The following is a 60,948-nucleotide window of genomic DNA, read 5'->3' on the forward strand; positions in this document are numbered from 1 at the left end:
CTAAGGTCATATATATGAGAGAACTTTATAGCACAGTAGTACTACTGGCCGATTATCAGGACCCGGGGTCTTTATATAATGGAACTGAAAAAGAGGCTTCTTGTAGTTATTTACTTATTAAAGTCCATGTTGACCTTTTACACTCCCAAAGTTAACCATAAATTCACCGTAACACAAAAGTTAGAAGAAAAAGATTGTACATTGCTGGTCTTTTTAACATAACATGTATTAGAACTCCATCACAGGAACCTAATAGGAAAATATCAGGACCCTAGCCCTATATGTTACTAAAGAAGAAGATTTACATTACTTAATGTAAAAGAAATAGAACCGATCATTGCAATAGGAGAAAGAACTGTAAAGTACTTCCTGGGAAATAGTGATAATATTCTTGAAATGTCAAAATCCAAGATGACCCCAAGATGATGATGGTCAGCTAATATAAATCATGATATCCCAGTAATTGATCTGTGTCCGTTATTGTGTTAATTCTGGATTGTTATCAGGAATACTGACGGTTCTGAATAAGAACCAACCAGTTTACGAGGGATGATGTCAAGTTTGGATCGGCTGAATTACATCGAAACAACTACAGTCACACAATTGTTAGCAGCCCTACGTTTGCCCAATGTCGCACTGAGGTTATGAAAAGTACACAGCATCAGTTGGAATGAGACGGAAAAGGCAAATTAGCACACAGAAGTGATCCAATAAATGACACTGAAATAGACATGCTGTAGAATTCTTGTCAACTAGGTTCAAACACACCTGACAGCTTACTACAAACACTGTGGTTTTATACTTGGTCTCCGGGGCTCGGCAAAACATAAGGACATGTGTTGGGGTGATGTTACTCTTCAAAAAAATGGAGTTGTTTATTTTGTACATAAGCATTTTATTTACTTGTGTGTTGTACACTATTTTGAAATATGACAATCTGTAGAAATTGATATATGCTTGGATTATCAGGAAAGTTTGATTGGAGACATGCACAGTATTGGTGTTTTCTATATTCTGTTTCATCTTAGATGATGGGACATAAATGAACATGGACTTGTATTTTGTATTTTGTACTTAGAAATTTATAACAAGTAGCATAATCATATTCTTAATGTATTACAAGAGGCCCAATGGGCCTGAATCGCTCATCTGGTATTAATCTCACACTTGTTATCTTAAAAGTGGACTAAAATACAGCTACAGGCAGAATATCAGTGTTTGATTCATAAGAACCTATTAAAAGATTTAAACATATGACTTTGAATGTTCAACAAGGACATTAGGTTGAACAGAGTTTATTGTCTTCCAACCCAGCATGCTTCTGGGAAAATATCATTACCCTGACCTTTTGGTTAGAGTCAGAACAAGTCATTAAAAGATTTAAACATATATTAACAACTGTGACCTTGAGTATGGGCGAAGGTCATTCATTTCAACAAACTTGGTAGTCCCTCATCCCAACATGTTAATGGCAAAATATCATCATCCTTGGCCTTTTGCTTATTGAGAAGAAATCGTTTAAAGGTTTGAAACAAATTTGACCCCTATGACCTTGGATATATATGTCAAAGTCATTCATTTGAACAAACATTGTAGTCCTTCATCCCAGCATGTAACTGGCCAAATATCATGATCCTAGGCCTCTTGGTTATTGAGAAGAAATTGTTTGAAGATTTTAACACATTTGACCCCTGTGAGTGGATCAATGTCATTCATTTGAACAAACTTGTTGGCCCGTCATCCCAGTATGCAAAAGGCCCAATTTAAGTACGTACCTGGGGAATTTTTGGTTATTGAGAAGAAGTCGTTTGAAGATTTAAGATATTTGACACCTGTGACCTTGAAAGTGGGTCAAGGTCATTCATTTGAACAAACTTGGTAGCCCTTCATCCATGCATGCTACAGGCCCAATATCAGTACCCTGGGTCTTTTGGTTACTGAGAAGAAGTGGTTTGAAGATGTTAACACATTTGACCCCGGTGAAAGTGTGTCAAGGTCATTCATTTGAACAAACTTCGTAGCACTTCATCCCAGCATGCTACAGGCCCAATATCAGTACCCTGGGCCTTTTGATAATTGAGAAGTCGTTGTTTAAAGGAAAATATTGACGTCAGACGCACTCTGCACCACGGCATAATTAAGCTCACTTGCCCTTTGGGCAGGTGAGCTAAAAATGTAGGTGAAAATCAAAAACTGAAATGAACAAAGGGCAATAACTTTTGCAAAAATTGTCGAATCAAAGTTCTTTTCATGATCATAATGTATATTAAGTTTCAAAGAAATCCGTCAAAAAATGTAAGAGGAGATCTCCGGATAAAAAATAAAATACTGAAATGAACAAAGGGCAATAACTTTTGGAAAGTTATTGAATCAAAGTTCTTTTAAGGGAGACACAACTCCATATCATGATTATAATATAAACCAAGTTTCAAAGAGATCGGTCGAAAAATGTAGGAGGAGATTGCCGGATAAATAAAAGTTTACGCCAGACAGAAGATGCCATACCATAATACTCCCGTCAAATTTGACCGGGAGAGTGTGAAATTTTTCATTATTGGGTAATTCTAAATTTACTTCAGGCAGTGGTACTGTCCGTGGTGGAGTATCTGGTATTATAGCGATAGGTCTAAATCCGAATTTTTCAGTAGTTTTTGAAGTCGTATTCCAAAAGACGGGATCAGTTTCTCATTTCGTTTTAAAAGCTGTGCATACTTTGGATAAAATACTGAATGGAAAGCTGGGTTTCTGGATTTGATTTTAACTGATAAGCAAACTGTTGACATAATTTTGTTCTGCTTCAATGCAGAGGCTTGCGGCTGGTGATGTGCGAAAAGCTCCTAAAACAAGATGAAGCCCCTGATGATTAACTGGGTCAAGCATCTGCAATTATGACTTGCGGGCTGACCTATATATATATATATGTATATATATAATGGAACCATAGTCAAGCTGTGAACGAACAAGTGAGCGATATTAAGACCACCAGCACATCACAGTCTATGTTGGTATGAGGATGGTGTTTTGGTTTCTATTGCTACATGATGGTGTTTACTTTAGTGTAGTATAAGTTTGGTTTGCAGAATGCATGTTTGTTTATTGAGCCTAGAGTATCCACCAGGTCTTGTACGGAACTTGTGTTGTGGTTTGTCGTGTACATAATACATATCATGCTGCTTTGCGTTGTATTTTCTCTGTCTGGTTAATTTAGTGTGTGTTGTGTGGGTCCCATATAGAAAAGCAGTATTCCAGTTTGGGTCTGACTATTACTTTGTGCGTATGTTCGTTCATATGTTGTGAGCTGTAGGAGTCCTGAGGTGATTTGTTTGTGTAGGAGGTGATGTTGTTGATGTGAGTGTCCTGTTTAAGATGGCTCTGTAGTGTTAACCCTAGGTATCTATTGGAGTCTACTTGTTGTAATATGTGGTTGTGTAGTTTGTAAGTACTTTTAGTTTTGGTGTGTTTGCTTGATGTTGAGATACTGTTGCACTTGGCAGTGCCAAATTGCATGAGCCTGGAGTCTTGCTCCAATTTTCCTGCTGTGTCCACATGTCCTGTTGAAATTTTGCAAATCTACATTTCCGCATGTCAAATTCCTGAAAGAGTTGTCTTTTGATTCCAGAAACAAAAATTTAATCGGACAGAGAGAATGACACACAGACAGAATGACACTGCAACTGCTATATATAGAGCACACCCATCTCCCAGGTGCTGAGCCCTGTAACAGGTGGTATTCAAACCCTGACCTACAATCATAATACTGTTGCTCTAACTAAAATAGCTACCTGATCAGCAGCAATCCCTTTAATTGACAAATGCCATTACAATTGTCGCAAAATGAAATTAAAGGGAGGTTACTGTATGTTAGCACTAATACCGGTATTAATACCCGGTCTCTTCTGCCCTGGCCGGGTATTAAATAAATCCCATGCCCTGTAATGGTGCAAGAACGGGGCGATTTTAGCATTAATTGACAGCCCACGGGTTCGCACTCCTCCACTGGTTTGTAATATGAACTATTTCTGTAGATCTCCAACGTAACTTGAAGTTAATTATAAACTAATTACCAACGCAATTCTCAGTACAAACTCTGTACAATTGACATTAGAGATTCATGGCGTTTCTTGTTTATAATTTTTATGTGGATGTTACAGTAAAAAGTATGAATCACCCTACATCTATCAGCTTATCTTTTTATTTATATTCACTTAAATTCAGAAATGGTGGGGCCGGTGTTTTTTTAACTCCCTAAATCTACACATTTTAAAACCATTACCATATGGACACGGTCCTATATACACATAAACAAAGCCACTTTGTACATATACCTAGACAGCAGTTTTTCCTCACCTGCGGCAAAATTCAGGTGAATGGGAGCTATATACCAAATCGATTGCAAGGAACAAAAACTAATTATGCCTAAAATGTCGTTAAATTATCAAATTCACGTTAGTAATGCGCGCAATCGAAATCTGAATTGACAGCCATGTTGGAAAGTTCGTCTGTCTTCCGATATAGGTCAGATGTCTATATATGGGGTACAGTCGTTTCGGTACCTGGTAGTTTCGGTACTTCAAAAATAAGAGGTTTCATACTTTTTGTAAGTAGTTTCGGTACCTGTATTTAAGTTGTTTCGGTACTTCCAACAATTTTTTCGGTACTTCGTTCATTAGTTAATAAAAATTTCTCATTTGTTATTTATTGTTGGTTGTTTCAAGGATGTGTAGTGGAGGGATTTGCAACTCCAAGTCCAGTGGCGAACACTTATCGTCGCTTTTGTGTTTGTTCACTGGACCGTGAAGTCATCGAGGGCCTACTCTGGCCGGTCTGCGCTTGCGCGCTAGTGTCAGGTTATACTCGCACTTGCTTCCGGTGTCATGTCAACACATCGTTTAATCAAAGTGTTTTGATTGCGGTTTTCCAGGTTTACTGGGCTGTGTATTAGTAGGTCTTCATTTTCTGTCTTGGGATGATGACAGATTTAGAACACTTACTTGGAGAGTTTACAGAATATAGTGAGTCGGACATTTCAGACGACGATTTTGACAGGGATGTGTAGTGGACTAGTACTCAATATATTAAATTGTACACCCCTGTAATCGCCCAGATTCAGCAGTCAAATAAGTCGGCATACAGTTCGGAGTATCATTAAATAAAAATTACAAAAATAAAATTGCTTGTTTGTATTACGTGCCATTTTCATTAGACCATTTCCCACAAGTGTCCCGGATTGGGTATCGTCCCAGATTGGGTACTGCCACAGTACTGTAGTGGTCAGTTTCCAGACCAATAAAACAAAAACACTGATATACCACAAATAACACCTGCAAAAATTACTCATCTTTTCAATTTATTGTTATCCCACGTTTGAAAAATGGTGGAATATAGGCCTATTGGAAGAAAATTTGATCTAAACAGCGAGATGACAACATTGTTTCACTGAAAATGACGCCATTTCCGACGCAAAGTGATACAAACATTAGCTCTCTTTGAAACAAAAATAACACAAATTAATAATAATTCAACGCCATAAGATTACCCCCTTACAAAATTAAATTAATTAAGCTTTCCATGGATATACTTCATTCTAATGTAAACCATTCTGTTGAAGAAGAATTAGAAACACAACTTTGTTGGGTTAGCAAAACAAAATCTTGAATCTCAAAAAAAAAAAAACGTTGACGTTGAACACAGTCACAGAAAATGAAAAAATATGGCAATAAATCAATACATCGGGTCGTGTGACACCATTTACTACTTCCACCAGATGTAATATAAACAACCTACAACAACAAGATAAACAAACAAGAGGCCCATGGGCCTTAACGGTCACCTGATATATATTTATACAGAGTGTTGATTTTGTTTTTAACATGAAAAGAAATATTATTCAAAGTGACAAAAAACAATAAAACCACCTTATTCAAGCATACAGATTTCAGACTAAAAAGTATTTGAAACAAGCACCTCTGATTTTAAACAAGGAAAATGAAGAAATTTTAGCACACTGACTCCTTTGAGCTCCACCCTACAGCCCTTGGGGGTAGGGCTGGCTCAAAATTTCAAAGTATCAAACTGTCAACTCAAGGTTATAATTCCAATCAAGTTATTAACATGTAATTTTTCAAAGAATCATTTGCCATTATAAACCATAATAAATTCCCCCCTCCCTCCTTCCCCAGGATGTAAATGTGAGACCCTAGGGTCATAAACCTCAAGACCCTTCCATCTGTGAAGAGGATTTGATTCTACCATATCTGGGTCTTGAGAAGAAGATTTTTGAAATTTCAGTCAATTCAACCCTTTTTTGCCCCACCCATCAGCCCCTGGGGGTCAGTCAGGGCTAATATGTGCATACTATCAAACTGCTACCTAATACTGATAATGCTAACCCAAATTGAATTACTTCCAATGGAAATTAAACAAATGTTGGTCCAAAATGTGATTTCCCTATATAAACTATAGTAAAGTTTACCCCCTCCCCAGGGGGAAACGTGAGACCCCAGGGTCAAGAAATTCACCATTTTGGTAAAGCACCTTAAGACCCTTCCATATATGAAGAGTATTTGATTCTACCATATCTGAGTCTTGAGAAGAAGATTTTTGAAATTTTAGTCAATTTGACCCTTTTTGGCCCCGCCCCTCTGGCCCCTGGGGACTTGGGACTAAAACCGGCCGCCATTTTTGTTGACCTTTGTCCATGGAAAGTCCCTGCAAAATTTCCCTGAAATTGGTTCAGGGGTTTTGGAGAAGAAGTCGAAAATGTAAATTGTTATACGGACGCACGACGGACAAAAGGCGATCGCAATAGGCCACTTTAGACTTTGTCTCAGGTGACCTAAAAATGTAGTAATACTCAGTATTATCGGTTTATTTACACACCGATTTCACGCTTCAACCACGCTCTGATGAAGCCATAACTTGTCCGCTAGGGGGCGCTCATATCATAGAACACTGATCAAGGGAAATAAGCCAACCTCACTCGGAACATATTTACTGAGGCAAAGAGGAAGTTGCATATCCCTTCACTACTTCAGATACATCATGAAGCGTCATGTGTATTTTGCAATCTGTCTTTTCCAAATCAAATAATGTTGAATAGCAGCTCTAAATATAAAACATTAAATAACAAACTCATTTTGCGGTACCCTCACGTGTAAAAAAAAAATAATGTCACTGACATATTAGATATCAAGTCATGCTTATATCAAATATACATGGACTGTATCAAAACAAGCAAAGACCACTTTAGAAAATCTATTTCAGAAAGATATTAGAAACATGAGCAAATCAAAATAACAAACTGATACAAACATGTGTATTATAGCACAAGTTTGACTTTAAACTTAGAGTTACTTTCATTGAAGGTATACAGCACGCAAAAAGTGGTGACGTTGACTAAAACTTGGTACCAAAATGTGTTTTCCATAAGTACCGAAACGATTTTCAGAAGTACCGAAACAACTTTCAGAAGTACCGAAACGACTTTCAGAAGTACCGACACGACTTTCAGAAGTACCGAAACTACTTTCAGAAATACCGAAACTACTTTCAGAAGTACCGAAATGACCAGGTACCTAAACGACCAGATACCTAAACGACCTGAATTCTAAACATGGGTGTCATGACCATAAATATGGAAGTTGTAGTAAACATGGCGACATCAGTAGTAATACTATATTCGGCCATGCAGGCAATATTAGCTGTTTAGAAAGGATAATTGAGATAACATCATGCGTGATCTGTCATGGCGGTTGTTTCTTTTTTTCCCCCCCCGAGACGGACTTGGCTAATTTGATTATTGGTAACAATTTGTTTTTCAACGATTATGCAATATTTTGATAACATTATATACTCATATGATATTTGGCGTGAATTATAAGAGCGCAGCTCTTCTTGCGCCGAAGCAAAAAGCGAAGCTCTTTTCCGGTAACATGTACGAACAATTGAAGTCATGGTAACGTCGAAATACTATGCTTCCAAAATCCTTAGTCACGGAAGTAGCTAGTATAGAGTTACAGCGGTCCTATTTTTACAATGCTGTTTAGCTTTGCTACACATTCTCAAAAATATCTCTTTATTTGATAAAAAAATTCTGTGGTTATGTAAATTCATGACATTTAAAACTATAGAAACTGAAGCTTCTTTCAAATTTTCAGTCTTTTCTTCTCTCCACCCAAACTGGAAGTATATAGTAACTACCAAAGCAGACGGAAATCTGGATATGTTTGGGCTATTGTAATTCTCTTTTTACACGATTTAGAGGGATCAGGCAAAGTATATCATGTTGGAAAATAAAATTGGAATTTAATCACCAATATACTTAACTTTTATAATAACAGATAATAACAGTTATATTTGATAAACAATACATCTTCAAATATGAAGTCCCTCTACTGGGCCTCACTCTTTCCGTAACATTACGCTGAGGCCATAGACGGGGCAATTAAATGCAACAGTACCAAATGCATTTGTGTTTCCTCTTGAACTGCATAAATCATTCGAATGCTTTTCTTTACTTATTATTAATTTTACATTTACCGCTATAAAAAGAATAAATAGATAATATTTTAAACAATGTTATTTAGAAAATAAGATTGAAAAAACCCAGCATTTAGCCGCTTCTCTCGTTTCAGGCAATGCCTGTTTTCAAAATGAATGATTTTGCCCAGCAACAGATTCAAGTATATTATCACAAAAAAACATTACAGGTTCATTTTGTATGTATTAAAATGGGTCATGTTATGATTCAAAAATTATATTATACTATTGAATAAAATGTACGAGCTGCGCTCTCTCTAGGCCATGCCCGAGTCATATTATGTAATCTTGCAGATTGTACACTTTTGATTCCTCAAAGCTCTGACAACGCAACATATGTATATATATCTAAATTGTCTCGTCTTCAGAAGCTACGTTTTCGTAGGTAATTGCATGTGTATGTATGAATTATCAAGTGTTTTGCTAGCAGCGGTACAGGGATTCTTAACTATGTTGCTATCGTCCAATGTCTCTTATCTTGGATTGACAACACGATATTTTACCTTTAAAATGACGTCGATTATGTCTTCTTTAGTTTAGTAGTCTTTGAGTCGAGATGTCGCACTTTGCAAGAGTTTTTTACCCTGTTGAAGTTTGTTGTTTTGAGGGAGACTTCCAACCACATGGAGTGAGTCACACGAGTGTTTGGAACCAATGCATATTGATACTAAGCGTCTACATGATGAAATCCTGTACACATTTAAATCCAAGTGCGGTTCGCAAATTTCCGGCAAAATTTCAGCCAGGTATAAAAAAATATTCGACGTGCACGACGTAGTTAAAAAAGGTATTCGCGATTATTGTTATTTACTTTTTATCATTATTGATAAATATTACAAAATAGACAGAAATAAAGAATTATATTTTGTTGATATTTTCAGTTATTTTTTCATTTATAACTAAAGTATATACGTCTCTGTAACAACCCACAATTTCCCACAATTTTTCAGGAAGTAAAATTCCACCAAGGTAAATATTTAGACATTCAGATTAAAATATTAAGGTTCACGTGATCCTCAAGATTCTTTAAATGACTTGAGAATATTTTACAGCTATTATGTAAGCCTGAAAAACAAAAGTACAAAAGTTTACATACTTGCCAAGTTCAGCTCTCCCTATTTAGGAGGGATACTACCGATTTTGGACTCTAAATTCAGCATTTTCAACCAGTGAATTTCTAAACTATATTCCTGTTTCCTAATATCTTATGATTTCATCCGAAAGCACTGCTCAAAAGCTGCCAGCTGAAAATGTTATTTTCTACTAGGGTATACATACACACATTTTTATCTATGTTTTTAATTCTGGGCACGCATAATCTCCCCCAATTTCACTAAAAAAATAAATTATGAGATTATACGTTCGCCTGTTTATATTGGTAATGATTTACATATAGATTTTGTTCATAGTCACAAAAATATGAAGCGCCATACAACGTATAACGTTTATATAGATACGCCGCAGCTTTCGAGTTCTGAATCGAGATGAGAGGGGGGGGGGATGAGAGGGGGAGGGCTCATATACTCTCGGACATCAATGACGAGGTAGTAAACAAAGTGTCTTCGAATCGATTGACCTCAAATTAAATTGGTTCATCATTTTGTTCATGTATTACAAGTTATTGTACATGACAGCCGAATCGACGTCGATTTTGTATTGATAATCCGAGCATACATGTATTGTTAAAACACTTTTGCGTACATATGCTTCAACGGCCATTTGTCTGACGAAGGTGATAGAGTACATAACGTACTAGTGTATTTTGGTTTATAGTTTTACGAAGGCTGCTCGGTCTAAGTCAGGTCTCTACGTCACCTACCTTGAGGGTGTGACAGAGAAATCTCCAACCCGAGGGGTGATGTTTTTGGTTGTCTAAGCCTGCTACACTTCATTTCACTGTCAAAAATGACAATTGCTATTTCTCAAAAAATCTAAACAGGTTTTAATATGAGATTGTACCCTGGTAGCCTTTGTGTCCTAGATGTGTCCACTGGTGGATGGTTAAAGTCAGAGATCAGGACAAAGGAAGTAACTCTTCACATCATCTCAATACTGATAATGATGTCTCCCCTTCGAGTGTACTGGTTCTTCTGATTCTGGTTATGATCTTGTCCGGCCCGTAGCCTTTAAACCGTCAACTCTTTGAGCGCCAGAAGGGCCATATATATATGGCACGTTTGATAGTTAAAAGTTGGTAAATATACAAAGTCATGAACATTAATTTATTATGTAATGAAATATGTACGAGTTTAACGTAGAAACAAACGGGTATTTATGTTACATACAATGTATCATTTGCGGTGGCGATGATGATGTAGATCTTCAACAGGAGCCCGCGGTATAGCCAATGATTTGGACTAATGTGTCGGACACGGAACATTAATTACTTCCGACCATACCAAGTCATAGAGTTTCAGCAGCATAACGGCCCGGTCAATCCACCTCCACGCGGTTCCTCTCCTTTGCGGTATTTTGACAACCGCATTACAACCGAAGTAGTAGACAATCTATTTGACATTTTAGTTTCAGAGACTAACAGATATGCTTCACAACAACTGAACGGTGCTGTTTTAGGTCCTTATTCCAGATCTTACGAATGGATGGACACTAATCCTGTCGAAAGGTCGGCCTTTTTAGGAAAAAACACAAGCATACTGGAGTGACGTCAGCAGCACCTGGCTACGTCATACACCAAGCTTTTCATCAGTCATGAAACGTAATAGCTAGGTTCAGCTGTTGTTGCAATACTTGCATTGTAATGACAATGCCACTGCCGTGCCGAGAGGGACCCGTGGTCAATACCTCGCACATATAGTTCGTCCTGTACTGAACTTGGTGAACACCACATGCTTCATGGGTGGGAACAGCATTGTAGAGAACTGTCATGGAAAAAGACGCATCGCTGGGGACCAAAGCTGTTTTTACTGGCCGAATCCGAGACAGGGTACACGTCACACATCGAATTGTATACATGTACTTAACTACTGGCGAATGTTGCGTTAATATACACATTTAACGAATGACTGTGATTTGTTTAAGGGAAAGCACAAACAGCGTTCGCAAAAACAAATCCCTATTTGCAAAGGATTATGACACTTCACGGTAACTTCAACAGGAAACTCTAAAACGTTCAATATATTGAACATTAGTTAGAGGCGTCAGAGAGATCGGTTAAAAACAAGTATTTTTATTTTTATTTTTTAGAACTATATGATAAAAACAACATGTACGCTTAGAATTTTTGAGAGAGGAGATTTGCCTTTAGTGTTGAGAGGTCTGCACTGTCGGCGATGAAGGTTGGGAGGCTGTTCCAGGTACGAATTGCTCTAGGAAAGAATGAATTTGCATGTTAATTTGTGGAGCTGTGTGGAATTATGTTGTCGGGTTCGCTGGAGAATTTGGAGGTTGCCATCATATGCCACAAGGCCGTTTATGATTTTATACAGTAATATGGTGGAGGTCATTTTACAGCGTTGTTCAAGGGATTGCCAGTTCAGGGTTTGGAGCATTTCTGTAACACTACTGGTGTAGTTATAGCACCCAAGGGTGTACCTGGCGCCTCTTCTCTGCACCATTTCAACTTTATGGGTAAGGTTTGCCTGCCATGGATCCCAGATGGGGCTAACAGGGGCGTAACAAACGGGTTTTCAATGTGTAAGCCCAATGATGAAGTGTGCTGCCGAAGGCAGGTATGGTCCCCCCCCCCCACACACACACCTCATTGGTGGGGGTCTGGGGGTCTCCCCCAGGAGAATTTGTTTTCTATAACGCCTGAGATGCGTTCTCCCGTGTTCTGGCGTCAGTTTCAATGGCCATTTTGAAGCAAGAAAATATCGTTTTCCCCTATATTATTTTATAAATATTTTGCTTCTTTTTGGGTTCGTAGGGATTGGTACTCATCTACGCCAATTCTGTTTTGGAGTTCGGTAACATTATTCCACGGAAAAGAAAAAATTAAATCATGTGGATTTTGGGATAGTTGTTGTAAGAGTTTCTCCTCGCGACTGTGACTCTGGTTGCGCAGGGACATGAGACTAGTATCACAAGCCATCACTAGGAATAGTTTAACATTATGTACATAAGAACCGATATACTGGTCAATGTAAAATATAAAGCCATGGTTAATGACCATTCCATATATATTTTGTATTAATAAAGGGGATAAAAATCATAGGAACTGTTTATTTTACGGGGGGCGGGGGGCTAGTGAGTACTGTGTGTATACCAATAATTTGCATAGCTAGAGTTGCACTGACACGGTTACCATGTCGAATGATTGAAGCCAGGCTACCAACCATATTGTTCCCTTTATATGTATAAAAGCGGTAAAAAAAACCCTTAGAAACACTTTATTTCACAGGGAAAACTAGAGTTAGTGTTTGGGTACACCGATAATTAGCAAGGCTAGAGTTCCACTGGCGCGATTACCATGCCGAATGAATATGCTAACCTCAGTTCTACATTTGTTAGAGACTTTGATTGCAACGAAGCATTTTAGTTGGCGGTCTTTATAGCAGATACAAAACACCTGTCATTGCTTTTTAATATTTTATATCATATAGTCTATGTTGTGTTTTTTTTTTTTTTTATTATTTTGTCAAAAATGATGTGTAAGCCCGGGCTTTTTTGCTACATAGGTTGTTACGCGCCTGGCTACAGTATTCAATGTGTGGCGGACATAAGTTTTATAAACTAACTCTTTTGTTTTTACATTGGTGGTTTTAATATTTATCCGAATGAATCATAGGGATGCATTTGCCTTGTTGGTAATGTTATTGATGTGGGTGTTCCATGAAAAGATTTTACTGATCGTTAAGCCCAGGTATTTAGCCGAATCTGCTTGCTTTAGAATTTGTCCATGGAGAATATAGTTAAGTTTGTGTTAGTCTTTTCTTTGAGCATGTAGAATTTCACATTTATCAGGGTTGAATGACATTAACCAATTTTGTTCCCACTTTTCCAGAAAATTTAAGTCTTGTTGTAGTGTTTCTGCATCAGAGTCGGATGAAACAGTTACATAGACAATAGTGTCGTCTGCAAAAAGTCTAACTTGGCTTGTGATAGAGTCTGGTAGATCATTTATATAGATTAGAAAAAGGCAGGGCTCCATGACTGAGCCTTGGGGGACTCCAGAGAGGACAGGACAGGACGGAGATATGGTGTTACTTACAACAACTATCTGACTACGGTCAAGGAGAAAATGTTGGACCCAAGCAATGATTTTGCTGTGTATGCTGAAACGAGTGAGTTTTAGAATGAGTCGGGCACGGTCGACTTTGTCGAACGCCTTTGAAAAATCCATAACGGCTACATCTGTTTGATGACCTAGTGCTAGATTATTAAAGATGTCTGAGGTAAAAGCAAGAAGTTGTGTTTCGCAGCTACGTTTGGAGCGAAAACCATGCTGGAGAGGGCTGACAAGATTATAGTTGTCGGCGTGAGTCATGATGCTTCTGGTAAGGATGTGTTCCATCAATTTACTGAGGATTCAGGTTAGCGAGATTGGACGGTAATTTTGCGGTTTGTTTTTTGGTCCCTTTTTTAAATACAGATGCTACAATGGCAGTTTTCCAGTCTGAGGGAACTACACCGCTTGAGAGAGATCTGTAATAATTGGAGTTATTTCAACAAAGACATGTTTAAGGAAATTTGGAGAAATTTTATCAGGGCCTGTGGCTTTCTTGGGGTTCAGGTTTTTAGAAGTTTAGAAACACCAGAAATTTTGATATTAATGTCTGACATGTAGTTTGCAGGCGGCTTTTGTGAGGAATAGAGGTTTTCTTTGGATATATCCAACAGGGAGTGAGAACATTTGTGTTAAATTTACGTCTTCTTTTGTCGGTAACACATTTTTAGATCTTACTTGCATTTTGTCAATTTGGAAATGTTTACGCATGCCATGTGCTTGATGACAGTTGTATAAGGTCAACGTTATATAAAGTGAAAAAATCAAGCGAAAATACAGCAAAGTCATCTACATTGACATGTATTTCTTGTAAACTTGTGGAACGTATCATCACCAAACACATCATAAACCATCTTGAAAAGAACAATATACTGTATGACCTCCAGCATGGCTTCCATTAGTCTAGATCCTGCGAAACGCAACTCATTTCATTCATTTAAGAACTCGCAGCAAATAATAACAGCAACACACAAACAGACTCAATTATAATGGACTTTGTCAAAGCCTTTGACAAAGTTCCTCATAAAAGATTGCTCTATAAATTAAACTATTACGGTATCCAAAACGAAACACTAAACTGGGTATCTGCCTTCTTAAGTAACGGAACACAAACAGTTGTCCTGGATGGAGAGTCATCTGACCTGGCTCCAGTCACCTCAGGTGTCCCTCAAGGCACAGTTCTGGGCCCAGTATTATTCTTGGTATACATTAATGATCTACCAGAATACTTATCATCCAGTAAGCTCAGTCTGTTTGACGATTACTGTATCATCTACAAAACCATCAAATCCCAAAGTGACTGTGATGCACTACAGTTGGATGTAGATGCAGCTGTTAGGTGGGAGCAAGACTGGTTGATGGCTTGCCATCCAGACAAATGCACAGTCCTTGCAGTTTCACAAAAGAAAAAAACCAGTCTAAACATGACTATATCCTCCACAATCACAAACTTGAGCTGGTCTCTTCAGTTAAATATCTGGGCATTACACTACAAGCAAACTTAAAACGGTCAAAACATACAGACAACATCATAGCTAATGGCAACAAATATTTAGGCTTCATAAAAAGTAATTTAAAAACCTCATGTCAGAACATCAAGATTCGGGCACATTTGGCGTTAGTTCGACAAAAACTGGAATATTCATGTAGGTATTATGTACATAGTTTTAATCACAATTTAAAATGTATGCACTCCAAATTAATTTTCATTATTTTTGTATTCTTGAAAATATATATATATGTATAGGCCACGCTGCGCAAAACAGTGCATAATCTTCAGATCATTGAAGGACTACTGATAACCTAAAGAAGAAGATGTCCGTTGTGCTACTGTCAAATGTTTCTTATTATAATTTTGTTTCTTAATCTTTCCGTGATATCTTTCTTTCTTTTCTTGTTTAAATTTTAGTGTTAATCAATTATTGTCGTTATGTTGAAGTACAATCTCTTCGTAACCTATATTGTATATTTTGCAGGTTCATGTATTATAAATCCGGATATTTTCTTCCGGAAAACCGTTTCTAAATTGTAAAATTACCAAACACTTCCGGTTGTGGAATAGGCAACACGTGAAAAGGAGTGAAAAGTCAACATGCCTAAAATAGTTGAAAAGAAATCATCATACGAAAAGGATATACCTTCAAATGTAAGAATAACTTATATGGGCTGCTGGTCAATCGATCATATTGATGAATTTATCACTAGATACAAGAATCCAGTGACTGATCGGGTTTCCTGTAGGCTGTTCTAGTACTAGTACCGTACAGTAATATGTAAGACTTTTAACATTTTGACAAATATATGTCAGGTGTGTCAAAATCGTAATGAACAAATGAACAAATTGGAAACATTTGTGTACAACGGTGCATTTATTTGCTAGAGAAGGCTCATAATTATTTGTTGTAAGAAAACCCCAGAATATTATTATTTTGGTCAGATCACAGACTTGGATAACATTTAATTCCGTGGTCAGATCTTGAATCAGATATATGGAGTCTAGGTAAGATTTGTATGGCCTCAGTAAAAAGAAAAAGGTAGTGCAATAGGAAAGAAGAAACAATGGAAAAATTAATAATGATAATTTGGTCCAGTACACTGTCGATTTAGCTATATAGCTATGAAGACCTATATAGCTCTATTCATCTAACATTATACTCCTTTAATATATATATATAACATAAGAGGCCGGGTGTCAGGTCATTTTGGTAAAAAGTCATTTCAGGACTTTTTCCGGGTCGTTTCGGGACATGTCGAAAGTAGTTTCAGGATTTTTCATATTTTTTTAAAAGTTTAAACAATCGATTGGATAAAAGTTATTACAACCTATCATAGCCTTCTCCCGTCATACATTTACCATTAGGCCCCAAAAAAATATAGTCTGTTTAGGGTTGCATTGGCAAAAAAACTACGGTAGGTTGGGGTTTTTTTTTGTTTTTTTTTTTGTATATTTTTGGTCATGTGATTATGACCCTACTATTGTATGTAAAACAAAGAATTTCATAAACAAGGTTCATTTGGAGGCAAATTGTGCTCCATATTATGACATTTAGCACGAACACGGAGCTTGAAGCCATTTTGAAAGGCAAGGAACCTTCTAAAATTCGAAAATCAGAATGTTTTTTTTTCATCAAAAAGTTTTGGGTCGGGGTTAAAAAGCTAGGGTCAGTCGGGAACCCTCAACAGACACCTTTTTTCATATCGTTCAAAATATATACCCGGATTTGATAAAATAATTCACATGTCTAAAATATAGTCTGCGTGTTTCACGTTTTTACTTTCGTGAAATTTAATTTCAATATATATAGCAAAAATAAAATGCTTAAACATTGTTAGAATCAATTCGTCTCTTAATGTCAATTATGGAGAATATAGTGAATTGAAAACATATTACATGTATTACAATATCAAACAAGGAATCAACCTATCAATAATGAAAGAAATTGAATGTTGAATTTCATAAGTTCCTCTAGATCTGTATTTAATAATGAGATTAGTTTCACCAGGTAACAACACACTGTCAATCGGGTAAATGTTGGTAGGTATCCCCTCTAGCTTTAGCAATCAGGTAACACTAATGATCCCAGGCACGGGTAGGTGGTGACGCAGGTCATAGTCTAAAACCATACTTGTGTATTTACAGGACTTTTTATGAAATGGGAGCGAATTGTAATTTATAAATGAAAGTTGAATATGTCCCGAAACAACTTTATTAAGTCCCGACAAATCTTGTGTTCAGAGGCTGCTGGTCGGACTTTTTTTTCTATCGGATATGATTTTGCCGACTGCGACACGGCGTCTGTCAAAAGTATCTCGTCGTGTAAACCTCTAACACTGTTGGGGTACTATACATTATAGCTGTATTGAGCTATATTTTCTCAGTTTTCAATTTTCATTAAATTAGAGCAAAGTCACATAAACAATAAGGTTTATGGTAATGTTGACTATAAAAAGTAAACAGATGTTTATTTACATTTTTCATAAATGAGATTTTTTCGCTTTTTTACATCATTATTTTTTAAGAAGAATACTTATATTTAATGTCTTTTGTTATCAACCTAATGATAAAATCTTCTTTTAAAAGGGACTTTGTTTCGTTTTCCTTAAATAAGGAAATCACTTGAAAATAGCTCAAAAGATCTATTTCAGATAGGTCAATAGAGCTATCATAGGTCTTTACAGCTATATAGCTCAATCGGCAGAGTGTACTGGACCTAATAATTATCATATAATGTCAACATAGGGCTTTTAATCATCATTTTCCTACAATCTGTTTTCAGCCCAAAGATTGGAAGAAATTGAAAGAAGAAAGTAAGTTGAATGATATTAATTTTCAAAAGTCCAGTAAATGTACTGCAATGTGAAATTTTATCGTTGTGTTTATGTAACCATAATACATTTGTACTCAGATTTCTGTAGGGAATATTATGCATAATGATTTATAGATTTTCCTTAATCTGCATTACATACAAATTTTCAACGAAAGCAGTTAATATTTTTGGTGCTTATTCGTGCATATTGAATCCTTGTGAACATATTTAAAAAAAACACCATTTGATCTATATATAAATTGGCTTTATTAAGAGTGATGAAACATAATCGTGAGATTCTGTTAATTCAAATATTACATGTCACATTAAAACTTACAGAAAAACGACAGAAAAGAAAATGGAAGGAAGAAGCATTAATAAAAAAGTTGGAGAAAGAACAACAAAGACAGAGAAATGAAGAGGAAAATAAAACAAAGGCCATTGAAGAGGAGAAAGTGAAAGAAAGATTAGGTATAAATGTTAGAGAACACATTGGGTTGCATTAGTTGTAGTTGATCAAGTGCCTGAATGGTTTGAGCATATTGGCCTGATATGACTTTACCCTTGCTGGGCGGTGAAGCAGCTATTACTATAACTAAATAACAATTCAGAGGTCATGCATTTAAATTCTGATATTGCCCTTAAGCTTATACTTGCCAATGCAAACTCTCCCTATTTAGGAGGGAGACTCCCAATTTTGGGCCCTTAAATTTATCATTTTCATCCAGTGAATTTACTAAACTATTCCTATTTTTAAAGACCTAATGAATTCATCTGGAAGAACAGCTCAATAGATGCCATTTAAAAGTGCTATTTGTTCTCTTTGGTGTACATACACTCATTTTATTTATGGTTTTAATTCTGAGAACGTGTAATATTCCCCACAGAAATTTTAAAATGTTGACAAGTATGCCCTGCATTTTATCACACCTATTACATTTGGTGCTAAACTCTTTAGTACAATCTTGGCCAAGTTGTTAAGAAGGTGATTAGCTTAGTCGGTGATTAGCTTAGTTAGTGATTAGCCAGATTTTATTTTTTGTGTATCTTTAAAACACAACCATTAACTGAATTGAAGCTTGCCAAATATTTTTTTAGAGTAAAATTGCAAACATATTTATGAGGTTTAACCTTGTAATCTATATTGATGAAATGATTAGAGGTTGAAAAATATTGTTTAATAGTGATTATTCTAATTACCTTTGGACAACTGGGTACTAACATTTGTATAATTTGTTTGTAATTTTGTATATTTGTCAAAAAGAATGCCAGACTAATTAAGTTAAAAAAAAAAAATATACCTGTTTGTAAAATGTTTAATTTAAAAAAAGCAAACAGAATTAAACACCCAGTGGTGACTTCCAAAACGTGTCTCCTAATGCTCTTTTCATTTCGATTATCTCCCCTGTCAAGACAACTCTATCAGTTTGATTATCTCCCCTGTCCCGACAACTGTTTCAGTTTGATTATCTTCTCTGTCCCGACAACTCTTTCAGTTTGATTATCTTCTCTGTCCAAAGAAATCAGAGAGGGAACATGAAAAATCATCGTTATGTCCTTTACATTTCAGGAGCCCAGCAGACCATCTCCATAGCATTACCTGGATCAATACTTGACAATGCTCAGTCTCCGGAGTTACGCACTTACTTGGCAGGACAGGTAAGATATGTCGTAACATAACGTCCAGTCTCCGGAGCTACACACTTACTTGGCAGGACAGGTGAGATATATCGTAACATAACGTCCAGTCTCCGGAGCTACACACTTACTTGGCAGGACAGGTGAGAGATGTTGTAAAACACTGGACATCGGTACTTACTTGGCTTGAGAATAAGTCAGGACAGTGTCTAGTCGCAAGAAGATGTGTAACATCTAAGGAATTTGAGGTGGAAAACACTGCCATACTGGCAAGCTAGCATTTCCAGCAAAGCTTGTTTGATTGTAATCATTTATAAATGTTAGATGCATAATAACTTATCTATAGCATTGTATTGTATTCTTTCTATTAATTTGTGTTCCTTGTTTCACAGATTGCTAGGGCTGCTGTCATATTCAATGTTGATGAAATTGTGATTTTTGATGAGACTGGCTCAACTTGTAGGTAAGTTCAAAACAATGTGAGATATGGGGAGGCAAAATTGTTTAAAATCCCATTTAAAAAAAATATTTGAAACAAAAAAACACTTTATTACAATTGGTTTGATATATTGTGTAAAAGAAACAAATAAGTTTTATGTAGGCCTGTCAGAAGCACTTCACAGCATATGGATTATCAAGCTTTCCAAACCATGTAAAGATTCACACATCATAAAATGTTTATGCAGAACAACTGGTACGTCCACTTTTAAACTTAACATTTCTGGGTATAAATCCTGATGGACCTGGAAATGTTTATGCAGGCCTTGCAAGGCTTTGTCAAGGCTCGTCTGGAAACAGCAGCAGATTACTAGGTCCGACATTATTTAATAAACCAACAACTGTGGTCCGACCGGTTGAACCTTTTAAACGGAAACGCCCATGGTAAATGCTTACAACTTGATGTGCAATGTTAATATAGGTAAAGGGAGACAACCCAATAACAAATAATGTGATCCAGTAAAGGATCCCAGCTGTACCACTGTCAAAATAGGTATACGTAGCTATCCATTGGAAATAGCTTCCACCTGCATGACTATAGTTTTAACAAATAATTTCTGAAAAGAAACCCGTACATTGCAGGACTTTTATGAAAAAAATAAGTAAGATGAAATAAAAATACAACACAGTGCTCCAAGAGTGAAAATTCACTGGGGCTGCTAGACCAGGATTAACCCTGACTTTCAGATGATGTTACTGTCACTTTAGCCAACTAAGCTACCCAGTAAACAGACGGTTCCTGGCCCAGTCACACTAAAGTTATATCCAAAGTGTTAAAAGGGGAGGTTACTGTATATACAAAAACTACAGTGGAATTCTTCAGTATTTTGCGTACGGTGGGACAGGGATAGAACTGTGCCTTTCCTTTTTCCTGGTCAGTGAAATAAGATATTTTTTTCTTGATTTAAATATATTTAAATATTTGAAATTTGAATTTTGTTATTTAAAATTTGATTTTCAAATGGAAAACTAAGACATAATGTAAAGTGTTTTACTGTTTAGGTCAGTGGAAGGTCAGTATGATGGAGTCGGTAAGAAAGGACAGGCCAACGTCCAGTTGGCGAGAATCCTGCAGTACCTCGAGTGTCCACAGTACCTACGTAAATCCTTCTTCCCCCAGCACAAAGATCTACAGTATGCTGGTAAGTGGTTGACATTATTTCTGAGTCAGCCTTTCACATTATATTTAATAATCCGGGCCTTTATTTCATTGTTTATTTTGCTCTTCAGAAAATCAAAACAAAACAAAAACACTGCTTAATGCTTTTTCGCATCCGTTTGTCCTCCTACCAAGTCCCTGCCCTGGACCCACTCCTAAGTGAATTTGTTCCAAACAAGGTTTAACTATGCCCCTGATTTGACATTTGTTTTGATCTTCCAAACTTCAGGAAAATTTTTAATTAATTTTAATTGACTGTTCAATTTTGTAAACATCTTTAAAGTGTCAACTAAAAACCTTAAAATGGATGAACTGTTTTGTTCAGTAACTATTTTGTATGATACTTATTTTGTACTTATAGGAAATAAAATACAAAATTTACACATAAAATGGAGAAAAAACCCTGAAAAATTCATAATGTCATTTGAATAAAAATACACCTGTTGTGATTGAATCTATTTTATGATGTTCTCACTTTTACTCAATCCCCTGCATACTTTCGGGTATCCAGACGAGGAGCAAAGGACCAAATGATTCCACCATTAAGAAAACCACGGCGTTGGCTCTACCCTTGCCTTGTAAAATACATAAATCATTACAACTCTTGGGAGTTACTTGTAATTCACGTTTGAAAGTGTTTACCCAAGTTCTGTCACTTAAGATAATATTTTTCTTATTTCAGGTTTACTGAATCCGTTGGATTCTCCACATCACATGAGGGCGGACCAGAAGAGTTACTATCGTGAAGGAGTGGTAGTAAACAAGCCGGTCACTACAGGAAAGGGTTCCTTTGTTAACGTGGGTCTCCTGAAGGTAACAACTTTTGTCTAGTTTGTAATGTTTCTATTATTATTCCTGTTTATTAAATATTAAAATAATAAGTCAGAAGAATTATATGATACATGTATACCTCATTTGAGTGATACGTAATGTTTCAACGTACATAATGTTTCAACAAACATTGGGCGCCAAATGTAACAGGAGAGGAAAAATGCACGGCCAGACCGGGGGTTCGAACCAGGGACCTTCCAAACTCTAGACGGACGCTCAACCAATTGGGCTATCTGGTCGCCGACGATCGACCCAGTCCAGTTCTGTTACAGAAGGGTTGACCAGGCAACATCAGATGGGGAGTCTCGACTCTAATCCACTTTACATGTTTCGGCCCACTAGGCTGTCATCAGAACCCTGATGACGACCACCCTAGAGGGCTGGAACATGTAAACTAGATTAAATTCTCCAAGACTCCCCATCTGATGATGTCTGGTCATCTCTTCTTTTGAATTTCTATTACTATTGTGGCCGGACAATGGGGTATACAGATCTTCACTGAACATCCACTACTGGACGTTGGATCTCATTGTCCCTTGTAAATTAAACAGTTATCTTTATAAACTTGTTCAATAAACCGCAAAGCACAATAATTGTTGGAAGATTGAAGTAACAGTTATCTTTATAAATTTGTTTGACATACTACAAAGCACAATAATTGTGGTAAGATTGAAGTAATAGTTATCTTTATGAACTTATTCAATATACTACAAAGCAAAATAATTGTGGTAAGATTGAAGTAATAGTTATCTTTATAAATTTGTTTGACATACTACAAAGCACAATAATTGTGTTAAGATTGAAGTAATAGTTATCTTTATAAATTTGTTTGACATACTACAAAGCACAATAATTGTGTTAAGATTGAAGTAATAGTTATCTTTATGAACTTATTCAATATACTACAAAGCAAAATAATTGTGGTAAGATTGAAGTAATAGTTATCTTTATAAACTTATTCAACATAAGCGCAAAGCACAATAATTGTGGTAAGATTGACGTAATAGTTATCTTTATAATCTTATTCAACATACCGCAACGCACAATAATTGTGGTAAGATTGAAGTAATAGTTATCTTTATGAACTTATTCAATATACTACAAAGCACAATAATTGCGGTCAGATTGAAGTAATAGTTATCTTTATAAACTCGTTCAATATAACGCAAAGCGCAATAATTGTGGTAAGATTGAAGTAAAAGGTATCTTTATAAACTCGCTCAATATACCGCAAAGCACAATACTTGTCGTAAGAATGAAGTAATAGTTATCTTTATAAACTCGTTCAATATACCGCAAAGCTCAATAATTGTGGTAAAATTGAAGTAATAGTTATCTTTATAAACTCGTTCAATATACCGCAAAGCGCAATAATTGTGGTAAGATTGAAGCAGTCAGCCTAGCTAAAATAAGGAGAAGGTAATTTCACAAATGCTTATTTCTGTTGGAATTTGTTTGAGTATTGTGTAAATGATCAGTATTGTGTTTGAACTTGACCATACTCCGACCCCTTGTTGATGAGGCATGTGATATGCAAATTGCCCTACAATACCCTCTTAATTCTCAATATGCGTAGGTATATCTACTATAGCATAAGTATGATGTATTCTATTTATCTTACAGGAAGTTCAGATAGACAAACAACTACAACCAGGTGTAAGAGTAACTGTCAAACTTTCAGAGACAGAGACAGGTAAGGACAAATAAAAAATATTGTGATTCCGCTAACCCTACCTACCCTGGATTTTGTGCCAACTCTACAGGTTTTTTATTGGCTTTTAGTGATATGCACTGGTAAAGTCAGAACTCCAGCATAAGCATAGTAAAAAACATTCCCAAAAAATTGTCTACCTACCTACCTACCCTATTTTTTCTGAGGATGACAGCAGAAATACTTTATCGGGATGTGAGATGACAAACTTTCCCAGTTAAGAGACAAGTTAGTCCAAATAGAAAAAAGGCCCTTGTCAGGATGTGAGGTACTAACCTGTAACAGACTTTCCAAGTTTAGAGACAGGTAAGTTCAGATATTGTATGGCCAGTATAAAAACTAAAAACACATTCTTGACAGTCTAACTGTCGCTGTAATGCTGTGTAACACGCATTGTAAAATTATACAGAATCTTAATCATTGTGATGAGAAATTACAGTAATATATACAGTGTACATTATTGCATACAAGCTTTCCATATTTTTTTATCGTTCCGCAAATGGCCGCAATATTGATCTACGAACTGTACCAAATCGCCAAGTTGTGCAGAGAGAAGCGGGGCGAGCGATTGTTAAATCACACAGTTGTGTGCGCCATGTTTGGACGATGTGCGGACGGTGTGTGAACGATGTATGCACACGCTATTTTTTGGTGTGTTGTGCGGTCACACAAGTCTATCAAAGGGTGTAGGCAGGGTGTGGTGTCTTCTGTCCTGGTTAAGGTCCAGTATGGAGACAGCGGTAAACATATTGTAGCCTCCTTGACTCCCACATGAAAACCAGCACAGGTCACAGTCCAAGTCTCTAATGTTTTAGATAAGTTTGTGGGACTGGGAGTGATTCTACATGTAGGCATCTATGGGAGAGGAATATTGGCTTTGGAATAGTCATTCTGTTCACACTCATTGGTCTCCAAACACTCTTCATAATGTATTTAGCAACAGACTTATCAATGTTGATTAAGTCATTCTCCCCAGAAGACACATTTGAACTCTTCAAATTGTAAGTTTGGAAATTTCAGGGGTGAATGAGTAAAGAGAAAAACAGAAAAGCTTGTTCATACTTTTCCTAAGACAAGGATAGGAAATTTATTCTTTAAAAAGTAAATCAATTAATAAAGTTGCTATTTCAATATGTTTTGTAGAGAAAAAGAACTTGAAGGGGAAGGTGGTTGCTCCGTCTCTGCCGAAGCTGGAGGCGGGGATTTACTGGGGTTACCAAGTGCGACTGGCTAGCTCTATAGGGTCCGTATTTACAGACTGCCCATATAAGGAGGGATACGACTTGACCATTGGTACGTCAGAGAAAGGCCAGTGTGTTGATGGAATGACAAAGACACAATACAGGTATGTAGACACTATAGACCAGACTTTTCTGTACTCAACATGTTTCATGACCAGGTCCTGAAGAATACCTACCTATCCCGAGCTTGTTGCGATTGAATATTACTTTTATTTTTCCCCTATTCCTCAATCGCCCTGCATACTTGGTATCCAGGCAAGGGATAACGGAACCTACAGAACCTATACTAGACTCTTGGCTCTACACCTCGATTGACAACATGTTTTAAGATTTTAATGTTTTAGGGCTGTCGAGCGTAGCCAGATACACTGTATCTCTGTCTCTCAGGAACCTCGACCATTCTTTCCTTCTTGTAACTATTTTCTCAGGAACTCCAGCTATTCTTCAGGTTTGTTTGGAACCTGGGTCTGAAACTTTGTACGCGGGTATCCGTCAAAATAGGTAGCTGTTTGTCATTGACAGTATCAACAAAGAAAAGGAATGTAATGTTTATTTATTCATTTATGTGCACATTGCGATGATTATCTGCTTGCTTAATATAAAAAGGTGATTGTAAGCCTTTTTTATGGTTTCACAATTATAACTAATACTATGATCCATATATGTTGTAAAGCGCTTTAGAGTAATTTTACAAATTATATAGGGCGCTATATAAATGTTGTATATTATTATTATTATTTCAATATCCCAGCCATTTGTTTTGTTTTAACTGACAAAGGACATTCTACCATTTTTTTTGTGTTCAAAAGCAACATTATTAGGATTTTGTTTCTCGAGGCTGTATTTCTCCTCGAACACTTTCAGTCATGTTGGACATATGAAGAAATGACTTTGGCAGGACTAGTGTTACACAACTTGACCATTGGTTTTAAGCAGTGCAATGTCCTGAGCTTTGACTTTGTGGTTGCAGCTCTAAGTGACTGTGTTGCTATAGAGCATGCTGATAAGAAACCATGACACTTGAGTCAGCAAAAATAATTCGTTTATGTCTTTCTTCCTGTTGCACATGTGCAGTAATTTTGTAAACATGCTAATTAGGTTGTAGTTTAAAAGGAAAGTTACAACTTCCTACACTTTTACGTGCATACGTGGGTTTGATTTATCGTTTTTCAGAAAAAAATCTACAAAAAAATTGATACTTCCATCAGCAAAGTTTTATTATATTCCATAAATTTAATTGTCTTTCAGGTGATCAATATATTTACATACAGGTTTAAACCCATCTGAACAGTGATGTGTTGTGCATAGAAAACATTTCATGTAACATAGTATTGGTCAGTTTCAAATTTCTGGTACCCAGGGAAGACAATTTGTAACCATGACACCCTGTACTTTTTCCTTGTAGATGTGCCCTATTTGGTGGGTATAGGTGCTGATTGTATATTTGATCTTTGTAGACATGCCCTGGTGGTGTTTGGTGGTGTAAAGGGACTGGAGTGTAGCTTGGAGGCTGACGAGGCGTTGGGTGAGGATGATCCTAGTGCACTCTTCCAACACTACATCAACACGTGTCCCTGTCAGGGGAGTGGAACCATACGTACTGAGGTGAGCAAATACACCAGGGCCATATTCATCAAACCATTCTCATGCTCAAGCATGGATTCTGAGCTCAGACCAACTTTCTTGAAACTCGCTTAAATCAAACGACACTGTTACAGGTAAAAAGGTCATGTGTAAATCTTGAAAACAATATTCTGCTTCAGTTCTCTCCGAAATTCAAATCATTTTGAAAAAGTAAAAAAAAATATTTTTTTATTTATCACTTGATCAAGAATTTGGCTTGACCACAAGGTCTGAGTTTGAGCATGAGAATGGTTTCATGAATATGGGCCAAGATGTCAAGGGTGTACACATTCTTATTCCCAAAGCTAGACCACAGACAATTTGTAAATTGAACTAGCTCAAGTAAAATCACTAGCCCCTGCACCTGCTAGTAATAAAATTATTATTTTTGATGTTCATGTCTTGATTCTTCCATTTGAAATGTAACAAAATTTGTAAAAGTCATTTAGTTTTAACTTTGTCATTCAATGACAATGATAATGTTACAATTGATGTCTTGGTTAATGATAATATCAATATAAAGTTTGCATATTTTTTCCTATTTTCAGGAAGCCATACTGATCACAATGTCAGCCCTCCGCCCGATGCTATCTCACACAGACACGGAACAGCATACGTCTTGATATAAATAAAACTATGGTACTTTTAAAAAAATGTGGTTTGTGTCTTTTATTGTAAATTATTAAAATATATTAAATATCTTGGTATTTTATGTGAAACGTGATATACTCATAACACCGAGGACACTTTGCAATAAGGCAGCAGCGTAGGAATATGAGAGAAAAACTGCCTTACCAGCAAGCGAGCTTTTCCAGCAATGCAGTAAAAGCCTGTGATTCTTTAATCTTTAATCTTTAAGAAATTCAATATCATGCATGGCCAGTGGCTGGATTTCACAGGTTACATTTGGTGACAGCGGTGGGATACAATACCAGGAAATATGCAATGATATATTAGAATGTTCATTATACAGCATCTGTAGATTATGTTGTCTCTTTTATTGGGACAGTTTGTAATACCATATTTGAATGTCAGACTGATTATCATTGACATCATTATTTGCATTCTTTTTTACTTGCGTTACAATATCGTACATTTTGATGCAAAAATTGTCAGAAAATGTTCAGTCTTGAGGTCAGAGGGAAAGGTCTCATAAGTTTTAGAAACAAATATTTGATATATGTCATGAAAACTATCCTTAACTACCAATTCACTTAAATGAAACTATTTTTGACTGTGTTCAAAACTTCAACATTCAGAAACTTGAACTTCATTCATGTCAGTAATTTTGTTTGTTGTGGTGATACTTGCAATTACTTGAATATCGCATTTGGATATGGTACATGTAGGTGGTGATGCAATGAACTGAGAAAAATAATTGAGGTCATGAGATGCAACACCTTGATTTACACTCAAGGTCCCAGAGAGCTCAAATCTGTTGAAACACAACACTTGTATGTCTTTTTTTAAAGATTGTTTTAGGCATGTTACCTTAAGGCACTACAAGTCTCAAAGTGGGGTTTTTTTGGGGGGGGGGGGGGGGGGGCGGGTACCCAATGAAAGACAAGTCAAGACAACCATTCAAACTCAAAACTAATAAAACTAACCTTTAAAAAGTACAAAGAGAATAAGACTGTGTGTTCAGGAATTGTAATATCAGCGTCTTCTGTTTCATCGACGACACGTAATTCTAAGTCGAATCCTCGCATTCAGAACTCTGGTTGTGACAACAAAACCACAGGGTACGCGGATGAGCATGATAAAAAACATCAACCAATGAATGACCTTTGGCTATATTGAAGGTCACACGGGTCAAAATTGTCAAAACTCTTAAAACTACTTTTCTGGAGATTAAATAACACGGTATACTTAACCAGTCGCTTGCTGACATGGGGTGCTATGGATGCAAATTTTCAAAAAGGCTGTCTTAGTTCCAATGTTATCAGTACGGTAACTTATAGCATTAAGGAAATATTTGTTCTCCCCGAAAACGTTTACCTAAAATGTTCTAGCAAACTTTATTTAATAACGCGTGAGCGACACAACCCCTTGGATCGCTCGTTACGTCTAATCGGTGGATTTTATGGTTTTGGGTTGAATTGACAATTTCACTTTTTTTAATCAAAATTGAACGTTATGAGCGCAACAATTATTGTGAAAATGTTTGAATTTATAGTTAGGAAATGGCCCGGCATTATTTCAGTAGCGACACCAATTTTCAAGTTGTTAAAGTCAGTGTTAACATACCATAATCATATCAACCCTGAATAATTGTTTACTTCAACAATACTGTATACCGTGATTTTTTGCCGCATTTTTAATCTTTGCCTTATTTGTCCTCCTTAATGAGGGCGAATTCGTCATAACAGCGAATATGGGTTGACAATATAATATACAGTAGTTCTATGTGAAGGGTGAATTTTCACTGGTCGAAAATTGAATTTATGGGAGAAGGGCAAAAATGTTCCTGTTTTTATTGCGCGAAAATGTTCCTGTATACAGCATTTCATGACATATACCTTCAAAAATCGCATGATTGAATAAACCGATGTCATTAGCCAGGAACACCTCTCAATGAGTGTTTTTCTCATATCTGGAACACTGTAAAAGATGGCAAGTCGACAGTGCTTGGCAAGACCATTGCCTGTTTGTTGACGGCTTCCGGCTCTTGCCCCCTTTTCTCCACCAAGTTCAGCTGCACGATTTCTGTTCTGTTGTTGACAGTCGTTGTTCAATAGAACAGCTGTCTTTCGGTTTCTTACCCTGAAGTTTTTGCAACAATCATCCTTTAAGCGGATTGTGCCCGGAACCCCTGCATACCATCCGTACAGGAAAGACCTACATACGCTACAAATTGGCCCTCGCTTTTTTCAGCAAAGCTGATGTACATTCCTTTCTTATGCTCCTACAACTCTCACCGCTCTTCCCAGGTCAGTTTCACCATGGCCATTCTGTTCTCTTGCAGTGTCCGAAGTAGAAAGTTTGGCGGAAATTAGTTTAGACGATATCTGCGAAGACCTTTCTCCGTCATGAGCTGTATATAATGTTCCGCTGTTGTCGTCTTGGCCCTCTTTGGGGATCTTGCACAGTTTGTGTAGGGCCGTTCTTCCATACTTCTCCGCTTCTTACGTCTTAAAGTTCCACGGAGCGCGCGTGCTACATCGTGGCTCCTGTTAAAACCTTGGTAATGTCTTCACGTACATCGCCCCTTGGTCAAAGCAGTGCTGCACAACGACATCATCTTTGACTTCTGGTGACCTGGTCTGTCACACAGAGGGGCAATAGTTTTTTCTCTCTCCAACCCCATTGATGTTGGTTTGAACGTGTTGGTAATACGTTTTACACCGATCGTAGAAGGAAATTAATTCTGCACGGTTCTTTCTTCCAGATATGTGACGCCGTGTAAGTCGTCTATCTGTTTGGACCCATCTAGTCCTTGCACCACTTTCCTGATATCATCTTCCATATTTGTTATGCTATCTTGACCAACTTCTCTTTACCAATACGATCTGTTATTTCCAATTGTTGTACCTGTGTGGTGCCGAGTCCATCTCTGCCGATGCACGTTGTACCAACAATATCGCCGTGTCTTAGTTTGCTGACCATTTCCGCCCTGTGCCATTTTCGATCCCGCTATTCCTGATCTTCTGGTCCTAGGAGTCGTTAACAGTTATCACCAATCTAGCATTTGCCATCTTGAATCCTTCCAACAATTTTGATATCATGAGCTGTAATTTGACTGCCGTACTGTAAAGGCAGACGATGGTGATTCTTGGAGGTTTTTGGACTTTTCTACTGCATCTGCTTATTTTCCTTCTTGGTTTTTAATGTGTTGGTAACTGCAACTACAAACATATCAAAATGTGACATAACACATTATCAAAAACCTCACTGGAATAATAACATTTAACAATTGAAAATTATTTTTTAACAGAAAGAGTCACATTGTCAAAAATCTGAAATGGCGTGAAAGACAAAAAAAAACCCACTTCAATAATTCATGCAGAAAGCATCACCTAAAAAGAAACAAAATAGACAAACAAACTGGGTTAAAGATAAGCATGCAGAGAGTTATAAGTACACGATTAATCCTGCTAGAGCAATTTTGTACACGCAGCCGTCAGTCATAAAATGTACAGAACTTCCTTCTATCGACCGCCTGTGTCCTATACGGGCATTATAATACAACTACATGTGTGTGCTAAAAACGTGTCATATCGATAACAGGGGGAAATAAGTACTTTACCACTTCATCTATAGCAGGCCAGTTAATGATAATAATATCTATTCAGGAAAAGGCATACACAACAAAACAATTTTATGTTAGTAGGTAATCTACAAAGATGATATCTTTAGTTTACGTGTTTTGCCTAACCCTGGGATAGCCCATCGAAGCCAACAAGTGTTGCAAGTTAATTGTAAACACACGTTATCATCACGATAGTATACCAACCTGAAGTCCATGGTTCGAATCCAGGCCTATAGTCTCGCAGATTTTTATTTACATTCAAAACACTTTTGTAAATTGAAATTTGTTATTTCATCTTCCTATTTTCTTTATAAAAGTCCCGCATAAGGCAGGGACATATCAAGCCGTATATACGTCTCTGCGCGAGCTCGAGGTACGTCTATCTTTTCAGAAATGATTTATCAAAGCTATAGTCATGTCGGATGAAGCAGTTTCCAATGCGTAGTTATAGATTTTGACAGTGGTTCGGGGCTCCTAAATGATCCCTCGGTTAGTGTCATTGTAGTTTGTTCGTGCCTTACTTCCCCTTAATTTCGTTACGGATATACCTGGGTCCGTATTCATGAAACCGTTCTCAGGCTCAAGCATGGATTTTGTGCTCATTCCGGCTATAACTTTATAAGAAATTCTTATTTGCTCAATGATTTTGGAAAACATTGAAGAGACTTGGGGCAGAAAACTGTTTTAAATGTATATATTTGGTTTTTTGATCGTTTGACAGGGTTTTAGCGAGTTACAAGAAAGTTGGTTTGAGCACAAAATCCATGCTTGAGCACGAGAACGATTTCATGAATACGGGCCCTGGGCCGCTTTCGTTTGTCGCGATCCAAACGGTTGAACCGGTTGGACCAAATTAGGTTGTTTGTTTATGAAATAAGGTCGGACCTTCATGTAGTAATCTGATGCTGCTTTCATGCGAGCCTTGACAAAGTCGTGCAAGGCCAGCATATTTAGTGTGTGCTGGTCCGCCAGTATTTATGTATTAAAAAACATACAAACCGCGGACTGTTCCACGATCAGGCCCCTGTAGTGGGAATGGGCGTGGAACTTTCGCACATCAGGCTGCTCATTTGGTCAGAACTAGAGCAACTGTATCAATTGTGTTCGGAGGTCCATGGGTTCGAATCCATGGGTTACATTGTTTCTCTAAACACTTGTTGATTTCTGTTTGTTTATTCTATCTTTACCATCTTTTCATTAAAAGAAAAATGAAGATAATGTTTTGTTTTATTTCCAGAAGTGTTTATAAAGCTATTGCCGCACGGATAAAAAAAAATCCCCAGGGCTTTATTTTTGGTAGCGGTACGTTGAGACACTATAAAGGTACATAGACGCTTAAATAAAAATCTTAAGTGAGCATGCCTCTGTTTTCCCTGAGGTCATCATTTTTTTTATGACGTTTTGGGCCTGATGCTCAACGAGTAATGCAAATACGTTGTATATATGGAGATCCTTTTTTCCCTTAGTGTATACCCTGCATACAACAGCAACAACAACAACAGCATGTGTTTCATATACTCTTATGGTGTTTCAAAACCTCCATAACAATTCATTTTTAAGGACTGGAGGACCTAGGTCCATGATGTTTGACCAGTAGGTACCAGTATAATTCAATATACTGTTAAACGCCCCCAATGGGGACAGGGGGTGGGCCGTGTTTCCTGTTTCGGCTCCAAAAACATACGGTAGGTAGGGAGGAAAAAACTTTTTTTTTTATTTTTTTTTTTATTTTATTTTGTTTTCTGGTGAAGAAAATCTCCTGATTACCTCTGTGAATGTTAAAAATATGTATCAGCTAACTCTGACATCACAGACCCACTCCTAGACTACAGATGATCACACTTATCTGAAGATCCCAACCTATATCACTATGGCCACTATCTTCAAATAAAACTGACACTGACCACGAGCCAAAGTATTAGGGTCGGCATGATTTTTTATTTTTTTATTTGGCCTTATTTGAAAGACACCGGTCTATTCTAGACTCTGATGTCTTTAAGCCCACCTTACCCTCTTTGACGTTATTTTTATATCACATATTCCATATAATCACAGACTTAGATAGAATCTAATTCCATGATATAATCTATTCATTATCTCTCTTATTATTTTAATTATTTACACATATCATGCAAACACTTTTAAAAATGTTCATTTTTATATGAGTTTATCTTCGCTACTCACTTGTTTGTTTAACAGTAAAAAATCACCGTGGCCCTAAATACACAAACAAAAATGTGACACTTTTCCGGAACCTGTGCCCGCTCAGTCGTTTCACCATTTAGTTTACTGACAATAATATCCGGTCACAGAAGGAAAAAAATCGGGAACGTGAGTTGGGTAAGTTAATCTTTTTTTTAAGGTTATTGGATAATGTGTACACACTGTTTATCTACAAAGTGCAGTGATATTGAGTCAAACAGGGCAGTTCCAAAGTTTGCATGCGCGCAACCTTGTCCATGCTGTACTTAGAGATCAAAATACAGCACAGATTTGGTGGAAAGTCTGGGTTCATGATTTTTCCGATTCGGCAAAATGTCATTAATACCCTATTTCCATAATTGCAATAGTAATATAATACCGTTTAGACGTTGTTATTATTTACAATGCATGATTCTACAGTTTAAAATGTAAAATATGAAACTTAGAAGTGACTATGTCGCCCCAAATCACAACTGCCAACATGCTTGTGAAAGTTGTGGGCGTTGCCAGGTCCCCTCCAATCCCCTGGAGTTCATTCAACAAATCGTATGTACGTAACATTGTACTAAGTAAAAATGATAATTAGTTGACAATACAGGACCAGCCTGCTTCTCAGCTTCAATGAAGTGCTTCAGAATTACAGCGTCTGGTCCGAAAATATACATCTACGAACATTTTGTACATATTCAAGAAACTGAAATCAATTAAACAGAACCATTAGACTTGGGGTTGGATAGACCAAAATATCTGTAGCGGAACTGGATTGGATCGATCGGTAGAGACCAGGTAGCTCAAGTGAGTGTCCTACCCTTGTTTCATGCACTGGGTATGTGATTGCTAGTGTCAAGGTGATATCCACAGGGGGAATGTAGTGGAATTGGACTGGGTCACTAGAGCGTCCGTCTAGAGGCCCAAGGGTTCTGGGTTCGTAGCCGAAGTATGGCATTTCTCTTTCTCCTGTTAAATATCAAAAATATGTACATGATTCACTTTTATAGCAATTCACAATAAGCTACTTACATGTACTTACCATAATCATAAAGTTGAAAAGATCTATTTATACTACTCACATTGCTAAGGATCACCTATATTTTGAAGAAAAAAATCATAATGTTAGAAAGGATATCATATTTTTCTTTCGTACTGTTTTGGGCGAATAAGTTAGACTTCCAAATTGTCCTATGTGGGTGTGTTCAGTCAACCATAAAAGTGTGTGCACGCTTTTCCACATGAACAACCTTTCAAAAGCTAAGCTAGCTATATAGGCTAAGTAAGGCATTGTTCAAATTGTTAAGGAAATCAATTTGATGAATATTCTTTGCATGTGTTTTAATATGACAATAAAGACGTACCAGACAACGGTTAAATGACGGTGAAATGAATAGGGGCATCTGAATGCTGCAAGCTAGCATGTCTCAATGTCAGGTTGCAGCAGCCCTTGGGGTGTCTCAAAGTGTGGTGGCAGGAATGTGGAATCGGTTCCAAACTAAAGGCAATCCCTCCAGACGTCATACTGGAGGTCGTACTAGGGCTACAAAGCTGTGCCATTTTAGACCAATCTTTGCTCATACAGGCACAGCGTCACAGGTTCCAGACTGTAACAGCTTTTCGAAATGGCCTCCTAAATGCTTCTGGTACCTGGGTAGCCACCTAGACAGTTAGGAACTGTCTTCATTTTTAGTGAATATACCTCATTGTTACCAATTTTAAGGGTAACCATTTTCCCGTGACTCATTTTCCGACTGTACTTATGACTTTTGGATTTTTTGCATGTTGATGAATTAAAAGAGCAATCACTTTTTCAAAAATAATCTCAGTATAAACCAAATAAAATATTTATTTTCACATATATGCCCAAAAATAAAAGTGATCCTTAGCAAAATGTGAGTAGTATATATATATATACACTGTATGGGGCAAAGAAGTAATTCAACAGTGTGGGTTGTCAAATTTTCGAAGCGATCTGCTCCTTTATCAAGACACAGTGAAACAGAACAGTTACATGTACATAAACGTTATATTACAAGAAGATAGAAGTGATATACTATACTATAATTGAAAATATAGCTATTATATAAAAAAAAACCAATAGTCCCTTCGGCTAAAGACAGCCGAAGGCAGCAATTAAGCTGAGAACATCGCGGACAAGGAACGCTGATGTAGAGGACCTATTCTTGCGCAAGATGCACTATCACATAAAGTGAGTCAACGAGAGATAAGCACCAGAAAGAAGGGACGAGATATCTAAAATGTGGAACATGTGCATGTTGGAATCTGGCCCGGTAAATGTGAAAAATCTCGATTTTTTTTTTTTTCTTAAATGTTGGTTCTGAAATGTCTCTATTTCTACAGACCTCTTCATCTGGATCACTGCTGATATAATAACTATATTAATATACTTGTTTCTTTTAATAGTACTTCTAGATGGATCTACAAAGGTTGTGAGACTAGAGGGTTGTGAAGTGTCAGAAATGCTGTGATTCACGAGGATCTGTTAACAAGGCTGTTGTCTGAAGGTTGTAACATTTCATTGGCTGAAGCTGATCACCTGTCACCACCATGAATTACGATAACACAGATGCTGACAAGAGTTTCCAAGGTTAGTTTTGAATTCACATGAAACCTATATAATATATATATATATTGTCACAAATCTCGCGTTTTACACCATGTAAGATTTCTTTGTCTGATATTAAGCATATATTATGATGAAATGTATGTCACCCTGTTAAATATACTAGCCGCTTCCTACAGACTCGACTAAAGAGAATTAATTATTCCTCTTTACCTTATTCGGTAGAGCATAAAGACTAGTAAACCAGAGGTCCCAGGTTTGACTCTTAACAGAGGCATCTAATTAAACATAATGACCGCTGTAACATCTTGCATGTATATATATAGATGGGAGGGATGATCTTATTAAAGCATGACTGCTTAATTAAAGTAATACTATGCGCAGAAGGCATGAGGATAATTTAATGAAAACCAGCCCAACATGAATGTTCTGCTAGATGGAAATGTACACTGATATTCTTTTAACATTTTCATGATCTTTAGTAATTTTAAGCATGAGTCCTGATTCTACTGGCTATCTTTCAAGCCATACAAAATGAAAATTTCTATCACAGACCCCTCTCTGCTTTTTGGTGATAACCAGAATTTTCTGTAAAAATATGATGAGTCCCAAAACTAATGTGAAGTGTAGTCATTTTTGAATGGCCTTACACGTACAAAAAATGTATGTACAGGAGATACCCTATATATGGCAAAGAATTGATAACAGCTTTTCAAGACAGATACTTGAACACTTACAATATATCATAACATGTATAACAAAGATAAGCAGTCGCTATGAAATAATACTTCAGCATAAAAAACATAGACAAAAAAGCGGTAATCAGTTTTGAAATATGCTGCTGTAATCACATTTATCCCCTTGGTCAATCAGCTGTTACCGAAGAACAAAATTCACCTTGATTAGAAAATGTTCATGGCAATCTGTCTCTATTTTCAGGACAGAAACATGAACACAATTACACATCAAAAGGTATCAGAAAGATAACCAGTCACTATGAAATAACACTTAAGCATAAAATACATAAACAGAAACCAGTAATCATCGCTTTTGAAATATGCTGCTGTAATCCTGTATATCCCCTCGGTCAGCTGTGACCGAAAGCTAAATATTGTACAAAATTTGTCTTGAATACAAAAGTTTCATGCCAATCTTCCCCTTTCTCAGGAAAGAAATATGAGTACTTACATACAACATATAGCAAAAACAAACACTTACTTATAATGAAACAATACTACAACATAAAATACAGGAACAGAAACCAGTAATCATCCCTTTTGAAATATGCTGCTGTAATCCTGTATATCCCCTATAGCTGGGTCAGCTTGTAACCGAAGGCTAACATACCCTGTTTATATATATATAATTACAGCGGTAAATTGATCCTTAACCCTTTCACCCCTATGTAACTTTAGTAGACTCTACCATGTATTGATCTGGATGAGTCCATTATGGTCTCCAGTGATGAAAGGGTTATGGATGGAGAAATAATATAAAAAGAAAATTAAACATCATAACAACACGTCTTCAGCGCTTTCATCTCTTCAAGGATATTCTTTAGATATATTATATATATATAACTTTTGTTTGCCCTGAATTGTCAATCAGCCGTAAAACAATACAAAAACAAGCAGTAAGTTATTTTGGTTGTGTCTTTGCCGTTCCTATTTGTAATCAGATAAACCTATTACAGTGCCTTCTATTGTTATATAGTAATTTGCTGATGCGTTACGCTACATTACACCATGTTTACGTTGGGATATTGTGTCTCAATATAGGATTTTACACACACATTGACTGGGCAAGCCATTCAGTGCTGGTTTGCTTCATGTAAATCTTTCATCTTGTATATATTTTCAAAAGTATTTTAATTTGAACATTAAAATTATATTTAAACTGTAAACAGATATTAATTATTATCTATCGGTAAGTTAAAAAAAATAATTACAAGAAATGTTTGTCAATTTTGTTGATGAAACTTCAAAAAAAAAATTGTAAATCTAAAATTAAGCTGACAGGTTCAAGCTTTCAAAATCCTGACCGAGGACAAAGGTAGCATTATTTTTTATTTACCTGTAGCCTCACAAGGTATAAATCAAATGTTAAGAACCCTTCTGTTTCTGAGTTGTCAAATAATTTTATCAGCATTTTCCTCTGTATGATCTTTTTCTAATCATTTAAGATTTTATTGTGTGTAGTTTGTTGTAAATTTAATGTTTATGAGAGTTATGTTTGACGTTAAGCCCACCAGGCCTGTCCGACGTCTGTATCCTGATAGGGGCTGTTTATTGGCTGTTTACAGTAATAGACTAGTATGTGTGTCTGCCCGACTTCCAGGTACGCTACACACCTGTGTAATGTTCAGGTGAGGTAGACAGTATTACAGGTACGCAGGGATTTTTTTGTATGCTGGTCGGGTATGTAAATTTAATGTTGGTGATCAAAACTAAACTTGTGATATAGCATATGTATGTGTAAAGGAGTCATTCAAAAGACTAGATATTTAAAAAAAAACTATAATACACAATTTTTGTGTTTCTAGATGATAAACATATATCTTTCGTCCTATATTCAGTATCTGTGCTAGTGAATGTGAACGAGTTCTTTAGACAATGATGGTGATAACAAAAGTCAGTCACTTGGTGATTTGATGAGGCGTGGATGATACAGGCATTAAGATTGAGTTTAGTGAAATTGTGTTTATACACCACACGTATATAATCTGAATAAAATATAATATTTCTTTTAAATAATGGGCCATTTTCCTAAACACACTGCAGCAATCAGACTTATTATTTTATCCAGTTGCCAAAAAAAGGGTCTCATACAAATGTTGCCATTAAAAATTAAGCCACGGTGGTGACATCAATGCATGGTAGAGTCTACTAAAGTTACATAGGGGTGAAAGGGTTAAAATAAAATAAATAGAAAATTGATTAGTTTCTGCCTGATTACCATATATATACATTTATAATTTATGTGGCAACAGATTGCAGTTCTTTTAGAAACCTCTAAATGATATTTTTTCTACATCTTTCTGTATTGGTACCAATTGATAGAGACTGCTCTTCTGATCAGAGCACTAAATGACCAGGGAAGTGAAAATCTATGTGGATTGATGATGCAAAATGTCCTGTGGTTTTTCTGTGTGTTAGGCCTAACAGTGCTAGTAGACACTAGTAACAACATCAATAGTTCAGGTGCAGATAACATTTTATTTTTTTCATACAAAATTTAATAGTTTTCAAGGGAATATGGTGTGTTGAGTAATATTATAAAATGTAGTTGACTTTTTAAAGGACAACATCACCATTTGTTAATATGATATGTTTAGATTGTCAGCTTGATCCTTATTGTAATTGTCGGGCTAGCAGATTTATGTTTTGGCTAGTGGATTATTAATGTTTAGATTGTCAGCCTGTTATTGTAATTGTCGGGCTAGCAGATTTATGTTTCGGCTAGTGGATTATTAATGTTAAGATTGTCAGCCTGTTATTGTAATTGTCGGGCTAGCAGATTTATGTTTCGGCTAGTGGATTATTAATGGTTAGATTGTCAGCTTGATCCTTATAGTAATTGTCGGGCTAGCAGATTTATGTTTCGGCTAGTGGATTATTACTGTCTACTCGTCACGGGGCTAGTATCTTGAAAAAATACCACCCTTATACCCCTTATGTTAGCCCGAGCTTCATTTGGCTCCAACACCAGACTAACACATTTTGACAGAAAGATGTCTGGCATGGGATTTATCTGTTGAAATGTCTAACTCTTGTGTCAGGGCCAAATGAAACTTGGGCTAGCTATACCCTGATGGCAGTGCCATGGCCTTGCATGGACAGTAAATAGTCTCTAGTTCTAGTGTTGCTGGATATCTTCTCTGTATTTCATGTCCTTTGTCATGAAGCATTAATCAAGCAAGCACATAGAATATGAGATCATGGTATATCAGCTGATGCACTTTCCGTAATTCAGTTTGATTTGAAGGACAGGAAGCAATCCTGATTGAAACTACTTGTAGGCAATGTTTTGTTTGAGGACTAAACTCCTGATTTTGGTCTTCTGCAAGGATCCATGCTGTAACCAAAACAACAATTTCTCGAAACTTTCCCCTGGGAATCAAACCGGAGACAGTTCCATACTTCCAAGTTGGATGTGCATGCTCTATCTATCTAAAGGGAAATCCCCTGTAGCGCAAAGCTAGAAGGCGACCGTAATCCTATGTACAATTAAAATCTGCCACAACATCAACTCAAACTAAACCTGTAGACTATTATTTACTGATGGTGACCTTCTTGTTGCGATTTGCGTAAGGAACTAAACCTGGTCTAGTGAAACCGGATATCCCATGTTAAATCCCATTATAACTTCAACCGTTTTATTATACTGACAACAACCACTCATAACTCCTGAAAATATAGCCAATTAAAATGAACTTTAGGACATATTATCATATCCTGGTAACTTGATATAATCACAGATCTGACAGAGGACCAGCATTTCAATATGGCTAATCTCTCAATCAACAATAAACCAGACGGCTTTGTTTGTACACAATAAACCAGGTGTAATATTGTACAGGGTGTAGAGCCGAGTATGGTTGACCAAGTACAGATATAATACAATGTACATATGATATATACAGTTTTAAGGATCCCTGTCCCACTACACTGTGGTTTTCCTGTACATAGTAACCTCCCCTTTAATTTACTTCCTTAAGGATCCCTGTCCCACTACACTGTGGTTTATATATAGAGTAACCTCCTGTTTACTTCCTTAAGGATCCCTGTCCTACTACACTGTGGTTTATATATACAGTAACCTTCCCGTTTACTTCCTTAAGGATCCCTGTCCCACTACTCTGTGGTTTTCCTATATACAGTAACCTCCTGTTTACTTCCTTAAGGATCCCTGTACCTCTACTCTGTGGTTTTCTTATATAGAGTAACCTTCCCTTTACTTCCTTAAGGATCCCTGTCCCTCTACTCTGTGGTTTTCCTATATACAGTAACCTCCCGTTTACTTCCTTAAGGATCCCTGTACCTCTACTCTGTGGTTTTCTTATATAGAGTAACCTTCCCTTTACTTCCTTAAGGATCCCTGTAAAAACAAAATGAATGCCTCCACCAGGAGTCGGACTCGGGACCTCTAGCTTACTAGCTACAACTGTATATATAGTCTTATGCTCTACCAAACGAGCTAAAGAGAAATTCTCCCTAGCCGAGTCTGTAAGTAGCACCTAGTATTCTACCAGGGTGACAAATATTATGAATAGAAATCAAAACTGATGAGGAAGACAAAATAGATTTTGATTTGTTTTGAACATGAACATAACAATTAGGTTTCATCTTTTTAAAACATTTCTGATGGTACGCAACACAATTCCATTCAAACATATTCCAAGATGCATATATGGTACAGATACATTAAATCATTTATATTTTTCATGCCCAATAATAAAAGTTTTTTTTTTATTCCAGGCGATGACGACCATGAGAAGAAGAGTCGTCGAACAGATCTCCTCTTGGGGAAGAAACGGGAGAGCAAGAAAGGTCAAGGTCGCTATGTAATGTTTGATGAAGAAGACTCGGATGAATCATCTATAGTATCGGAGGATATAAAGTAAGGAAGATATTCAGACTGTTTATACGTACACATACGAGTGATTGTATAGAAGGAATTAAAATAAAAATGCACTGTTCATAAAGTACAGATTATAGTTAGATATAGAGACAGACAGATGGAAAGATGGAAAGGAAGAGAGAGAGGGGGGGGGGGGATTCAAATGAAAGAAAATGCACTGTTGAAAAATACAGGTTCTAGTTTTATATAGAGACCAGAGGGGGGAAATTCAATTAAAAGAAATTGTGCTGTTCATAAAATATAGATTTTAGTTAGATATAGAGACAAACAGGTGGAAAGATGGACAGAGAAAGAGAGGGGAGAAAGCATCGAGATACAGTAAAAGATCGATAGACAGAGGGAAGGAGAAGGATTTTTGATTTTAAAACTTATAGATTTACAAAATGAACTTCACTGTTACTACAGAGTGTAAGATATTGATGTTGATACACGACAGGAAGTCCTTGTTTGTGTGTATCGTACATATAGTACACCAGCTGTCGGCCGTCACACATCTGGGACCAGTCATAGCAAGTCTGGTTATCTTATTTAAAAGTGTGACACAAGTGTTTTACTTCAAATTCTTTTTTAAATATTATAAAATTGTCGATAAACTTACATGGAAAAAGTGATCATCTGTTGACAGTAAAAGAATTATTTGTAAAATTGAAAGAATTTCAAAACAACTGTTTTTACTTTTTTTGGCTAATTTCTGGTGAAGCTAACAAATCTTAGAATTTTTGATCAGATCCACTGTGTGTACCACCAGTTTTTTTTACTTCGTGTATTATATAAATTAACTATGTCACCCAACCTGGCCTACTCTGTTGGTATGTTGTTCAAATAAACAGTGAGTATACATGTATATTAATTTATTTTCTTTCCATTTTTTCTGTGCATTTGTAAATTGAGTTTTATGTACACATGTGTAAATAAAGCACTACATTGGTACAATATGTGTCTTAACACTAGTGCTGTGATACATGCTGGGCTGTTACTAGTGCTGTCAATATTATCTACACATATGTTAATGGCTAATGATCTCGATACTTTATACATTTGTACTTGTACACACTTTTCAATTTCCTTTTTGGGTTGTTTATCAGATACAGATTCAGATATGTGGAAACAGGATTAGATTATGTCACATTAAATGATTAAATCTGAGATGTTGTTAGGTAGTCAATACAGTCCACATCTTACAAGGATAGCTCCATCTATTGCTATAGCAATACTCACTGACTGTGTATATATAGTGTCCACCCGCTACCCCTCCCTCCCCAGACCATCCAGTATAGATCCATCCTCCCCTCCCCCTCCCCCCCCCCCCCCCCCCCCCCCCAGTAAAGACCCCCCCCCCCCCCCCCCCCCCCCCACACACACACATACACACTTTCCTCTAATATGGAATAGCTTCATTAAAAAAAAGATTCAATGCTTTTGTATTGATATTTAGTGCACAAATGTAATGTTAGATGACATCAAATGATTGTGAAAAGTGACATTCCATTTTTTTTAATTTTTAATTTTGATTTCACTTAACAGCGCTGCCCTGCCCTGATAGTGACAAAAAATGTTTCTGCAACTGAAATTATTACAACTCTGGCAAATATAATAATAATTTTAATAAAACTTCCTTTAATTAGATGTAATATTGAATATGTATTAACTTCATATTTTATTAATATTAACTAGTTTTAGCACTGCAGGCATCACAATTAGTGTCATTTTCATTCTCAAATTAAACAGGGTCTTTTTGCATAATTTATATGGAAATACAGGCAAGATGTGGAGTCCTTTTGAAATTCTATGCCTCAAACAATATAGAGACTATGTAAACACAAACCTTGTAAATAATTGATATTCAAAGAAGTTTAACCCTTTCACCCCTATGTAACTTTAGTAGACTCTACCATGCATTTATCTGGATGAGTCCATTATGGTCTACAGTAGTGAAAGGGTTAATAGAAATTGATCAAAACATCAGTTACTGTATATACATCAGTATAAGGGATCGGCAATAATATCGCAGTACCAATATATTGCAATATTTGTCTGGCAATATGTATATATTGCAATATGATTTTGAAATGACAATATATTGCATTTTTTTTCAATTAATTGTTTTGGGGTTTAAACAAAGTTATGAAATAGTAGAAGTAACATTAAGATTGAAGCAGACTAATGTAAATGCAGCATGCTTAGTTTGATATATTACAAAAAATATATAAAATAATTTTCCAACTTTCATTGCTGACCTGAAGCTCACTATTCGTGGTCTTACCCGTGTATAAATGAAACCATTGTAAATGTACTAAATTTCTAGGAGTTTAATATAATGTGATACGTTACAATATGAAAATTGCTTGCAATACCCGAGCCTAATCAGTATGTATAATACTTGTTTATATATCTGTCATGCATCATTTCCTGTACCAGACAGTAATATCTCTCTACCTACATTTGTATACATATATACTTGTCAGCAATATCTACTTCCTGTTTATGTGTAGATCTGCTCTCTGGATTAAAAAAATATCTGTTAAAACAACTTAAAATCAAAGGACAAAAAATATCAAACATGGCTGACTATTTTACACACAGGTATAAATACATTTTATTTTGATAATAATTCATGTGTATATTTTATTTCAGTGTCATTTCATGAAAAAATTTCAGGGTGTTGTGGAAATAGATCCTGTTTTAAAATTGTTTGGAAAACTTATCACAAAAGAATTAAACTTGAAAATACAATGTACTTAGATATTGTGCTAATATGAAATTTTATTCATTATTTAAAGATGTTATCACTTTTAATATATCTAACAAAGTTTACCCAATTGATAAAATACCATGAAGAAAACCCCCAGAAATGTGATTGAAAAGGGAATCATATTTCCTTCCATTATTTTGCCAACATCTCTTCACAAATTGAAATTGAGAATGGGTCTGTCTAATAAAGTGATTGGCAATTGATTGACAGTTATAATCAATAAATGATTTGTAATTAGAAGTAATCAACCAATCAATGATCAATTGTATATAATCAGTTTATAATTTTATGGGATGAAATACCTAAATAAAGTGCCAACACTACTGTAACATCAATAGACAGGGTTTACTATACATTAGGTCTGGTTTTCTTACAACCATGGCCAACTTGTACACAGTTTTATTTTTTTCTCAGCATTTACATCAATCATTTAGCAAAAATCAGCAAAATAATTACTTTTAACTTATTCACCCCTGAAGACACATTTGAACTCTTCCAATTCTAGAGTTGGACTAGTTCATTTTGGAATTTCAGGGGTGAATGAGTTAATGCATATATTACATTCATTTGACACATACTTAACATTGTATACATTTGACATATTTCTCTAATTAACAGATTATATTGATTATGTAATTTGTAATCAATAATCAGAATGGGTTATGGCAAACTGGTCAATGTTCATTTATAATTAATTATAAGCCCCCCACTACTACTCAATGAATATATTAGTGTAAGAGTGTGAGATGTTTATCAATATATATATCTGTTTTGGTGATGATTATTTGTGTTGCCCATGTATTTATGTATTTACATATGCTAAGTTGTGCAATTTTTGTTTTCAACTTTGCCATACATGATTTTTTCTGTTTTTTTTCTTTCAGAAGTCCATCTAAAATGAAGAAAAGTAAAGCATTCAGATTTTCTGCAAAGAAGAAAGAAAAGGTACGATATAGAAATTTGAAAAAAAGGAAGACTAAACAACTATATACTGTCACTCTCAGTTTCGGCTATCTATTCCGTCTTTGCGTATTGCAGAGTTGTCCTCTCCTGTGAGCAGGCACTGACTGTTACATCACTGGTTTGTGAGAGTAATGTCCTCAAATTTTGAGAAAACGACGCAATTTTCTCACACAAACCAATGACGCAACAATCAACATCCGCTCACAAGAGAAGACAACTCTGCAATACGCAAAGACGGAATATAACTGGCATCAGTAGGGTCAGACAATGATGACACATACAGTGGACAACTCCAGAACGTACTTGTCTCAAGCTTTCGTGCGATCATGATCAGTTCAAATATTTTATTTTTGACTTGTTTTGTCGGTTTACATTCTGAATTAACAGAAACATGTCAAACAGTTAGTTTGTTTGTGTTTTACATTCTATTAACAGCAATGGTCATGTTAAAGAATGTGCCTCCATGTGTGAGACTTTGGTGATGGAGGAAAGGCAGAGTGCTAAGTCCTCCACCACCAACACCTGGATCCTCCTTAACTTATTCACCCCTGAAGACACATTTGAACCCTTCCAATTCAAAGGTTGGAATAGTTCATTATGAAATTTCAGGGGTGAATGAGTTAAAGACAAATTCCATATGACCATATCCTTTAATAGGACGTACAACACAAAGCATGTAGAATCTACTGTGATGTGGGATAAGGAATTTCAATTCAGGAAGTCATAATATTTTGATATTAATGACACGGCTTGCTCAGTTCCTGACTTATAATTCTCTTTATTTGTATCTCACATAAATACTGAATGAAAGTTTATTTTTCTCCAGTGATATGGTGTCTGATAAGGGAAATCAAACTGTTTTTCCCTCCAACCCATTACCTGTTCATCAACTGATCAAAGGTTTGATCGGTATACCAGGAAATTTTCGCCTGGTCAAATTTTTGCTCTTTGATGGTAAAATCCATTTTACCCAATATTATATATTCGCCCTTTGCATTTAATTTCTTTGTTTGTTATGTTCTTTTTAAATGTTCGCTCTAATGATAAATTTGCTCTCATTACGGAGGGCAAAAAGGCAAAATTTAAACTGCAGCAAATATTTCAGGATGAAAAGAAAGAAAAGGAACCCAAAAAGGATGAAAGAGACAAAGAAAAAAAGAAGGAAGACAAAGAAGGAAAAAAACTGAAGCTGAAGACAAAAAAGAAGTCCAAACATTTACATGTACACGAGGAACCAACACACGAAGCTGCCAGTAACATTGATTTTTTCTTTTGATACAAAATAAAATCGTAAATATTTGATACATAGACAGATGAATGAGACAATGATGTATTATCAAAATGCTCTGAAGATAATCTACCTGATGTGGGAGTTTTTTTGGTAAAACAGAAATTAAAACCGAAATTCAGTTCACATTTAGATTCACAATTCATTTGCTATTTAAATTAAAATACAAGATGACTTAGTTTATTTATAGGTGCCCATGTATACATATACATATAACCTATTTTGAGACAGTGTGTTTATACTCTATCGACAAGTAAAACCTGCTGGGTTGAGTGACATACATTATATGTAATATACAAATTTGTTACTTTGTTGTACAGGTACCTGGTAAACAATACAAGTCGCTCACTCAGCATAGTTTGAAAATGGGACCAGTCGGTCTTAAAACGTTGCGACACGTTTAATATATACATTGTGTATAAAGTAAAACTTAAATATTACATGTTTCCAATCTGATGAATCTTTTCGAAAATATATATATATACCTGTTTCCCTGCTATGCCAAGGCTTCTGGTAGGAGATTGCATACAGGAGAATAACGCAATGCTATTCAATTTATGTTTAAATTGTATATTAAAGCAAAAGAAATTGATTTGAATTCCAAAGATATTATTTGCGGGGCCCAAATTGAATTTGTAACATTTGTTAACTATGTAATAAACATAGCTATCAAATGTGAAGGGCAAATTTGATATTGGATGAAAATGGATTTAATCGCTGAAGGACGAACATTTGTGGGCGATTTTTTTTCCAATATATTTTACATGTATTTACCAAACTGTGATTTATTCATTATATTGTACCATTGTGTCTTTTACAGTGGAAGTGGAGAAGCCCATATTTGGTGTGCCGTTGGCGGTTGCCGTGGAGAGGAATCGTAGCCATGACGGTATAGAGTTGCCGGCACTGTTCAGGGACTGTGTTGACTACATAGAGGAGCACGGTAATAAGCTTGAGACAGTGTTACAGTATAAATTACTGGTTTAAACCCAGGATATACAGTGATCATCTAGAATCCCTATAACTCTTGTGGAACTGACTTGAGTTGATCTCCAGTCACTAGGTACCGTATAGTGTGTTATTTAAAAAAAAATATGATTTCACGATCTAGACATGTGAAGAAACTAAATTTTTGCAGTATCTTAGCTCAGAGACTGGACACTCGGCGTATGAAGTGTTAAATAGCCCATTTAATACGCTTTATTACAGCATATTGAGTAACAACAAGTAAGTGTATTTTGTTAAATAGATCATCAACAAAACTATTAGATGTATGTACGACCTGCTTTCAAACATCATTACTCCTTATGTTGATGATGGTCACAACCAGATGTGCGCTATTCATGACAACATTACGGTTATAAAGTTTGTTAAACGCGGCTCATTTTTACATGGCTAAATTTGGTATTTCCCCGTTGCAGGCCTCCTGTGTGAGGGTATCTACAGGATATCAGGGAGGAAGTCTTAAGTTTATTGAACCTGATATATTTGACATTTCCCCATTGCAGGCCTCCTGTGTGAGGGTATCTACAGGATATTAGGGGTGATGTCTAAGGTATATTGTACCTGATATATTTGACATTTCCCCGTTGCAGGCCTCCTGTGTGAGGGTATCTACAGGATATCAGGGGTGAAGTCTAAGGTATATTGTACCTGATATATTCGATATTTTCTGTTGCAGGCCTCCTGTGTGAGGGTATCTACAGGATATCAGGGGGTGAAGTCTAAGGTATATTTTACCTGATATATTTGACATTTCCCTGTTGCAGGCCTCCTGTGTGAGGGTTTCTACAGGATATCGGGGGTGAGGTATAAGGTATATTGTACCTGATATATTTGATATTTCCTGTTGCAGGCCTCCTGTGTGAGGGTATCTACAGGATATCAGGGGTGAAGTCTAAGGTACAGATGCTGAAGGACAGCTATAACAGACAGAATCCTGTCTACCTCGAGGAACACGAACCAAACATTGTAGCCAGCTTATTGAAGACTTTTCTGCGTGAACTCCCAGAGCCAGTTCTCACCACCAGTCTGATGCCGAAGTTCGAGGAAGCTTCAGGTCAGTATCTCGATAACATAACTGAATTTCACTGGTAATTGGTCATTAAATATGATGAAGCTCCCACCATTTAATGGCGGGTCGGCATATATTGTTGGCCATATCTGTCCCATCCTGTTTGGTTATGTTGCATCTTGCCACTTTGCTTTTCAATGTCATGTCCCTACAAAATTTATTTTTAACAGATTTTCATAAAAAATTAAGCAAAAGTCGAGTATGTGAAAACCTTGGATGAGCTTGTATTTAAGGGTCCTAAGGTCAACACCAATGTCACTGTTGCTATCTATAGGCAAACCACAGGTCCAAAGGGGCATAAACGTCCTACAAACAATTTCTAATTTTCATTGGTATATCTGCAAAAAGTCATCTAATACAAAGATACAGAGGCAGGCATAGGGCTTATCCCACCCTGTTACACTGTGACAGACGGGGTCAAGTCATTTTACCCTAAATCATGTTTGCCCTTGGTTGTTTCGTACTAGGTTGTTTTGCCGAAAAGCATTTTTTTAAGGAAAAACTATTTAGTGGTATTTAGTTTTGTATAGCTATTACTTTCTCATTTGATGTTTAAATACGTTTCCCTTAGCTTTTTTTGTCATAAGACTTGAATTGTTAGATTTGTATGTTGTTGACCAGATCTGCACATACAATGTTGCATACACCTACTAGTATATATTTTGCATGAAACATATAAACTATATTTTGATATAAACTAACAGTTCAAATGATATTTATGATTTAAAAATATATATTCATGTAAAGATGGAACAACCTTGGGTGAGCTGGATTAAGACTTTTGGTGCAAACAGGATTTTCGGCGAAACAACCCAGATACGTGATAGACAGGAGCTTCATTATGTCAACTATTTTCCTTAAATGGTGTGGGCTTCATCAGGACAACATAACATATACATGCGTATATATCTTCTGATAACCACATAAAGGATTAGATAGAAAATCCCATTCATAGTGCTTGCATATACTGTATACCAGGAAATATTCGCTGCAGTTTAATTTTTCGCCTTTTTTGCCCTTCGTGGTCAGGGCCAAATTATCATTACAGCAAACACTTGTAAACAACATAATAAACATAGGAATTAAATGTGAATAGCAAATTTAACATTGGGCGAAAACAGGTTTTACTGTTGAAGGAAGAAAAATTTGACCGGGCAAAAATTACCCGGTATTCAGAAGTTGCGCTTGTGAAATTGTTTACAAAATACGCTCATGTACATCTGTACTGGATATTGTGTCATAGAGTGTAAATGATGATGGTGATAACACGATGGATTGTTTGTGTGTTTCAGTTATAAAGAATGAGCGCCGTCGCCTGGAACAGTTCAGCAAGCTGGTGTCCGACCTCCCAACGTGTAATAGGCTCCTGCTGTCCTGGGTCATAGTCCACATGATGCATGTCATTGAGCGAGTAAGTTACACTTAATCTATAAAACAATATGAATAGATTACATTGATCACATGATGGGGAACTTAAACATGTTATTCTCACACGCTGGATCAAGGTTCCCTGGCAATATTTTCCTATTTCAGGTCCTCTCTGAAACATATATGACTATACACTGTAGCTTTGTTCCCTCCGTGCAGGAGCCCAGGATTTTTTTTATTTTTTTTTGCCAACCTGGACTCTGCACCCTGTTTCTGGTAAAGTTATACTCATGCTAAGAGTGTATATTTTATACTGATAAATCATTTCTGAAAACAAAACCATACATTGCTGGACCTTTATGGGGAAAAAAAGGGTAAAAGAAAACAATCAACACCAGTGTTCTGAGTGTAAGAATTCAGTGGCGCTAGGCTGGGATTGGAAACCTTGACTTCAAATTGTTATTTTACATTTGTTCAAACCGACTAAAATTACTGGTCAACGGAATTTCCAAATGCCCTGGCCAAACTGCTACCATTATATTATAAATGAAATTAAGGGGATGTTACTGTCTGTACGAAAATATACAGGGCAGTTGGACAGGAATCCTAAATTAAAAAAAAAAAATAAGGGAGATAAGTCTTGCAGGTAGGCTCCAGATGAAGTGTAAATCATAAAATTTACCTGAAATCGATTTTTGTACGCCTATATATTGTGCAGGAAACATCAAGTGTAAGTTTTAATCTTTAAAAGCAGTTCAAATTATATTTATAATTAAAATTTATAATTATTTATAATCAATAAGATAACTGAATTCATAATCAAATTTACTTGCAAAGTCTTAAAAATAAAAATAAATATCTTGCAGTAGATTTGAAGAAGACACATTTTTATTTTCCAGTTTTTAGGGAAAGGGTTACTACCAGAGTTGGGGCTCTGGGTTCAGTAAACCTTACAAATATTTGTTCTCTTACAAGAGGGATTTCATTCATTATTATTTATATAGTTCATACTTTCGTTCATTCATCATGCATACATACATACTTAATACATACATACATACAGAAATATATACATACTTAATACATACATACATACATACATACATACATACAGAAATGCATACATACTTAATACATACATACATACATACATACATACATACATACATACATACAGAAATACAGAAATACATACAAGTTACATAATCACAAACAACCCTCAAACAATGGGGTGTCAGACACACTGTTCTCCTGTCAGTAAATGTTGGTGTTGGTTTTGCAGCAAAAGGAAAACAAGATGACGCTACAGAACGTGTCCATTGTACTCAGTCCCACCATGCAGATCAGTCATCGTGTCCTCAACGTCCTCTTCTCTCTGGCCAAACAGCTCTTCAAGGATATACAGCTCAAGAGGTACATACAATCACAGTTTTTAGTCTTCTCATAAGAAAAAAACTTCCTCACCTTAAAGGTTAATTTCTTCTTTTTCATTGAACCAAGATTAACAATGGAAGATTCTGTTGATGTGTTTAGTACTTTTGGTTTATTTGTTAATTGTAAAAGGATTGTGTGAATTTTCCATTTATATGCTTGATCGACCCTCCCTTTAAGAGTCCTGTACAAATGTTTTTAGAACAGTCCTACCTCCTTGAATTTTGTATAATTACCTCCCCTTGCTCAAGTTTACTTATCGCTTATACATGTACAAAATGGACTACCAAAATCTTGTTTGTGTTGTGATTCTTTAAACTAATCACGTTTTGGAAATTTTGGTAAAGGCAACATTTGATTAATCTATAAATCTATAAATAAATATTTGCATGTAGATATTTTCATACTTTAATTTGTTCAAAAGGAAAAATGAGAACATTTCCACACTATGAGAAATTCCACTTTTACAGTATATTCTCAGTGACTAGGTATTCTACAAGTCTTTACCCCTCAATTTTATAGATATGAGATGAGTTATCTCCCCTGTCTAGATATATATCTACGGTGCGTCCAACAAAGTCTAGCCTTTACCCCTTAATGTTATATAAATATGAGATGAATTGTCTCCCCTGACCAGGTATAAACCTCCGCTGTGTCCAACAAAGTCAAGTCATTATCCTCTAAATGTCATAAAAAAATAGATGAATTATAACCACTGACCAGGCATAAACCTCGGCTGTGTCCAACAAAGACAAGTCATTATCCTCTCAATGTCATAAAAATGAGATGAATTATCTCCCCTGACTAGACATAAACCTCGGCTGTGTCCAACAAAGACAAGTCATTATCCTCTCAATGTCATAAAAATGAGATGAATTATCTCCCCTGACCAGGTATAAACCTCCCCTGCGTCCAACAACGTCAAAATGGTCACTGGAGCTCCCCGACAACCCTGCTGGTCTGGAGGAGGAGTTGGCCAAACAGGAGTCACTCCTTAACGCCCTTCACCAAGAGGTCAGCGGGGTCAAGGACGCAGACAAAGAGGAACAACTCTGGGAGGTTCAGCGTGTTGTCACGGAGCTAAAGAGAAAAGTAAGTAGGAACAGAAACAGGTTGGACAACTATTGACCGACTGTATAGTGTGACTTTAATTGTTACTTCTCAAATTTGAGCCTTGTTTTACACTTTTCAGACAATATACTGGAGATTAGATTTCTTTATTCCACAGCTGTCCAAGTTACCTAAATGCTTAAGCTTCAAATAATTGGTACGTTTTTGTTTTGCCCTGAAGTCATCATATTCTCTTATACATGTACATCACCTGTTTGATACACTCAGGTGACCTATTATGATTCATGAGAATTTGTGGTAATCCTCAGTCTAGTTTGTGATCAGAATCTATACTCCAGGCCTCGAGATCAGGAAATAATCTTAGACTGATATTTTTGCTTAGCCAATCATGTATGATGTCATTTTTCGTTATGTTATTTGTGATTGGCTAATTACAAAACTTCAGACAATTCTATACTTATATTGTTTCATGATATTTGGGCCAGGAGTGGGCGACATATTTTAACGGTATCCTAATTTTAGTATTTTTCCACACTTTAAATCTTGCAATAAAATATGACTGTAGTAATTGAAGTATCTGTAGTAGTTGAAGTATCTGTAGTAATTGAAGTATCTGTAGTAGTTGAAGTATCTGTAGTAATTGAAGTATCTGCAGTAATTGAAGTATCTGTAGTAATTGAAGTATCTGTAGTAGTTGAAGTATCTGTAGTAATTGAAGTATCTGTAGTAGTTGAAGTATCTGTAGTAATTAAAGTATCTGTAGTAGTTGAAGTATCTGTAGTAGTTGAAGTATCTGTAGTAATTAAAGTTGTAGTAATTGAAGTTGTAGTAATTGAAGTATCTGTAGTAGTTGAAGTAATTGAAGTATCTGTAGTAGTTGAAGTATCTGTAGTAATTGAATTATCTGTTTTCTTTTTCACATATTGTTAGTGTGCTAATCTGTTAAAATTAAATAAAACGCTAAAACTTAAATCCACTTACATAAGTACAGAATTTGATTATGTAAATAATTGGTCTTTGTGTTTCGTTAGATAAAGTTTGCCAAGAAAGCTGCTGATTCTGAGAAGAGGCGTCGAGAGAAGGAAGAACTCCGGAGGTCACATGCCGAAAATGATGACATGGTTTTACGACTAGAACTGAGGGAGGCTCCTATAAAGAAGCAGGCTCCACTTCCACCAAATGGTGACAAAGCCAATGAAAATCCTCCATCTACAGAGACAGCCAATGAAATGGCTCATTTGCCAGAAGGAGAAATTCAGAAATGTCCTGCCCCTCCTACAGCAGAGAAAGATGTCGATGTAAGTGAGGCAATTCATGAAAAAGAGGGACCCGCTGTTGTGAGTGAAGTGGCTGCTAATATAGAGGAGAGTGGACCCCCTGAGGACCCAGCTACAATACCTGATGATGAGGAGGAGGAGGAGGAAGGTGACGGAAGTGTAACGCCTGTGAATGTTACTGAGGTACCACAAACAGGTAAAATTTAATTCAACTCCTTATAGCACTTCAACTTTTCGTGGTAAGATGATTTTTGCCCGAGTTTTAACTCCAATATCAAGTAGGTGATGGTTCCACTGTCAGGGTCAAAGGCAACTAACTAGTGTCAAAACTTTAAACATGGTCTCGAAACAATAATACAGATGTATTTATTGATATGTCAAAGAGAAAATCTTAAAGTATAAGATAAAACAGTATATTTTACTGATGCTAAACCCATACCAGGTAATAAGCCAGTTATCCCTAATTTATCTTTGTTTTGGAGTTTAAGATTCAATGGATATAACTATAAGATAGTGTTATGTGTCATTTTGCTATTGATACTGTATTGGTAATTTGACATAATTTCTGCTGTACAATGCTTTTGTTTGATCTTTGTTAATAAATGATGATATATACAACATTTGATATAGTACCGTTTTAACTAGAATAAGCCACTCTAAAGCGCTTTACAGTACATAGATATACAATTTATACAATCAATACAAGTAATATATACATAAATCAATACAATTTCGAGGAATTCACAGGAGCTGCCTTATCAGGCGCTAACTAATAGTTCTATGCCGCCTGGCTAATATCTCCCTATGTGTGTATACCTGCGTGTGTGCTGGAGATGTATTGTGTTCTGTTTATAGTGAGACCGTACTTCCAACGGCATCATTTATAGTGCCACCTCACTTGAATGCTACAGCACAGATACTGCAACATCCACCCCAGACCATTCTATACTCCACCTGGGTTGTTGTAGTTGTTTCTTGTTGTATAGGAGCGGGGGTATTAGTTAGCCTTTGGCTTACAATTTTAGTTGGAGTTGTTTCTTATTAATCAGAATTTGCTTTTATTTTTTGATTGATCACAGACACAGTCGTCACTATAACACAGGAGAGTGATGTAAAGGGAGACAATCTTCCTTCAGTTCCTGTCCAAACTGAAAAGTCTGATAGTGAGGATTCTTTTGAAAAACAAGTGGAAGATATTCTGGAACAAGAAGGCGGAGCCGGAGATTCTAGTGACGAGGAAATGGCATCTTTGGATGTCGAAGTTGAAAAGGTCAAAGATGCAGAGCTCAAAGATCAGGATGTCACTGTCACTGTTGTGAAAGATCAAAATAAAATAGATCCAGGTGATGAAGGCGAAAAGGACACAGACTCGGATGCTGATGATAACGCAGGTGAGAGTCCCATAAATACATTGCCTCAGTTTTTCTGGGATAAAAACACACTTTTGGCAATTAAGCAGATTTTAACGCCAAATTAGCACACAAATTATTCCAGTCCAAAAGTCTTTCAGAAAGAAAAAAAATGTATGTACTGCATTTGAAAAAAAATGCTCTCTGTTTTAACTTTCTGAGAAAATCTACTCGAACCCTCATTTTCCTACTTTAAAATTGTACTTTTTGTTACTATTTCTTGTCTTTACAAAGCAAATCATGTTTAATATTAATCATATTAGCATACCAAAACTACATCGAGGGCTGTTTCACAGCGGACGTGTACCAATTACGCCCTGTGCTACATCATTAAAGTGTATCAATACGCAGTGATGAGGTCATCTGTGTTATACAAAAAAGAATGTCATTTTCGTGAATGGGTCAAAGAACACAGAATGTAAATATTATATTGTGACGGCTTTAATAAGAAGTAACGTATGCCCACAGTACCAACATGTGTATTTTAATATTATTCTCCTTAGTACGTATGCCCACAGCACCAACATGTGTATTTTAGTATTATATTCCTTAGGACGTATGCCCACAGCACCAACATGTGTATTTTAGTATTATACTCCTTAGGACGTATGCCCACAGTACCAACATGTGTATTCAGATACATGACTATGTCATCATTTGATAAAAATCTCCATCACAGAAATCAAGGATGAAGGCGTGATAACTCCAACTTTGAAAGAAAATGAAAGTGCAGACACAGCAGGTGAAGAAACAACAGGTGTGATAACGAAGACAGGTGAGGAGGTTACAGGTGAGCTGACGAAGACAGATGAACCAGCTGTGGTGACGAAGACTCAGGAAGAGATTGAGAGAGAGGCTGCAGCTCTAGAGGAGGAAATCATGAACAGATGTAAAGAAGATGTCGCAGAATTTGAACAGCCAAGGGAGGTAATCCTCCTGGAGGATGAAGTTATGAGTGAAGGTTTGTAGTTTAATATACAGGATGTTTGGTTTTATTTTCTGTCTTTCAATTTGGCTTGTCTGAGCTTTGTTTTAACAATTTGTGTAATGAATAATTTTGTCCTTGTGTTTATAGTCCCTTGAAAAGGCAAGAAAATATAATTCAAATTCTATTTTCTATGTTTCTCTCAAAGAAACAGGATTTTTTTTCTGAAATTATAACATGTACGAAAAGTGATATCTGTTTACAAATTTCGTCCAAAGTTCTGCTTTTTCACGCTTTTATTCTGCTTCTGTTACAGAAGATGAGGAGATTCTGATGCTACAGGACCAGGAGAACGCCCTGAGACTGGAGGAGGAGGAACTGGTGGCCATAGGTCTGTATACACTATTATACCCAAGCACACAAATGGGTTTTTTGNGGGGTGCATAGGAGTCACCCTGTCTGTCATTCATCTGTTAATGATCCTTATAAGGACAGCTTCTCCTTAACCATATTCCGTCTTTGCATATTGCAGAGTTATCTTCTCTTGTGAGCAGCTATTGATTGTTACGTCATTAGTTTATGTGAGAAAATTACGTCTTTTTCTCAAAAAAAGATGACGTTACTCACACAAACAAATGACGTAACAATCAATACCTGCTATCAAGTGCAGATAACTCTGCAATACGAAGAGATGGAATACATTGTATATAGATGTGCATTAGGAAAGGAATTCGTGATTCAACTATTTCACTTCATTCATGAGGAGATCCATTCATAAATTGAAATCTTCCACGAATGCTGAATTCATAGAAAATTTCTATCAATATTGAAATAGCATCCTCTGAATCATAAATTTAAATAATTACAGATAGAACGTATAGGCAATGTAAAATATATACTCACATATATATAGTATTATTGAAAGACTGGTCACAATTTCTAATATTCTTAAGACATGACTTTAGCTAATTCTCATTCAAGATATCAATATATCTTGTGATGGAAAATTAAAATGTAGAAATTGTTTGTTACCTCACTTCATATTTATCTACCTGATGTTCCGAAATTTTAGCAGATAATATAAAATTTTGTTAATTTATCTATCAGAGAGTGAACTGAGAAAAAAGATTGAGACAGAGCGGGATGAGATTGAGCGCCTTGACCAGGAGATCACTGAACTACAGTACCTGAGACATGACTCAGACCTCGAGGACATGTCCTCCAGCTCCGACAGTAGCTACGAGAGTGAGGACGAGGAAGATCTTCAGGAAATCCTCAATCAACTCCTCACAGAAAACGAGGAGCTCGAGGTAAGTTGTTTAGACTAACTGACATTAATTATCAACTCCACTCAAAAAATGAGGAGCTTTGGGACATTTGTTAGACTAATGAACTCCACTCAGAAAACAAAAAGCTTTAGGTAAGTTGCTAGGACTAATGGACATTCAAATCCACTCCATCCAGAAATTGAGGAGCTTTAATTATGTAGTTGTGATGGATGGCAATTCTAAATTAACTCCGATTAGACAACGATGAGCTTGAGGTAAGTTGTTAAGACTTATTGAAATGTGGACCTAGAGGTTATTTGTCCTGACTGATGGATATCTAAATTACCTCCACTCTGAAAACGAGGATATTAAGGTGTTACAACCTACATGACGTCCTCAGCCATTTTATCTTGACAAAAATGTATGTGAGGTAAGTCAGAGCTTCATGACATCCTCATACATGTTTAATTATAAAAAGGACGAGTATCGATCACAGCAGTCAATATTTTTAATGACATGTTGAATGACATTCTTGAACTAAAAGAAAACTTCAATTATATTAAAAATAGTTCAATTGCAGGGAATGATCTTTTGCAATCAAAACATTAAAATGTGGATAACTAAGATCTGCAACATGATCCCCCAATGGCCTGTGGGGGCCTCCTGTTCCTCCAATGACCTGTGGTGGCCTCTTGATCCACCAATGGCCTGTTGTGGCCTCCTGATCCCCCAATGGCCTGTGGTGGCCTGCCTCCTGATCCCCATACGGCCTGTGGTGGCCTCCTGATCCTCCAAAAAGCTATCCTTGATACGCTAGGGGTAATGCTCACTTTCACTCGCTGTACGCCTGGAATAAGTCATAGCAAAACTGAAGGCAAGTGACTAGCTATGTGATTGGTCTCGGGTAAAAAACACCTGACCAGTCGCTAGGCTAGGCTGTTCTTGGAAGATACAGTGGAGCGACACACAACTTCAAAGCTAGTCAATTTTACTGTTACGTGGCCGAGAGAGAGATTCTTTTGATGTACGTCAAAGGATCAAACTTCTTTTCTGTTCTCATCCACAAGGTGGCACACACTGAGCTTTCAATCTTGTCATGACATGTTCCAGGAGTGCAGAGAGTGAAAGTGATCGTAAACCCTGGAGTTTCAAGGATGCCTGAAAACGGGGACACTGCTCACCCCTTACACTCCCCACCATATCAATTCGTACATTTAAGACGTTGGTTTACAAACCTATTTTCCAAATGCTTACATAATATCTATACTCTAGTTACAGCCCAGGCAACTGTCTTTATCTAAAAACAACCAAGGAGTCTGATGTAAGGTTTTGATAAACCTTCATGTAATTACTATCATTTAAAATTGACTGGTATTTCATTTGCACAGAATGAGACGATCAGTTTTTATGTAATAAAATGAAAATTTTCCATTAAAAAGGTAGAAATAGAACTGAAGAATGTACAATTGTATGTAAAATGTATCCTTCAAATTATGACAAAACATCAGAGCACTATCAGGGAGTACTTGTATTTATTTTCCTCGATATTGATTCATGCCTGTCTTCTCATTTCAGAAGCAAAATTCGAAAATGTGTTCCCAAATTCATGAAGAGAGGATGATTTGTCTTGAGGTGAAAGTTCAGATCGGGATGATACAACAGAAACAGTTGGAGAGTTCCATGGGAAGTGAATCGATGTTAGAGAGAGATCTGTTATTGTTCTAGTATACTTACTCTATACAAACAATTATTTATTTCTTTAAATGTGGACCAGTTATATATTTAATTAAATAAAATTTATCTAAGATAGATTGAAAATGTTGAGGGCTAAGGATTTGGATTCTCAAACAGTTTCAGACCTTAGTCCAAATTTCAGTTGCTAAAGAAATATACTCTTTTTTTTTTCTAAGATATCGCAGTATCGGATGTTTACGAGGTTTGCGCATGTGCTGTGCCACTTTGTAAAGTTATCATTTGAACAAGGGAAATACAAGACATTTAAGAACTTTCTAAAATTTAAAACAATTTTCGTATTTTCTCCAAAACCATATTATGAAAACTTACTTCTCGTTAAGCTAATTTTGCTGGACGTAAGTTAGACTTCAGTCTAGATTCGTTCCATGATCCTGCTGTCTGTAAGAAATTGTATAAATGTCCATTAGTTAAATAACACATGGAAGTCAAATTGGTTTCATAAATCTATTAAGGCAATGCAGTTAAAAAATAGTTATTCGGTGTATTTAGATTCAAAATGTTAATTATTCTACAAATATCGGGAAGATGATTTCTTAAAAAAAAAACACCAAAAAAGTGTAATCAAATGATGGCATATAACTCATCATACTTGATCTAGTACTTTCAGGATACATTGATCTGTTAGCTATTATCATTATTCTTGGCCAAGTATTGAAAGCCTGGTCAACTTTCCATATAAATAGCCATAACTACTTCATTTTATACAGTAAAATAATACTTGCGTACATATTTCATTGTATTTTAAATAATTAATTTCACATTACCATTAAATCCCATGATCGACCTCTACCATGTTTTCACATGTAAATGTATTATACTTTCAAGGCCAGTTCTGTCTGGTGTGCAGTTGTGCAATACCTGTTAATAAAAAGTCAATTAGGGCATATTTGTTCTTTCATATTTACCATTATCAAGACTGACTATTGTCACGTTTAAGCACTAGGCCAAAAATAATGTTCTTCAGGGTTTCCTATCCTGGAATTCCTCGCCCTAGATGCTGATCCTTACCTTTTTATTGGTTTCTGGAAGGATAACAGTATTCATGATTATATACATGTAGTGTTCATGTTTTTATCATCAAATTGATATATCTTTTCCAACATTTGCCATAATTGATATTAAAAAGTTATTTGTTTTTAAGCAACTGTTATCATTATGGTAAAAAAACCAATGTCAGATATGATTGAAAAATATATATATAAAGAGACCTTGGGCCACTGGTATAAAACATCACAACACTTGAGATTTCCTCAAGTCTAAGATTTCCCATAGACAATGCATTGCTTGAAATTTTCCTTAACTTTGAGATGTTTTATACAAGTGGGCCCTTACCGGCCATACTTTTCTTTTAGGTATATCCCTAAAGATACATATTGTTGGGCTATAAGGACTTACAGTGTCAAAGTTTATAGATAATGTTCTTATCCGCAAATGTTTTCATATGTTAAATAGTTATTTAAAGTAGAAGAACTGCAGTGTGTGTCATGTTAAATAGAGCAATATATTGAAGCACAAAATAACTTTATTACAATTCAAAATAGTTATTAACGAAACCACCGAATATTCTTTCTAATCTGCTGCCTCTTTACGACTGTGAATGATGTAAATTCATTATGGTCAAAGTTGGTAAGGAGAGGCTGACAACATGTACATTGACATATACCTTACATGGTTATGTAGTTTGTATTATTCATTAACCCTTTCACCACTGTAGACCATAATGGACTCTTCTAGATGAATATATGATAGAGTCTACTCAAGTTACCTAGGGATGAAAGAGTTAATGTCAATTCTGAAAATACTCTTTTACTGTGCAAGAACTCTGTGAATGAAATAGAATGTCTCTTTGACTCTGTGAGAGAAATAGTATATGTTTCTTTGACTCTGTTAAATATTTATATGTTTCTTGGACTCTCAAAGAGAAATAGTATATGAACTATGTTTCTTGGATTCTGTGAGAGAAAAGGTAT

At 36.2% G+C, this 60,948-nt stretch overlaps 3 protein-coding genes across 3 annotated transcripts in view; 2 read left to right on the forward strand and 1 right to left on the reverse strand.

Moving 5' to 3' along the window:
• LOC110453822 overlaps positions 1-9,145 on the reverse strand; it is a 52,751-nt gene extending 43,606 nt beyond the window's left edge. Inside the window, exon 1 of the mRNA XM_021502991.1 lies at positions 9,042-9,145. The gene's annotated coding sequence lies outside the window, so the exon portion shown is untranslated. The remainder of the gene's footprint in view (positions 1-9,041) is intronic.
• A 6,612-nt stretch (positions 9,146-15,757) lies between these two features.
• On the forward strand, positions 15,758-27,369 carry LOC110453861 (putative methyltransferase C9orf114). Its single transcript, XM_021503046.1, has 11 exons — positions 15,758-15,869; positions 18,001-18,031; positions 18,370-18,501; positions 19,601-19,689; positions 20,061-20,131; positions 21,169-21,308; positions 22,008-22,138; positions 23,780-23,849; positions 25,011-25,212; positions 26,566-26,713; positions 27,280-27,369. The coding sequence occupies exons 1-11, from the start codon at positions 15,816-15,818 to the stop codon at positions 27,352-27,354; spliced, it is 1,143 nt and encodes a 380-aa protein (XP_021358721.1). The 5' UTR covers positions 15,758-15,815; the 3' UTR covers positions 27,355-27,369.
• A 5,890-nt stretch (positions 27,370-33,259) lies between these two features.
• LOC110453839 (ralA-binding protein 1-like) lies at positions 33,260-60,445 on the forward strand. Its single transcript, XM_021503010.1, has 16 exons — positions 33,260-33,320; positions 35,598-35,781; positions 41,235-41,376; positions 45,034-45,094; positions 46,218-46,365; positions 47,221-47,343; positions 48,256-48,459; positions 49,767-49,885; positions 51,125-51,255; positions 52,167-52,365; positions 53,376-53,817; positions 54,701-55,012; positions 55,710-55,991; positions 56,272-56,346; positions 57,063-57,265; positions 58,799-60,445. Exons 2-16 carry the CDS (start codon positions 35,742-35,744, stop codon positions 58,946-58,948), a joined length of 2,631 nt encoding a protein of 876 aa, XP_021358685.1. The 5' UTR covers positions 33,260-33,320; positions 35,598-35,741; the 3' UTR covers positions 58,949-60,445.
• Positions 60,446-60,948: the final 503 nt, after the last annotated feature.

Source organism: Mizuhopecten yessoensis, unplaced genomic scaffold (genome assembly GCF_002113885.1).
Source record: "Mizuhopecten yessoensis strain PY_sf001 unplaced genomic scaffold, ASM211388v2 scaffold7521, whole genome shotgun sequence".
Classification (NCBI taxonomy): domain Eukaryota; kingdom Metazoa; phylum Mollusca; class Bivalvia; order Pectinida; family Pectinidae; genus Mizuhopecten; species Mizuhopecten yessoensis.

Excerpts from the sequence above, each read along its gene's own strand:
- LOC110453861 (XM_021503046.1), top strand. The coding sequence starts at position 15,816 with ATGCCTAAAATAGTTGAAAAGAAATCATCATACGAAAAGGATATACCT. Across the intron at positions 19,690-20,060 it reads GCACTTACTTGGCAGGACAG|ATTGCTAGGGCTGCTGTCAT; the intron begins GTAAGATATGTC and ends CTTGTTTCACAG. Across the intron at positions 26,714-27,279 it reads GTGGAACCATACGTACTGAG|GAAGCCATACTGATCACAAT; the intron begins GTGAGCAAATAC and ends TCCTATTTTCAG.
- LOC110453839 (XM_021503010.1), top strand. The coding sequence starts at position 35,742 with ATGAATTACGATAACACAGATGCTGACAAGAGTTTCCAAG. Across the intron at positions 55,013-55,709 it reads GGATGCTGATGATAACGCAG|AAATCAAGGATGAAGGCGTG; the intron begins GTGAGAGTCCCA and ends TCTCCATCACAG. Across the intron at positions 56,347-57,062 it reads GGAGGAACTGGTGGCCATAG|AGAGTGAACTGAGAAAAAAG; the intron begins GTCTGTATACAC and ends TTTATCTATCAG.